Here is a 60948-nt window from a genome sequence, read left to right as displayed (position 1 = left end):
AAATAGTTTTTGACAAACTTAGATTTTTGTAAGAGATGACGCAATAGACATTTGTTATGTATAGAGTGAATTTATATATAAGGTAAATGAATCCATGATATTCTATTATTTTCAAGTAATATTTGTTTTACAAATTCATGATCATTGTTTCTGCTATAACTCTAAAATATACTATTTTCAGAATAGTTTGATGTGCAAGAGTAAGGAAGCAGTTCTAATAAATATTAATTTTCAAAGAAAAGATTGCATAGAAACCGTGCGAAGCATGGAAAATATACTAGTAGTTTTCAAAAGTTACTGGCCACAATGAAAAGTAATTCCGCAATTTTATCACCTTCTTACTTTAACTATGTTGAAATTTACCCGTCATGTAGAAAACTTACCAGCCGCATGGAAGAGTTAACAATTCCCCAGTGTTGACAGTCACGCACTTAACATCACTTTTTTTTTTTTTTTGGGTCTAAAACATTATGATTGATTTATCATAACTTAGTAGTCAACCATGAATAAGTACATAGTGTATTGAAAATATTACTTTTCCGTTGCATATATGGAAAAAGTTACTAATTTCTATAGGTTGCAAATTACTTTTCCTCTTTGAAACTCAGTAATTAATTATTTAAAAGTTGATAACTTGATATATGGATAAGTCAAGCAATTTAATATTGGTAATTTACAAAACCGGTTGGTAATTGAAAAGAATCGACACAACGATCGGTATTTGCAAAAATTTTTTAGTAAGTTACCAGCATGTTACACGTTAATTAACCATCGTATTAGTTTATAAAATTATTCCTGATTTACTATTATATTACATGCTAACTGGCAATTTACCAAAATACAAGCATGAGAACATTGGGTAATTTTCACTCTCAGAAGCTGCCGGAAATTTTGACTAAAAAAATAAAATAAATAAGCGGCTGGAACGGACACGCTCGGGGTCTCTTGATTCGGAGATGCAGGCCTTGTCCTTCGTTCGCGCCTTCCGCTTGCGGTCTGCACTCGCCAAGAAACGCGGTCGCAGCTCGTTCGAGCTCTCAAGTCTCGATTCCCACTCACCAACCATTCGTCCCCGAGGTAATGCCAAAGAATTTGGACCCGAAGGCTAAGTATATGCGACACGCAACACGACACGACACGCCGACATTTCATTTTAAAAAAAAAAAACATAGAAAATTTCGACACATTTGAGACACGTTGGATATTAAATATATATTTTTATATATACATAAGATTATCATTTTTATGTTTATTTCAGTCAAATTAATTTGATTCAAATTCATAAATAAATAAATAAAATAGCTTAGAATGAGTTTACATTAAAAACATTAATCCACCATTTATTAATATCATTCATTGTTTCAATTTGATAAATTCAATTCTATTTCAATAATTCATAAAACTTGAAGAAAAAACAACTAATCTATATTCTAGACTCGTATGTTAGATATGTTGGAAGGGGAGAAAAAACTTAAGGGATGAATTGTGTATTACATGAATTGAGTTAAAAGAGAATAGAAGACTAAGTTTTCTTCTTTCTTTATTTATTATTTTTATTATTGTATTTTATTTTTCACATATATACATTTTTGATCTCTCATTTATTGAAATTTTTTAAAATGGACCTTAATATCGGAACTACATATCGAAAACTCGTATGTCGAAATTCCAACTTGAGTGTCGAAGAGTATTGAGAAAGTTTCGACAGTGTTAGATTTTTCGACACGTGTTAACCAAATGTCGGAGAGTGTTTGAGAGTGTCGGCGGGGCATTTGACCCAAAGGTACCATCTTTTTTCGCCCGTGGCGTTCCATCTTTTCGCCTTTGTTGCTTCCATCCATCGTTTCGCGCCGGTTCGGGTCGCGTTCTGTTTCCCATCGAGGTCGGCGGTGGAAAGGTGGGCATCGGGTCGTCTCCAATTTCGTTTCTTGTGAATTTGTAGGACTAGGACCAGTGAGTGGTGTCGAGGAATGGAGGAATTGAATGCTGGGCTCCAGAGTGGGTATTGGGTCGTCCCCAATGCCTGACTCCTGTGTTGGGTCCGGCCCGAGCCCGCCCGCTGATCAGGTGCGATTTCAAGAATTTCAGGGAGCGAAGCGGAAACTACATAATGCAGACCAAGAAAGAAGGAAAAAAGCGAAACACAAGCTCACGCCGCCTCTCTCTCTCTCTCTCCCCACTTCGCTTTGCCGCTTAGTCGCCGCCAGCCTCGCCGTCGCCACCTTGCCCATCGCCTCCTCGCCGCCGCCGTCGTCCTTAAGGTTGCTCCTCCTGTCTCTCTCTCGCATGCAGCCATGCAGCTAGCTAATACACAGATTCTGGATTGTTTCCGTGTGGGTGTGATTCTTCTTGTTTCAAGCTTTTCCCAAATGGGTTTTCTTTTTCGGGCTGAAAGTTGCTGACTTTAGGCTGTGTCTGTGGTCATAATTTGTGTGTGATGATTCCGCGGCTGGCTATTTTCTTTCTTGTTTTCCCGTGGGATTTTGTCGTCGGTATGCAATTTTCAGCCTTTTAAGTTGAATTGAAACTGGACCTCATGTTGTCCTGGAGATACTGATTCAGGGGCTAGTGATCATTTTTTATGCTTGGAAATCACATGAGCAGGGCCAATTGACCGACTCTGGTTAGCTCGATTTAGTATAATTTAGGCGGGTTTTGCTTCCCCTCTCTTGCTTTCTCCCCTAGCTCACTTTATTGCACTGAATGTGTGAAGTTGTGATTCTGTGCTCTTGTCGAGATTTCTGGGTGCATCCTGTGGAATATGAAGTTAGTGAAGAAGCCGATGTTCCTGAGTGTATGTATCTTTGATGTTGATGGTAGGTATGCTAGGACTGTCTAGGACCGGTCTAGTAAATTGGCTTGCCAGTGATGTGGTAAATTGTTACTGGGCCTTTGAATAAGTGGGTCATTTTCCACACCGAATATAACTTTTTTGCATCACTTACGAAACCAATATATTAGACCTGTCTTAGTTAGTATTTCTAGCATTCATCATCTTCATAGGATGAGTTGGACTGCATCGTTGCTAGTTGTTGTGATGGCGCTGTTGTCTTCTTTGATTGATTCTTAAAAAAGGCATTGTGAACCATTGTCATTTCACCAAACTGACACTTTGTTGGTCTGTTGTGGCATGTGATTTTGACGAGCTTTTCTCATGTGGTTTCACAAATGTATCTTTATCTTTGAGATTGTGATGATACATGAAGTTTTTAGCCATGATATGCTTACAGCAACATAATGTTTTGAGAAGTTTTTACCTTCAAGACTCCATGTTTGTACCAATATGTGTGTATGATTGTCTATTAACTTACATGGGACAACCAATATAAGTATTTGCATTACTCAGAGGTGTTTAATCCACACACATTTTTCTTATAGACATTAAATATGGTGTTGTGCATTTGTATTTTGCTGATTTGGTGCAGTTATTAAGATGCCAATGGAGATTGGTGATAAAGATGATTCAGTGGAGATGCTGAAGAATATTCATATCTCTTCCTACGATGATGACAGGGATGATGATGCAGATCCAGAAGAAGTGGAGGATCTGATGAATGATGATGATGATGATGATGAGGATGACGATGAAGTGCAAAAACCGGTAACTCTAGGATTTGTAGAGAAGCCAAAAAATGAATGGTCCCTGCTTCGTCAACTCTTCCCTAGCAAAGCTGGTGGGGCACCGGTGCGTTTTATTTTTGCGAAATTCTCCATCCTTTAGTTATCTATTCTTTTTGCCTAAATACTTTTACATTCTTGCACAAGCTTCCAATTCGCATTTTTATTCCAAGAGTAAGATATGAAATTAAAGACTATATTTTAATGGACAAGTTGTTGGATATTCACTGAAAGTACATAGAAAAGTCAAAATGTTGAATTTTACTTGACATCATTGTTGTTTATAGTATTTTTGCCTGAATGCAGGCTTGGTTGGATCCAGATAATCTACCATCTGGTAGGTCTCGTCTTTGCGATATATGTGAACAACCCTTGCAATTTTTGCTTCAGGTATATTATTTTTTTGCTTTAAATGAGTTTCTGTATGGTATGTGTCCGGCATTGAATTTCCTAAACTCCTAACTGGAGTGGGAATCTTTTTCTTTTTTGTATATTGTTGATTAGAATTCTATTTGTTCGTTGTTAACAGATAGGGGACTATATATGTTCTTGACTTGCATATTCTTTCCCAGACAGTGTATTTACTTGTACTTTAATTATTTGAATGCGTGTGGAGAATATGCATGTCTAGATGGAGGTTTTGGTATTCTCTTGTCAGTGTGGTGTCCTTCTCTTAATAAATTGTCCTATTTTCTGTTTATCTATTTCCTTTGTGATCATGTAAGCAATGAAAGAAGTTTTGCTTCTATCATTTGCCGCATCTATGAACTCTCTATAGTGGGGTATTTATTTGGTTGGTAGTGTTGTCTCAGTACACGTGTCCCTTTTTTTAATTTTCTTTTTGGTTGAAAACCCTTTTTATTGTTGTTTAGTAGATGTTTATACTTTTTCTCATTGTTCATGACGTCCTTAGGTATATGCACCGACCTCTGATAGAGAATCCACATTTCATCGTACATTGTATTTGTTCACGTGTCCATCAATGTCTTGTCTTCTTCGTGATCAACATGAACAATGGAGGCGACCTGCAGTAAATGCATCTCGAAGGTACTTTTAATTGTCTTAATTCAGCAAGTCCCGTTTCAATTTATTATTTGTGCACTTGTCTTAATCTAATTTGTCTCATTCTTTTGGTCCTCTGGTGGTGTTCAAGTGTGAAAGTTTTTCGTTGCCAATTGCCTCGTGACAATCCCTTCTACTTAAGTGAAGCCCCACGACATGATGGGAGTGACAAACCTTTAGGGAGTGGAGGTAGCTTTTTATGTCTTTTCCCAGTAACTTATGTTCTGATTTTTGTCTTTGGAAGTGGATGGAATACTTTATGACAGTGCACATACATATGAGCAGATGAATATGCTATCCTCTGTTTTTTTATCAGTTTATACTTTATCACAGTGCAAATACAATGACTTGGTTCTGTTGTTGTCTCCAAGGGCCTAATTTCAAAGACTGAACTCATGGGCTTTTGACTACTTGTTTTGTTGTGTTAGTCTCTCAGTAATTATGGTATTAATCCTTCTCTTTTTGGCCAAAACGCATTGTTGGTAAGCAGCTCCACTTTGTAACTGGTGTGGAACATGGAAAGGAGATAAAATTTGTGGTAGCTGCAGAGAGGCACGATACTGCTCTGAAAAACATCAGGTTCTAGGTTTTTCATCTCCTTATACACATTCCCCATCAGTCTGGTCTATTCCGTGACACTTTTTGTTTTTCACCTGCAGGCCATGCATTGGCGCTCAGGTCATAAAGTCATGTGCCAAAATAGTAGTAGAAATGCAGGAAACTCATCAGCAGAAGACCACAAACGTGAGCAACTATTTTAGACTTCTTTGGATAAATTATACCAATAATGCAGGGGAGGTGCTGGTATATGTGCCTCTTAGGTCTCATGAATTTTCCTTTTTCACATGCACAGCTCTGTTCTTTCTGTCATGTTGGCATAGTAGAGGTCCTATAGGAGTATTCTGAACATGCCTTACTAAGTACACTGCCAGAGATATATATAGTCATTTAGCTGTGATGATTTCAGTCTGTGGTCTTATGCTAGAAGTTGCAGCTCTGTCCTTTCTGTCATGTTGGTATAGTAGAGGTCCTTTCAGAGTAATTTAAACATGCCGTAGTATGTAGACTGCCAGAGATATATGTAGTCATTTAGCTCTGATGATTTCGGTCTGTAGTCTTATGCTTGAAGTTGAAATTGAACTTGGCATCATGTTTTAACTTCTGGTATTTTTTTTTTCTGTACTTTTAAAATGTTAACTTCTCTATGTTGTAATTCTGCAAACAGCTGCAAGCAGGAGTCTATGGCCTGAACATGAGATTGTCAATGAGGATGAGGCTGAATATGATGTCGATGTGTCTGCTGATTTGGATAATACCAATTGTCTGGTATCCAGAAATCAGATGGATGACTCAATAAATTCACTTGTTAAGAGTTTCCAGGTATAATTGCACCATAGTTATTGAGAATTAGTTCTGCTAAAATATTTCACATGCTTTATCGTTTGCCTTTTGCTGTGAGTAGGGTGACAGTGACAGGAGGAGTTGGGGCAACTTTCAAGAACGTGTTGCCAGAGCGCCTGAGCAAGTTTTAAGGTTATATAATTCAAACTGCAATGTATGGTTTTGAAATCCATGAATTCTTGAAAGAGGATGTGCATATCCATTATGCTTATTGGGTATTTTTATTGGATGGAATATGCTTTCTGTGACATCTGAGAAGAGCCTGCCCAGGTTTCTGGAGTCATGATGTCTTGGCAAAATTTAGAACTTTACGGTGGGTGTCCTGCTGGGACATGAGTTGTGATGAGATGTGTTGCCATTTAATTGGAAGTTAAATTGTTTGAAAAAGTTATGGACAGGTTATACATTAATCAACCTACTGTCTGAATGTGGCCTGGGCATCGTTTGTAGTAAATGTAACCAAGTCTAGGTCAGTCATATTATTGTTTTGACACTTTGAAACCACTTTTCGGTAATTTCTCATTGTATATCGTAGAACCATACCTGTTGTTTCTCTTTCCTCTCCCTCAGTCTGAAACAAGAATGGTTTTAATTTGTTTGGAAAATCAGAAAATCGCAATGCTTATTTGTTTATTATTCTACTTGTAATGAACAGGTACTGTCGAAATGTATGCTCTAAGCCCTTGTGGCCAATTTCAAGTGGTCAGCCATCAGCAGCTGATATTCCCAATTGCAGCTATTGTGGAAAGCCCCGGTGTTTCGAATTTCAGGTTATCTTTTTGCATCCTTTTCTTCTGAAAGACCTAGATGTTTCAAAGATTTTATGTCAATGTGCAGTCGCCAAAACCCCTCTCTGTCTGATATGCATCTCATTTAGAGCTCTTATTTGTGTACCATCACGCAGTGGATGACATTTTGATTACTGCCCTCTATTCTTCAGGTCTTGCCTCAGCTACTTTACTTTTTCGGCGTGAAGAATGATGTGGATTCACTCGACTGGGCTACTATAGCTGTTTATTCCTGTGAAGCGTCTTGCGATGGGGCTGCGAGTTACAAGGAAGAATTTGCTTGGGTGCAAGTTTCATCCCCATCTCAAGCGGTACCTTGAAAATTCTTGTACTTTATTCAGCTCCTCTGACCAAAGGGTTTCTATAATTCTCCCCGTCCTCCTGCCTCCTTTTGATGATCGTTTCCGGTAGAGTTGTGTTGTAACTTCTTGAAGTTACTAAAAATTTTGGGGTCTTAGGTCAATAGGATATGTAGTCTTTTGCATTTGCTTGTTACTTTTATATATTTGGTTATTTAATTATATTATTTTAAAGTTTTAAAATTTGATTGGACTTTGAGTTACAAATTTTTAGACTTATGATGAGTTTATTCTCTCTGTTTTGCTTTACTCAATTAATTTCACTAATTCATGAGTATATAGAATCAAATACAAAATTTGATTGGATGTCAAGTTATAAATTTTTTTGCGTGAAATTTCAATGTAGCTTTTTCGACGAATTGAAATTACTGACATGACATCCACACCCAATCATTGCTAGCTCCTTACTTCCTTACTGTAAATTTCAATGTAGCATTTTCAATGAATTGCTGTTGGAAATTACTGACATGACATCCACACCCAATCATTGCTAGCTCCTTACTTCCTTACTGTGGCACGCGGATATGGATAACTTGTGGATTGTCATGTTAGTGATTTCTAACGGCAATTAATCGGAAGAATTATATTGATAAATTACGACAACAGCAATTACAAGAGTCGCGAGATCCAGGAAGAGAGCAAGAGTTGCATAGAAAGAAATGTGTTGAGGACACAGAGACAAGGGTTCTGAAAAAAAGTAGAACCTCGTATGCAGAATTTAGAAAAAAAAAAAAGAAGGGAAGATTGGTCAATGCTTGATGTTGCCGGGAAGTTATAGAGCCATTCTTGTCTAGATTTATTATTTAATTGTGATGATGGGTGCATGAGTACTGATTAAATAAGATGCAAGTCTGGTCGATGTAAGATCTAAATAAACTCATTTGAAAATTTTCATAAGTGACCTGGAAAAAAAGAAGGAAATTTTACGTAAATATACAATAGGCTACAAAATCCAAGAAAAGGGGTGATACTTGACTCTACACCGTCGACAAAATGAAACCCCATTCGTATCTACTAGTAAAAAAAATCCACAAAAAAAGAAGAAGAAAATATTAGGCAATTTTAGAGAAAATTACTAAATTTTTTTTTTTTAAAATATTTTGTAACTGTATCAATTCGTAATGCAAAATGCTTGCACAAGTAAAGAAGAATTTAGTTTAGGAACACAAACAATGCTTTAATTGTCGTGATTCTACAGAAAGAATAATGACGCAGGATTGAATAAATAATGGGCAACAAATAATTAGTTCTAAATGTCCAAACACACAAGGAAATCCCTAGTAGGCCATTGAATCTCGAATAGCGGTTTCTAGAACTTGGACTGGATCTGATCAACGATGCTCTTGTTGGCTTGGAATGCCTTGGCAAGAATGTCCGTGGCAGATATCGGGCTGCCTTTGAAAACCGCATTTGCGATCGTGATGACGCTGGGGTTCTCTGGCGACGAAGGCATTGCCGTATCCGACGTTCCTGTGGTAATGGATGAGTCCCATGGAGAAAACGAGCACGTCGCCCTTGGAAAGGATCTTCGTGATGAGACAATTGTCGAGGTTGGAGGTGATGAACCCAACTTCGATGTGCCTGCGACGACCGTAAAGATCTCACTGGCGCGGAGCTGCATGTTAGGCGGGTTGATGCCCACAGCTCGTAGTCGATGCGAGCTAGTGAAATGCCGAGTGTGTTGAGCCCCGCCAACTGAGCCACGGTCACAGGAGTCCCTTTTGATCCGACTGGGTTCGATCCGTTGCCGGCCAGGTGAAGCCTCCCGAAGTAGAATTCGTTGGCTTGGACCATTTTGGGGTCTTTGCGGGCGAACCCATACATAAAAACTACAGGAGACGACAAATTTATCGTTGTACCTTGCATGCCTTCAAGTATTTTCTATCTTCAATCGTATCATTTAAACATTACTTAAGATGTTTACCTCCATTGAAGGGTCCACTACACAAAAATCCTAAAGGGGACTCCCTGATCCGCTGTGGCGCTAATAATTACAAGAGCTGCGAGCCCAAGAAAGAGAATGTCGGTTGCCATGAAGAAATGCGTATGTGATTCAAAAAGAGGACTCTGCAAAAGAATGTCAAGATCAATCAATAATGCTTGATGTTGCTATGAAGCTATAGAATCATGGAAGTCTTATTTATATATAACCATGAAGAAGGAGCATTTTCTTTTTCATTTGCATGATAATAATAGATATTTAGAATTTTTTATGTACTTAACTATGTCACTTTTTTTTTTTGAAAGCATCTTTCAAAACATCATGCAATGATAGCATAAAAAATAATTAAAATTTGAATTTATAGAATATATAGAGACTACAACTAGACCATCAAAATGGGTCAATGATTCATTTCTTAATCCATTTAAGTATTAAATAAGTTAGTTATATTAAGGTAAATGGGTTTTAGTATAATATAAGTATTAAATGGGTTATAAAAGGGTTTGCAACTTACTTACATCCAACTCACTTCTATCATTTCATCTTTATTCTTTCTCGTCTTCACTTGATCTCGCGTTTACTTACTCCACACTCTCTTCTTAGTTTGTGTATGGGTTTTTATAATTGGTTAAATGTGAAAATATTTTAATAATATAAATTTGGTTGAGTATGAGTTACTAAATTTGAATTACATAAAAATGGTCAAAACGGGTTAGATAGGTCTTTTCGGGTAGGACCTTTTCGACTCGATCCGACCTACCCAATTGATGAGTGTAGCTACAATATAATGGCATATATTAAAGTTATATAAATGAAATATGTACTAAAACGTGATTAGTGGTTCTTTTTACTCCTAATTGTGCTTATGTTACTTTTCAAAAAATAGTTTCCTAGCACAAAAAAAAGAAAAGAAAAGAGTACATACAACTCATTAACATAATAACTAGTTACCTATATGCTAAATAAACTACTTTTCAAGAAAGAGGGACACCGATTTTGTTCCAAGGAAAGGAAAAATCCGCAAAAGAAGAAAATAAGGCAAGAAAATTGAAATCAAGAGTGGGCTCCATGTTTAACCTTAATAGGTGTTATATAAAACAATAGTGAGTAATTTTGTTTTCGGAAATAATTGAAATAAGAAAAAGAAAAAAAAGGCAAGAATTCATCTTAAATTAATAGTGAGATATTCAAAGATAATGTATAATATAGTAAATTTAATGTGAAAAGTGTAGAAAATCAAGCCTTTTTCTCTCTTTTAGATAAAATTCCTTGTATTTTTTTTTTTGTTAGATTTATTTTTACTTTCAACTCACTCTAAAATGTTTGCTCTATCTCTTTTATAGAGCGTGGAAGCGAAATCCACACTTAAAACTAATGATCCCTATCCTAATCTTTGAGAATGTGGGTTGTATTGAAGTGGTAGCTTTCAAGCATAAAATTCAGTTTGTGCCCATCTTATTGAATTTTTATTGTTTAAGTCGATACGTTTTAAATTAAATGAAGCGGCCCAAACCGCACATATCAATGTTTCCCGGGTCAGTTCAGTTCCAATTCGTAGTTCTCAGAAGTTAACTCGGACTCTCTTCTTTGATCAATTTCCCTGCCGTTTTCTTCGAAACCTCAGCGACATCGCTCGCTCTGATAGAGAGAGCGAGGCAGAGATCTAGTGGCATCTTCATCACCCGCGGTGGTCGTCTGTCTTGGTTCGGAGTCAGGAGGAGGAGGAGATGGGAGAACGAAAGGTGATAAACATTTCCCGCCAGATTTCGACCCGACGAAGCTGCCGAGGCTTTGCAGGCCCAAGGATCATTCGGATGATGCTTCCGATGAATATTCGATGCAACACCTGCGGGAATTACATTTCGAAGGGGACCAAGTTCAATTCCGGGAAGGAGGACGTCATCGGCGAGGTCAGTTGCACACCTTTTTAATGCTGTTTTCGATTTTCCAAGTTGTGAAGCGTCAGCGGTTTTTTTATTTTTTATTTTGGGTATCTATGGAGTTGACCTTGTTCTTTACTGGATGTCCTTTTGTTTTGGCATGGCAGGCGTATTTGGGAATCCAAATATTCAAGGTTACTTCAAATGCACCAGGTGCTCTGCTGAGCTCACGTTCAAAACGGATCCGCAGAATCTGGATTACGTCGTGGGGTCGGGGGCGATGAGAAATTTTGAGCCCTGGCCTAAGCATGATGAGATAGGAGATCGCGCCTTTCGAATTGTTGGGTTTCTTACAGTTTGTTGGACTTCGGAAAGAATTGAACGCGAGTTGTGCTTTTCTATTTGGGTTCGAGCAGGTGTTGGAGATTGAGAAAAGGTGGAGGGAGGCTGAAGAGATGGGCGATGTCATGAAGTCATTGGAGAATCGGACGTTGGATTTTAAGAGAGAGATGGATATTCTTGCCGAACTTGATGAAATGAAATCAATAAGGGTAAGTTGTTCCAACTTTCGGCATTATTTTTTGTTGTTGTTTGAGTATGGAATGCTACGGTCCCTGAATGGGATGATGTATGTATGGCGATTAATTTGTCGTCTGAGTGAGCAAATAACGTTATAATTATGGACATGAATTGATTTCGTTTATTCTGTTGCTTAGAAAATTTAATATTTTACGGTGTTAACTGGCGAGGGATTGTCTTTTCAGTCTAGACATGCGAGTGTGAGCGTAGATACAATGCTAGAGGACTTACAACGTAGATCTGCTGCAAATGTATGAGATATTTCCCATCTTCTTTAAACCAGCGTTCGTCTTGCCGAATGCATGAAGAATGTAGGGGGCACTGTTACGACTTGTAATTCACATCTTCATTCTTCACCTCTTTGGTATTCTTGCTTCTACTTCTGGTATTAAGTCCGGTTGCTTTCCTGATTGCGTTAATGACTTGGATTGTATGTTGGAATCAAACAGACAGAATTTGAGAACAGCATTATATTTATGAGCATACTTAGACCAGGATTGTCATGCACGAGCTTGTGCACTGAGGATTGAGGTAATATCAGAACATGGGATTTTCTAGTTTTCATAATTTATCATCACTAGCCAGTAACCAGTTGCTCATGTTGACAGCTAAGCCGTCAAAGCTTTATTGTTCGATTTTCTCGAAATCATCAGATGAAAAATTGCATGTATCCGACACACTATATACTCTAGAGTCTCGATTTACGTTGTCAAGTAAGAGGAAGTCTGCACTTGCAGATAATGAACATTAGAACTCACGGCACCAACAGTTAAACCACCTTTATTTGTGAGACAAGAGAGGGACCATTTCCTTGTGCACATCCGGGGACCGAGGCGCAGACGCACCGCCATCCCTCCTTCCCGCGCACCGCCACTTGGGTCGTCACAGATTCAGTCTCATCTCTAGAACTTTGACTGGATTTGACTAATCAAATTGTTATCCACTTGGAATGCTTTGGCAAGAATGTCGGTTGCAATATCAGGCATCGACCCGGAAAAAGCGTTGCCAATCGTGATTGCGCTGGGGTTTTGGCTGTGGAAAGCGGAGATGGCGATGGCATTCATCCTCCCGGCATTCCTCTGGAAGTGGATGAGCCCCTTGGGGAAGACGAACACGTCACCCTTGGAGAGGACCTTCGAGATGAAGCGGTTGTCGGGGTTGGAGGTGACGAACCCGACCTCAAGGCTCCCCTCAATGACCGTCAGGAGCTCAGTGGCACGGGGGTGAGTGTGGGGGCGGATTGATGCCCCCGACTGCATAGTCGACGCGGGTGAGCGCGACACCGAGTGTGTTGAGTCCTGGCAACTGAGCTGCGGTCACTGGAGTTACTTTCGACCCGACTGGATTGGACGTGTTGCCAGCCAAGTGAAGCCCGCTAAAGAAGAAGTCATCGGCTTCGACCATCTTAGGGTCCTTGCATGCGAAGCCATTCGCCTGAACTGCAAGGATGAACAATGTAATTTCATCAAAGTAGATACGAATGTATTTAGCAGAAAGTTGTGTGTGCACTTAAAAGTGCAGATTGATGTCCATAGTGTATCTATCATTAGTGGATGGATAGCAAGGAAGAGGTGGCACGGCTTGAGTTGACTAAGGATGTTGACTCCACTAAATTAACCTAGGCACTTTGAAAATACAATTTAGGAAATTACTTGACTACTTGACACTATCTCTACTCTTGGCTTAATGCTGAGACATTCATGACAGAAAGGTAACAGGAACTTTGGGGAAAATTGTATATCTGACTTGTATTCAATCGTGTCATTACATTGTACATAAATAGTGCCGGAAGGAAAAAGTAAAATAGGAAAAGGAATATACATGTATCAGAGTTTCCTATTTACTAATATTTACTAGAATCAATTATGTACAGAATCGATTCTAAGATCTTCCAACACTCCCCTCAAGCTGGTGGCCTATATATGTCAAGGACACCTAGCTTGCTTAATAGAAACTTGTGCTGTCTTTGGCAGAGCGGCTTAGTGAAAATATCTGCCGGTTGATCTGCTGTTCCGATGCCTTTTGTAACGAGAACTCCCTCTTTGATCTTGTCGCGAGTGAAGTGACAGTCAACTTCTATGTGTTTTGTTCTTTCATGAAAAACTGGGTTTGCTGCTAATTTAAGTGCATCATCATTATCGCAGAACAATTCACTTGGTCCGACTCGTATTCCCAAATCGAAAGAAGTCCTCGTATCCGGACTATTTCACAGGTAGTTTTTGCCATGGCTCGATATTCGATTCGGCTGATGAAAGTGACACGGTGGATTGCTTCTTTGTTTTCCACGAAATCAACGTTTTTCCTAGTTTAATACAAAAACCGGTGATTGATCTCCTAGTCATTGGACAAGTAGCGTAATCAGTGTCACAAAATGCCGTCATCTTCATGTTGCATTCTCGTGATAGAAATATACTGAGTCCTGGACACCCCTTCAAATATCTTACAACCTTCAAGGCTGCATTCATGTGTGACTCCTTTGGCATATGCATGAATTGACTGAGTATCTGAACCGCATAGCATATATCAGGTCTTGTCATGGTAAGATATATCAATTTACCAACAAGCCGTTGATATCCTGACGGATCCTTAAGCAACGGATCTCTATCTGATGAAGAAGAATTGAGATCATACTCATGTGTTGTCAATTTGACATTCTGTTCAATGGGAATTACTGCTGGCTTGCAACCTGATAATCCGGCTTCAGAAACAATTTGCAAAATAAATTTTCCGGCGAGGAAAATTCCTTTTTCAGACCTTGCAATTTCAATGCCAAGGAAAAATTTGGGAGGTCCCAAATCCTTGATGTGGAAAGCAGAGTGCAAATATTCCTTGAATCTTGCAACATGGGAATCATTATTTCCCATAATCAATATGTCATCAACATATATCAACAAGTAAATCGACGATCTTCCCACATTTCGTGTAAATAAAGCATAATCATGCTTGGAATGTTGAAAACCAGCATTGGTTAACGCAGTAGTAAATTTGGCATACCATTGTCTAGATGCCTGCTTTAAACCATACAAGGATTTGCGAAGACGACATACCCGATACTTCCCCTGTCTGCGTAATCCTTGAGGAAGATCCATGTAAATTTCTTCATCCAAGTCTCCGTGAAGAAAGGCGTTCTATGGAGCCATCTCGATTTGAATTTGATCTTGTAAACCCATTTACATCCGATCGGCTTTCGATGTGGTGGTAAGGGAACAACATCCCAAGTATTATTATCCATGAGGGCAGCAAGTTCAGATTCCATCGCATGTCGCCATTTGGGATTTTGTACCACCTCAGCAAAAGAGGATGGCTCACATTCTTCCGAAATTCTACTTATACAACACATATGTTCTCTCGATAACCGATTGAAAGAAACATAAGATGAAATCGGATATTGTGTACCTGAAGAGTTTGCAGCAGAACATATATAATCCTTAGTCCATGTGGGTGGACGTGTTTGTCTTCCAGAACGACGGGGTGGCTCATCTAATTGTTCAGAAGCCTCAGATGATTCAGCAGCCATCTCTGTTGCTTCCCCTGTTGAAGAAGATAATGGAGCTTCTTCACGTGAGATAGGTGATTCAATTTCTTGATTTGGGGATTCCACCGTGCTTGTGTGGCGGATGATTGAGGTGCCACAAGAAAACCAGGTGCAAATGATATTTCTTCATCAGACATAAGGAACTGATTGTTTTGAGATGAAGTATCTTGAGATGGATGGAGCTTCTCTTTGAAAGGAAATATGTCTTCATGAAAAATAATATCTCTGCTGGTAAAGAAATGTCCTGTGGAAAATTCCATAACACGATATCCCTTTTGAAGAGAAGGGTACCCCATAAAAACACATCGTGTTGCACGGGACTCATTTTATCCCGAGGACCCACACTGTTGCATAACATAAACACCCAAACACTCTAAGATGATCATTATCGGGCTGTTTATTGTAAAGCATCTCATATGGAGTTTTACCATGAAGGATTCGACTGGGCATGCGATTAATCAGATAGGCGGCTGTGACCACACAGTCTCCCCAAAATTCTTCAGGGATTGAAGCTTGATATTTGAGGGCACAGGCTACTTCTAAGAGATGTCTATGTTTCCTTTCTACAACTCCATTTTGTTGTGGAGTGTAAGTACAGGAACTTTCATGGAGAATTCCATGAGTAGCCCGAGTAATCTTATGCAATCGAAGTAAAAATTCTCGCCCATTATCTGTACGAATTCACTGGCATGCATTTATCGAATTGATTTCTAATTAAAGAAAGAAAATTTGATAAATGGGTGAATGTTTGACTCTTCGTCTCCGCATAAGATATAACCATGTGGCACGACTATAGTCATCAACTATGGTAAGAAAGTAGCGAGATCCATCACGATGAGAAGTGTGATAGGGACCCCAGATGTCCATGTGAAGCAATGAAAAAGGATTTTGAGTTCGAGATGTACTAACTGGAAATGATGCTCGAGTTTGTTTAGCTAAAGGACATGTGGGACATTTTGGATGAGGAAATTTAGCACTATGACCCAATCGTTGATGCAAAGGAGATTTTTATTATAGCTGATTGCATTACAATAAATGCTTTTATTCAATAATGCTAAATCTCCTGGAGAATTGACCCAAAAATAAAGTCCTTGTGCCTCATTACCCAAGCCCATCATCACCGCGCCGAAAGGTCCCGAAAGACACAATTTTCGGAATTGAATATGGCTTTACAAGAATTGTCCATACATACTTTGGCAACCGAAAGAAGATTGAACTCAAAATCTGAATGTATAGGACATTTTTAAGAATGAAGTTCGACCAAGATGTACGGTACCGATTTTGGTAACGTATGTAATGTTCCCATTTGGAAGACGATTGTAATAGGATATTTTGTGTTTTGATGGACATGGGAAAATAAGCACTCATTACAAACTATGTGGTCACTAGCGCTTGAATCGATAATCCATGCATCAGTAGATAATGAATTCCTTTAATGTAAAAAAGTACCTGAAAATCCTGCATTAGTGTCCCCAGTCTTAATTTGGCCCAATGCTTGGATGATATTTTCATATTGTTGTTGAGTGATAGTCTGCTAAGATGCTCCACCACCCTTTTGTGCAGTAACCTGATAGATTGAAGACTCCTTTTCCTTTATATTATTGGGTTTCCCATGTAGTTTCCAACATGTATCAACAGTATGGTGCGGTCGTTTGCAATATTCACAATATTTATTTTTAATTTTTGAATTTTGCCCACCGACCTTGCCCGTTGATGTGGCAAAACGAGTGCCATTGGATGCTTTGTAGGCGGTGCCGACGTGGCGAAATATTGGCCGTCCGATCTAGCCGGATAGCTCATCAATTTGTAGCCGTCAGATTGCGTGCGTCGATCCCAGCCGTTCGCCGCAAAGAAATGATATGGACCGTTCGATCCGGCTCTCCTATCCAGGCCGTCCATCCGCGAAGACCTAGGGTAGTCTTCGTTCTTTCTCGATGCCGCAGCCGCGAAAGCCCTCTCTCTCGGTTGTGTTGCGGCTCCGAGGCTCCCTCCTGTTCCGGCGACGGTCTCCGTCGCAACAAAGCCCGAGGGGAACGTTGAGAAGCCCGTTCCATCACCAATCCGAGCATGTTCGTTCGCGGCGGCCCTCTGGTTTTCCTCCTGCACGGCCAACTGGAAGATTCGGCCGAGCGGTGGTTGAGGATCCATCGCAAGAATCTGCGATCGAAAGCCGGTGTAAGTGTCGTTCAAGGTGAGTAGAAACCGAGTAGCTTTCTCCTTTTCCTTGATCGCATGGTATTGACGAAGGGTGGCTTCTGGCCCTTCCAATTTCTCCTCGGCCGCTTCAATCTCGTTCCACAGCGCTGATAATCGGTTGAAACAGGCGGTAACCGAAAGGTTCCCCTGTTTTAGCTCGGTTAGGGTTTGTGTCAACGAGAAAACCCTAGCCCTATCTGATTTTCCGTACATTTCTTGTAGATTATCCCAGTATTTTTTCGAATCTTCGGTTGGAGGAAGACCGGTGGCAACATCGGGTGCCAAGCAATTCCCGATCCAGGAGCGCACAAGTTGATTGCAGCGATTCCAGTGCCTCTGCAGTCGTTCGTCCGTCGGGTAAGGTATTGTTCCATCAATAAAACCATCCTTGGTTTTTTGGTAACAAGGGCACGTCGAAGATCACGGCCCGGGCGTGATAATTTGTCGTTCCAGAAGTTGTTGGGTAACCAGCCGCAGCTCCGGCCCGTCACGGCGAAGTGTAAGCGGATCTCCGAGCTCGAGCCGTCCTCCGTTGAGCGGAAAAGTGGGGAACTGGGTAGGGGCTCGATCCCCGTCCCGGTGTAAACCCGAGTCCGTGACCCGCGATTCGTCCCGACTCACGGTCGGGTTGGCCCCATATGGATATTGGGGCCATGGTGTGGCGTACCACGGGGGGTGGAGGCCGCAAGTTGGCCCGGAATCTGACCGAAGTAGGAGTAGGTGCGAGGCAACATTGGTTTACCCGCTCTTCTCCGTCGATCCATCCGAATGGGAAGTCATTGTCTCGATCCCTGACTGATGAAGATTCTACTAAGGGATTCATAACCTCTTTATCTTTTGTCATGGCACCAAGGATGAATTCCTAATTGCTTTGCTAACTGTTACGCAGGAAGGGATCCTCGATTCAGATCGAAGGAAGCAATGGCAATTCAAGAAAGGTCGCGGAAGCTAGGGCGAGGAAACGATGCTCGATACCATGACAGAAGGTAACGGGAACTTTGGGGAAATTGTATTGTCGACTTGTATTCAATCGTGCCATTACATTGTACATAAATAGTGCCCCGAGGAAAGGAAAAATAAAATAGGAAAAGTAATATACATGTATCGGAGTTTCCTATTTACTAATATTTACTAGAATCAATTATGTACAGAATCGATTCTAAGATCTTCCAACAATTCAAAGGTCGTATTCGGACATGCCATCCACTCAACTAATCATCAAACATTTATGACGATATATCGACACCCTCTTTGCGTCTAAATTAAGAGATCGCAATCCTAGTGTTCATAGTTCGATGTGTTGCCAGTCAAACATTTCCTTGGCTTTTTTACCTACATTACTCCGGTCAGCAACACAAAAATCCTGAAGGGGACTCTGTTCGGCTACAACAACCGTGGCGATCAAAAAGAGCGCAAGTCCAGCGATAAAAATGCGAGCCGCTATCCCGAAACAATGCGACTTTAAAAGATAAGATGCTTCTAAAATCTTACAAGGAGAAACGCTAGGTATCCTTTTAATTAATTGCCGGTGTGAAGATTTAGGGAGAGCTCGATCAAGTGCCTTCATTATGCCAAACTTGAGAATGATGAATAAGAAATCCTTTTCAGAATGCCGTCTCCCGCAAACCGTAAAGCGTTGAAGTCCAAAAGCGCGGGACAAGAGACTTTTAGATAAGAAGCACATAATAAATAAAAAGCAAGATTTGCTTAAAAATAAAGCCGCAAACCGTAAAGCGTTGAAGTCCAAAAGAAGCACATAATAAATAAAAAGCAAGATTTGCTTAAAAGTAAAGGACCTAGGAATGATTCAAGAGGTCGGCTATTGTCGCATACGAAGTAATTATATTACACGGGAAGAATCTGGATATTATTTTGACCAGGTGAGCCATCACGTGGAAATGGGAGGACGTTATGACATGACAAATGTGTCAGGGCAATTAGATGCTAAATCGTTATTCTATCCGAAAGAGATTAAGTTTTGGATAAAGTTGATTTGTCATCATGGGAAGATGCTCACACAGTTGTCGCTCCCACATTTTTATGGCATAAACTTTTCTTCTTCTTTTTTCAGTGGCTTAAAGTTTGGATGAGTTGATGTTGGCCTTAAACTTTCGGAATGGGTTCGATGGGAGTACGCATTCTATTTTAACCAATTGCATCCTAAATCTTCTTAGATAATACTAAGATAAATACTTAAGTAGTTATCACTCACCGTGACATTTGGACATCAAAAACACTATTTCATTTCCTTTTTTGGCAAATCAAACATAATCTTGACCTTGTTAACAAATAAAAGTGCTTCCTCCAAAATTCGCCGACGGATGTTGGCCCCCTTAGGAAGATTCCCAAAGCTGAGCAAATATGAAAATTGTTGTTATTATTAAATCCAATACCAATATAAATTTTTTTTTTTCACACATTTATCAGCGAATGAGTAATTTATGGATATCGAGTTAGTTTTGTAACAAATTGTTTCGTACGGCAAATGTATTTTTTACATCAGCAATAGACCTAATAAAAACCTATATGAAAAACACATAGTCCTTATAATATTGGTCATGTAATTACACCTAAGAAAGGAACATAAACTGAGCTTATGGGTGACTTAGAGCTAAAAGCCAAACGGCACAAGCTTAAAACAAGCTCAAAAGAGGAACAGTTTGGCAAAGTAAAGAATAAGTCGTATGGTGCGGTTTGGTTGAGTGGGCATGCTATTCTTCTTGTCTTATTCTGGCTTTTGTACATTTTATTCCTTGCCGCTACGCCACTAGTGATTTCTAAGTGTCTTTTTGCTTATCGACCATGCTTGTGTTCCCCTTTCCTCGTTCCCTATTCTTCAGAGTTGACACTGAAATCTTTCATGATCAATGGGTCGGCATCGTGGGACATTTCAAGACTGTTCTGCAATTAAATTCGATTTTGTCGAGTTGACACCGTAAGAATTTGGTATCTTAATTGGCTTGAGATTTTTAAGATTGTTATTCATATTCGATTTTTTCATGCCGCTATCATCATGATTTGGTATTGCACACCTACTTTTTCAAGATTCAGGCGATTTTTTCATTACTTCTTCTTATTTTGAATTTTATCTTTTTAAATCCAACAACGCTTTGTCGCTAACCCTTATATTTCCTCATTGATGCTAGAGGTCTCTCTTGCGCTGGCCGCGTCAAATTTTGGTGCCAACATAAACATGAGGACTTTGTCGAAAGAGTTGGGCTTTTGAAACTCTTTACGTAAACTCATGCTTTTATCTTTCCAATTAATTGTCATACTCAATCCGTCATCGAATGACTGACAAAACCTATGCTTCCAGTCCTTGATTTTGGTCAACATCGTACTTAATTTCACAATAAAACTAGCTAGTGCACTTCTCCTACATCCAACGTGACAGAGGTCGAGATCAAGCCTTGATTGCACATATATCAAAAGGTTCCCAATTCAAATAAATAAAATAGAACTTCCAAACCAACTGTCAAAATGTAAGACTCTCATTCGTTTCTTCTTGCATGTAGAGGTGGCAAAATGGGTCTAGAATCCATAATTAAACTCAAATTTAATGATATGGGTCATAAATGAGTTGCCTTAAATTATAAAAATGGGTCATAAGGGGGTTGCCTTAAATACTTTCTTTTTAATTAGATCCGGCAAGGTTAGTTACCCTTGGTCGACACCAAGCAAGGGTCGTGAAGCCATTGTCGACAGTAGACAAGAGTCTCCGGGCAAGGATTGAGACCCTTGCCTATTGCTGGTGAGGGTTTCACAACCCTCGTTTGTGGCCGGTGAGGGTGCTAGTGAGCTCTGCTGATTTTAGAAGGAATAAAAGAAATATAAGAAATTCAATTTAATATTTTTTTTAAATTATATAAGTTGTCCACGAGATTTGTATTGCATGGAAGTGTTTAAGTTATCTATATATATATATATATTGCCATTGTATTCTTCTATAATTTTATCTCTAACTTGATCACCTATAATTTGGGGTAAACTAGCTAAGAATTTTTCTTTCATAATAAGTAAGGGTTTTGTTTGTATTGTGTGGTTTGAATAATCAGTTTTTTGGAAAGATGTTTTTTGCAAATTTGATTGGATCTTCATCGAAGAATCCATCTTCTACAGTCAATATTTTTTGAAATGATGTTTTGGGGAAAATTTTTTGATTTTTGAGATTGAGGGGTTGCCTGTGACCTAATAACCACCTCATTCGAAATTCTTTGTATTTCGTTTACATGGGATCAGGTGATATGTGTTCTATTTTCAAAGGTGTTTGGTGTAGGAATGCCTGGTTGTTTTCTGCCATTTCAAGCCATGTCTTGACAGATGTTAAGCCTTTCGACTATATTTGTGTTCCTTGTCTGTAAACATAAGAGACTATTTCTCCATAAGAAAGAAGATCATAAGGTATTTGGCCATTGTATTCTTCTTATATATATATATATATATATATATATATATATATATATATATATATATATAATATCATAAAAATTTTCCTAAATTTGGTTAAATATAGAAATGCTTTAACAATATAGGTCAGGTCAAGTATGAGACGAGCACAAGTCGGGTTAGTTCAGATCGGGTATGAGTCATTAGATTTATATTAAATGGAAATTGATCAAAATAGGTCAAATATGTCTAATGTGGATTTGACCATTTTCGACTTGGCCCAAACTCAACCCTAACTCTTATCACTATCAGAAATTCTTAGAGAACCTATCCAGCCTTATTGGTCACAATGAGTGATTAATCAGCAATCAATTTGATAAACGTTTAGGGTATTCTTCAAGAACTTACATTAATTTGAACCTCCTTTTGATAACAAAAAAACCTAAAACAGCGAGCGAACATAAGAGGGGACAGAACCTGACTATTACCGTCTATGCGGAAGCGGAGCAACAAAATGGTCTCACGCAAACAAGGTGGCTGGGGGGCCTGCGATAGAGTCAGGAAAAGATGTTGTCTCTCATCAAATTTTGATAGGATCCAATGAGAAACATTCTTGTGGTAGAAGTCGAACCAAGCTCATCAAATTCACCGAAACTCAGTATACACACCCGCATAACCCATACATATGAGCGTGTGTTTGTATAAGATCCATCATCGAAAGCATGCGGCCATTTATCTTGAGAAAGAATTTTGTTGTTGGATTACAGCCTCCAATGAATTGAAAGTCTATATCCTAATATGATGCTACAGCCATCTACCGGGTGGCTAAAAGGTCACGAAGACCCTACGATTTTTGTCACTGAATCCAGCATCCTCCCGAGTCCCTCCAGGTTTATAGACGACCATTATATCTGAATGCACGTGTGCTGTAAGGGCAAGAATTGGCCACATGCTAGACAATAGATATAGCTTTTGTTCTGTGGTTCTATGGGAGAATCTTGCAGACTCCAGGGAAGCATTTGAATATGCTTTTCTTACTGCGAGACATTTTGAACTCACATGGCAAGAGCCAGTTTTCTCATGTGCAAGTCGTCTTGGATAATGCGTCCTGAGAACCTTTTTAAAGCTGGTGATGTTCATGCGAGAAATGTTATCGATGTGTTATGCACCTCCTACTTTGTGCACATGTACGGGTATACTTACGCAGGCCAAGAGCCCATAAATTTCAAGATTCTTGGTATCCTCGGGTACTGATAATTTCCCCTAAATCATGTGTTCCTTTCAATTACAATGTACCAAGGTTCTATGCGACTAAATTCTGGAACGATCGAGTGAAAAAACAAAGAGACGCTAATGGCCCAGGGCATCTGAGGACGAGCGTTCTGCGATTCGGTGTTGAACCCAGGTTTACGAATCTCGCCAAAAGCAAGATAAGAGCGATTTTGTGCTTTATTTGTTCCTAATTGCTGCTCCCCCAAAACGGCCATGAATCATGTCTTAGAAACTTCATCCGTTCTTTGAGAACTACAACGATTGTGAAAAGTAGCTACCAGCCAGATGCTGATCGCTAGTTTGGCTGCAAGCAATTGATGCTTCAATGATAATTGAACTCCACAGTTCTAAAAGAGCACTAAGACTATGAGTTAACGCATGGCGGAGGTATGCATTCCTTTCTCACGTGCCTTACACAACTGAAATTCGAAATCTTGGCTTCAAATGTTCGATGGCAGTAGGCTTCTCTTGTGACTTCACTGTGCCATCGACTTTCCAAACAGCTAAAAGGGAAGAATATCTAGAGATGCAGTGATATTACCGAAGGTTTGCAAGAAACTTCTCGGCAATCTTAGTTCCATCCTCACTCAAGCCACATTTCCAAAGAAAATTACGGGACAAAACCGAGGCATCACATGACAGTCCATGCTATGGGGTAAATCGAGTACAAGACGTCCTATGGGGTACATTGAGATAACCCTTCCATGAGAATCAAGTGTAACCTCATCAGACAATCACCTGGCTAGCATCGACCAGCAAATGTCGGGAGCCGAACTCATCGTGCCAGAAATCAGATAAGCTTTACTGTCTATCTATGCTCAACTCCATGATACTTGGGGGATGTTCGATCCTCCCTGCAAAATGCTTCTCTCTCTCTCTCTCTCTCTCTCTCTCACATTTATCACTATGAGTACCTATTGACTTAAGCATCGAAGAGTCTACAAGGGAAAAAGTGCATGAGACTTCTTTCCTTTATGATGTGCATATTACAGTCCATGGAGCACGTTAATCAGCCATACAAAATTTGTGCATCATCAGTCTTCCACTGTTTTCTATTTTGATTCCATTCTAACTAGAGTCGTTTCTTTATTAGAGAAGCCAATTAAGCTGCTGATTGGATTGCAAAAGCTCATCACAACAAAATCCTTCCCCTCAATTAGTTATCTTTACCCTTACAACCCTTCTGGAATATCTTATGTTCAGAAACTCACTTGTCTAGCTGTTGTAGAGCTTTTATGAATGAATGAACAAAATTACTATTCTGAACACAAAATTAAAAAACCTAGAGTCGCTCCTGAGATTTAAGAAACTACCGACTTTCATTTATCTTCTCCTCAGTGAAAATATTCATGGTCTGTTTTGTTCCCAACACCAGATAAGTTTCCACGAAAGTTCTAAAGTTTTCTTTTCCAGCGCCAAATCTCGCTGGCCAAAAGAAAGCAGAAAGAAATTGCAATTCGGTTCTTGCCAAAAATTAATACAATCTAGGTAGTGACCTCGGACTAGACCTGGCAATTGGGCAGGCTTGGGCAGTCTCACGTGGGCCTGCTTGGGCTTAAACCTCTAGAGCCATGCCCAGGTCCGAACTTTACCTATGACTTTCACACTATTCTTCACTCATATATTGGAACTTTGCCTTGTTTATTCCTGTTAGCATTTGCACATCTCAGAAACTAAGTTAGAATTAATAATAGAAAATAGTTTAATAAATTCTTAGCGAAATATACAGGCGGGGTTGGAATTTCCGCCTGAGCTCGTCCAGCGAACTTAAAATTTTCATTTTACACACGCCCGTTTAATTGGTAGTTTGCAGGCTATCCATTGGTCAAGAAATGAGAAATCATATAAAAGAGTATCTAATATAACAGGACAAAAATCTCCTTCGGATCTGTCAACTATTATACAATTCCGGTCAAAGTTGGAGGTTGCTGTTGCGATGCCAAGAAGCTTTTCTTTTGCCTGTCGAAAGATGTCCCTTGACGGAACCGGGACAAAAGAAAATTGATCATTGAGCAAGTATTCAAATCAATTGGGCCACTGGATTGAGTCAAATACAAGTACGGTTTGAGCCCTCGGGGAGTCAGCCCAATTTTATAAACAAATAGCCGTACGGCAACTCCAGAATTGGTCCCCTGAAAATTCTAGATTTGCTACGTCAAGATCCAGTTGATCCCATTCGAATCGGGCGTAGCATTTGTCCGGTTCACCGGTTCGAGGTTTCTTTTGGCCACTATCAACCCGGATTCAAACCAATGATCAGTCACTACTTAGAAATTAAAAGTGTGAGAACTAATGGATGGAAACATTCACAGTTTAATCAATTTTTGAGTCTTTCTTAGACCGAGAGATTGTTTAGTTATATATTTAGATTTTGTCATCGACTATTGTGAGTGTTTCTAAACAAATCAAACGATGGTGGCTATGAGATTAAGTGGGATAGAGAAGGTGACTCTTGAGTAGTTGAATGACTATGGTGTGCTCCAAGAATCATGGTCCAAGGGTTCCATGGTTATAGAATAAAACCAATTTTTGATAACGAAGTTGGTCGATTTTTTAACCGATGATCGCGGGCTAAAAACTGCAAACATTCAGCTTGATTTGGTAGCGATGCAGACTCGAGGTTTGATCCGTAATGGAAGGAAGGACATCATACTGGCAGTGCTTTGCAATTCCTTTTGAGTAGGGTCAGTGTTTGATGCGACGGTAAATGGACGTCGTGCGAGGGTTGGTGTCTCGTCGAGGACGCGACAACCTCGATACAATGTATGCAATTTTTGATCTGAAAAGCACGCCAAATTTCAGAAAAAAAGCAACAGCGATCTCGAACCCTAATTTAATGCACAGAGCTAAAGTGGGGCAGTCGAGAGGATAGGATGGAAGAACAGAGAGAAAAGCAGAGAAAGTTAGGAATCTCTAAAGCTAAACACAAGGTATTAAAAATACTCGAAGGCTAGGCCGATACGAAAAGAACCGGCATTAGAAAATCCAAGCAAATCAGGAAGTAAAACCCAGCAAGAAACATCTCGGAACGACAGCTTGCAAACACTACTAAACACATGTCCTAATGAAATCACGAATCTCCGGCCCGCACGACTTAGTAGTGCCTCTTTACGTACTCTCCATCGAGAGATATTTTGGAAAGGGACCAACAGTAAAATTTCCCATGGGGCCAACCCATCATTTAGAAACGGAGTTAGAAACATCGCATCTTCAGGAAAGGCAATTAGGTAAAAGGCAGTAGAAACCCAAGCGTGTTATTGCCATTAAAAGTCTCAAATTGACATACCGCGGTACATTTATTACTTTTAATTTTTGCCTAATGAAGAAACTTACTTTTAACCATCTCGATTCTTGCCTAGCAGCCAATACTATAGGTGATTGGTTCGCTAGTCAAGTACTTTTTTTTTCCACTACTTGACGTGACAAAAACTAGTTATCATTATGTTTTTTTGAAGAAATGACATAAAAAAAGCACATGTAGATGGTTTGGTTCAATTTTCCATTTGAATGGGTATCGGACCATTTGAACATCGGTTTCAGTTTTAGGAATTGGAAATTTGACCGCTTAGATATCGATTCCACTTTTAGAAACTTGGAATCAAACCGATATTCTTGATAATGGTTTAGTCTGATCCAATCGATTCCTGATCCAGGCAATCCGTTCTGCATGTCCCTAGCAAAGATGGATCCGACAGGGAGAACAATAAATCAGACATGAAAAATCCACATCTGCAATTCAATGGGGGTACCGGACGGCATGTTGACGGGAAGGTTTTTTAAACAAAATTTGCGATTTTTTTCGTCCTGAATTTGGAAATCCGTTAGGGAAAAACCCTGAAGCCGATCGAAAACCCCTGTCAAAACGGAGCGGAACCGAAGGCATAGATGAATGGAAACCCAAGAAATGCGTGAACCAGAAGAAACTGATGCGAAAACCCCCAAGAAAACAACTGTGCAGAAACGCGTCAGTTGAACACTCCCTCCGTTCCCATCGGCCCCCACTCGGCCCCCGCGCACGCCCACGCGCCTCCCAACCTAACCCCATCATTTCCTCCCACTTTCCATTCCCCCTCTCGCGTCCTTTGTCTCGCCGCTAGCGCCAATTTCGGAGCAATACTTCCGTGGGCAGGACGTGCCTGAGCCCGAGGAGCATCCGCCGTCGGATGAGCGGGTCCCGCCCCTGGGGTCGCCCGATTCGACGGGCGAGATCGAGCGGGGCTCGCGTGGGGCGCGGAGCACCGGCGCGATTTCCTTCCCACTCACCCCAAATTCGAGTCACGTGAAAAACATCCTCTGAGAGAGAGAGAGGAAGGGAGAAACAGCGAGGAAAATAAAGAAGGGGAAAAAACGAACGTCCGAACCCCACCGTGGAAATTTCATTTCCCCCTCCACTTCACCGAACCATTTCATCCATCTTTCCTTCTTTTTTCCTTCTTCTTATTCTTCTTCTTCAACATCATCATCATTCCTCTTCAACCTCCTTCCCTCCACCATCTCCACCATCTCCACCATCTCTCCCTCTATCTCTGGCCTTTTCGATCTTGCTCTGCGCGTGGGTGTAGGGGATCATGCCCCTGCCATGGAAGAAGTCGAGGGTCACCCGCATCTCCCGCCTCGTCGCCGACCTCCAGTCCTCCCCGCGCCGCGGCGGCTCCCTCGTCGTCGAGACCGGCTTCCCCACCTCCCTCATCGACCTCTTCGTCAAGAACCGCGACCGCCTCCGCAAGCCCTCCCGCCGGAAGGCGGCGGCGGCGGAGGATGAGGAGGAGGAGGAGGAGGAGCCGCCCGAGCTCCAGATCTCCGACCCCGTCCTCACCTCCCCCTTGCCCGCCCACCTGGTCGTCCGCGGCCCCGACCCCCTCCACGATCCCCCGCCCCCCGCGGCTCCGGCGGCTCCCCCGGCGGCGGTGGCGGCGGGGAGCCGCGCGGTCGATGACGGTGCGGACGGGGACTGTGTCGGCGGCGGGTCAGGTAAGAGCAACAGTGTTTTCTCGGCGGTCTTCAAGGTCTTTGTTGTGGTGGTGCTGGCGCTGAGCACCAAGGGGCTCGTGATCGGCGTCATGATGAGCGCTTTCTTGCTTCTGTTTCTTGAGTTCGTGGGCAAGCGCGTCGTTGGTTTCTTGAGACCCTGTCCCGATGCGCGGATGGGTTTCGAGGGCTCGATCGGAAGAGCTTCCGCGATCTTGTCATCTGTTTGGCCCCAAAGGGGCTTGTTGGTTCGACCGGCGGTCACCAATTCTGATCCTGCGGAGCCGAGTCGAGATGCCGGCGGAGGACCGGGCACCCGGGTGGTGGAGTATAAGTTTGAGAGGGTAGCGGTGCCTGTTGAGAACGATTCGAGTTTCGTGCCGGACGGCGATGAACGGCTTGGCCGAGACCCGAGATGGAGGTGTGTGTATGCTGAGGGAGAGGTGAGGGTCGTGGAGGAGGAGGTTGAGGAGGATGGGCGTGGGGCTTTTGGGGCCGATGCTCGCAAGCAGAACCGGAAGATCAAATCGAAGATCATCAAGAGGATGGTGCCGAAGAAGCTGAGGACCTCGAAGAAAGGCAAGAAGAAAGAGTGCGAGCCTAACCCCGATGCGTCGAACACGTTGGCTGTCTTCTTGGGAGACTTTGGTACTGCGGCAGCTCGAGAGGGAGAGGGAGAGGGAGAGGCACAGGAAGAGTATGGCGAGCAGGGCGGAAATGCAGATAAATCTTGCTCGTCGAAGGCTGGAGTTGAAGAATTTCAACAACGGGCACGGTGTAGTAACAAAGGAGCCGACCGGCTGTTAGCAGCCGAAACGAATTTGACGTTGGCTACAACTTCGCAGGCTCGCCCTGAATTAGAAACCGGTGCTGGAAATGCGAGGAGCGAAAAGAAGCGGAAATTGGGATTAGTCGTCGTCCTGCTGGTTGTGCTTGCCGGACTTATCGGCGGACGGTTTCTGGCCTTTGTGCTTACATTTGGATGCGCTATCACGATATCCATTTGGGCTAGGAGACGAAGCTTTCGTTCAGCAAAGGATCGATCTTAACATTCTGATCTCATCTTTGAACTTTGACGAGTTTGAAGGAAGCTTCTTCTGGCTCGTTCTTCATCTCGAAGATCATATATGCATTGGAGACTTCAGGGGTTCGAGAAGCTTAAATTGTATTTAGAGAGCTCAAAAGTTATCGGCCAATCAAGTTGCCTCATCTGTAATTCCAAGTGTAAATTTTATACAGATACAGACTGAATGAGTATACCCTGAGGTTGCTGTCTGTTCATGTATGATGCAGCAAGCTTTCTATCAGATTTACATGTGATTGATGCTCTTTGCGATTTTGAAACAACAAAGAACATGGGTCTCTACTACTACAGTCACTCGAGGCTTCAACATGACAATTTCGCTAAAAGAACCAATAAGAATCCGATTTACTGGGTTATTTACTGCAGACTACGTGCGCTCAGATTGATAGCACCTATTTGAAATCGAGTTGAGTGACCGCAGATTCGGAAAACAGAGCAGATTTTTCAGTCCGATGAATGAGCTCCCCTCTCTTCCTTTCTCTCTTCAGAAAGTATAGTGACACCATTTGGTGGAGAATTAAATTAAGAGTTTCTGAGTTCATACAACAAAATTAATCGACGTGTCTATCATATGGGCGTCTAGCTGACGGGAGAGTCTTCCTATCGAGCTTTAGCTGACTGGAGTAAAACCCCCAACCTGGTCCGAGCGTCAGCATCCCTGGCAAGACCCTACAAAGTGACGGAAATCGACAATTAGAACTTGGAAAGTCATAAGGCTAAATGCTACTCGAAGCCGGAGGATCCACTCTGCAACAAAAGGTAAAGAGTCAGGAACTGAGTTTTCAAGGCAAGATGGGATTGGAGAGGCCGTGGAGATACCTTTGTTAAACCGAGGCGAGAAAGGACCGAGATCGGTACCAACGGCCTCTAGCACCAGCTCTTTCTTTCGTGCTCGAAGTACTAGGCGGAATGCTTGTAATGGTCTTTATTTACACCGATACACTTCGTCAGGACATTGCATTGTCCCGTCAGTGATTCCTAGTAAAATCATTGTCTCCTCCAACGAAGGGCTTCAGGAGAGAGAATTGGCACAAACCTGCCTAGTCGGCTACTAGAGTCGGCCTATTGATGTTGAAAAAGATAGCCTGGAATATACTTTCTTGCCCGCGGAAGGCAAGAATAGACCTTATTGTTTTCCTGATGGCATCAGGGATAGGATAACCTGGCGGGACCCTGATGCCGTGAAGCACGCCACCTAGATGTTAAGGAATGGGAAGTCCTTGTCCAGACTAAATGCTCTTCGGTGATGCCTGAGTGTTGACACCTAACTTTTCTTTTCCTCAAATGCATAATTTATATAATATAAAAAAATTAAATTAATTAAAAACTTAAAAATTATTAGTTTTTTAAATAATTAAAAAAAAAATTGAAATTGAGAGAGGTCGGGTCGGGCCGGATCAAACCTTGGCCCGACCCGCCCTTTTTTTTTTTTCCCTACACGGCCCAAGCCTTCTCCCTTTAGCCCAGCCCACGCCCAGCTGTCTTCCTGATGACCTGCAGTAGAAAGAAAAGCAAAACAAAAACAAAAGGTGAGAACAAAAACAAAAGGCGAGGAGAGAGAGAGAGAGAGAGAGAGAGAGAGAGAGAGAGAGAGAGAGAGAGAGAGAGAGAGGAAAATTTGAGGGGGAGGAGGATGGCGGCCGAGGAGAGAGGAGGACTTGTCGCCTCAACTTGATGCCATTCGACCCGCCGTTGCCTTTGTCCCAGCCAGACCGTTGCCATCACCACCCGCTCTACCGCGTTGGAACACTGACCTCGAGCTACTGCTGCTTGCAATCCTTTCCATGTCATTGCTGCTGCCTAGGAGCCGCGATGTTGCCGCTGCCACCACCTCCGCCCTCGCCTGCCTCTTAACCCGAGCCTCGAAGCTACTGTAGCCCGTGCCGTCGCTCGCCTGTCCGCAACCCGCCTACCGCTCGCCCAACGCTGTCCAAGCTATTGCCCTCTGACCCCGACTGTTGCAACGCCGTCGCTATTACAGCCCTCAACCTCTGCCCGACGCCTATGACCCGTGACGCCGCACCTCCGCTTGTCTCGTAGTTGCCCATCGCCGTACCGTCACCCGTTGTGTCGCTACAGCCGTCCACACTATCGCCGCTCATCGCGTCGCCATCACCGAGTCGCGCGTCCCCGACTATCCCTTGTCAGCACTGTGAAGGAGCAGGGGAGAGGAGGCAAAATCGGGTAGGGTTTGGACTTCAAAACGGGTCGGGCGCAGGTCACGAACCAGGTAGGGTTTTTAGCAATTCGGACCGGGTTTGGGCTGTTTTTGCATGTGGGCTTTATTTTGAAAAAAATTAGACTAGACTGGGTCTGCACATCAGGCCCAGCCTGGCTGTTTTCTATTGGTTTGGGCCACTCGGCCTAGCCCAATCCAGTCTAGGTTCGTGCCCTTTTCACCGAACCGGGTTAGACCCAACTCGAGGATCCGACTGGGTCATTTTAATAAATTATAATATTATAATATTAAAATAAAATTTTTTTAAAAATATATATTCTTAAAAAATAATAAATAAAAAATCTAAAAATGTAGAGTTTCATTAGAAATTGACATATCTTGCCTTCTTAGTGTAGTTAGGCTTTTATTTGCTCGTATTTTGATCATCTTGCATGTTTAATTTGCATATTTAATTATGTTTAATTACACGTGCTCAATTTTACTACAATTAAGGTCTCGGTAGCTATGATTATTACTTTAATGATTGCGCATCCGCATGATCATCTCGCATGTTAGTGGATATGTGTAAAATCAATCCAAATTATTTGACAATTTTTTTTTCTTTAACAAGATTAGATACCAAAATGGCACTAAATAGTCAATTAGTGTAATCAAGTCTCCGATCTTAAATTCTCTAGTTGCGTAGAAAGTGAGGTACATTCTCATATCTCACTTGGTTTTTAGCCGCCCCCAATAGGCCAATGTCGACTCTTTTTTAGAAAATTCTTTAAATACCCCAATGTCATGCGAAATATGGGTTTAGGAGAGTCCGCGCTTAATCATGGGTTTAGATCTGTCATTTAGGTAATACCCCTAAACCTGTTCCTTCCTCAGGGGTAGGTCGCGACCCTAAGCAATTGGATCTAGACGTGCAAGCCCACTCCCAAAAGCCTGACGAATAAGGGTGTGACTCCCTAGCTAAGTCACCACCATCTATGCAAAATCTAAGGTTGCTTGAGATCCTACGTGGAGGGTCCTCGCTACCCGACGCTCCATAGGTCGTCAAGACCTCTGGGTTGGAGGTCGCGAGTGGTGCGGCGAGTTTAGATTGCGACAAAGAAAGACACCTCCAGGGGGCCTAGGTCGAAGCGAAGAAGATTGGCTTGTAGGAACCACAATGTTTGGTTGAGAGCTTAACCCAACCATTTGATCGTAGTATGAGTAGCTCTGAAGAAGAGGAAAAAGGAGAATTTGGTTTTGAAGAGAGGAGTTATTCGTAAAATTTGCAAAAAAAAAAAAAAAAAAAAGAGTTTGAAAGATGAATGGTGATGAAGGAAGATAGAGAAAGTACAGACCTTGGATACATGAGAAATGGACCCTGTAGATCAGGCTATTTGAAAAATTAACCTAAGAAATCGTTCCTCCAAAATTAGCCTAAGAAATCGGTCATGGGGATTGGAGAAGTCAAAGGGTCACAATGTTTCAGTTTCTCAACCACCGATGGGCTAGAGTGCAACAGTAAATCCAACATTTAAGAGCAAATGTTGATATAACTTCCTCTGCACACCTTGAAAAATCTCGGAGTAGAAATAGAAGTTAATGCGATTTGCTACCTCATAGAGAAAATAACATAGAGAAAATAACATAGTAAGGTGGAATACCATATACATATATATTTTAGAGTTACTTCGCCGAGGCATTTGTACACATAAAAATAATCCATGGAAAGTCAATCGTGAAGTTGACCATTTGACAGATCAATGTAGCTGTTGTAGATCTCAATAAAATCACCTGGAGATTTGGTTGTCCATGCAATCGGATCTTCTAGCAATCTTGCCATTTCTGTAAATAGAACCCGAGTTAGGAAACAATGATTGTCCAGCGGTGTGATAGACTTGATTCTCTTCAAAGCAATTACATGTAATTCAAGACTTGTGATTGACTATAATATTTCTTTGAATGTGCAACAACAATCAAGGGATGTCTGGGTCTTCATTATATCACTCATGTAAAAGAATTCTTCTAAGTTTCGTATGAACCATAGCTTCTATCAGCTTTCCTTAGTTTTGCCCAGTGATCCAATTCACAATTGTTGTGTCTATCAACCTCCATCAATTTTTCTCGCGTACGTATGTTGATTAGACTTCCACAGATCTATTCAGCTGTGGATATCCCCACTCCTCATGAAATTCTCGTTCTCATTGACGTCTTCATCCTTAAGGTTTTTCGAGTCTTTCAAGCTCTTTCACATATTGTCAAAGATGTTGGGAAACCCCATATGTTGTTTTGATGATAGTAAAGACAATCAAAGGTTACTAATGTGAATATCAACTGAGTATTACTAGGTGCTACATACACAAGCCAAAAAAGCATATGGCATCATAATTAATATGAGGTGTGATACTAAAAGCTCCATCACATTTGGAAATGCTTTATCACACTCGCATTCGGTGTTGAAATGTTTACAAGCTAGAAGGATCTTTACAAAGGTGAACAAAATGGAAAGACCTTGATTAAGAGAGAACAAGCTGAAAAGAACATGGATGTTCATGATGGCTTAAAAGGACCATGATAAGGTGAAGTTGGATGGGCCTTGGTGATGGTGAACAAGCCTCGTTGAAGCTTGGACATTTGTGAACAAGTCTAGAACAGGGATGTTCAATAAAGCTTGGAAGTACAATTCGAATAAACAACTTGGTAGAGTCATGATCGCCAATATTCTTAGAAGGACTAGAAGATAGAAGATTAGAGCATCATCAAGACAACAAATTGTTGGTTGGAGTAATTATTTTAAGATGACATGGGAAGATAGTGACAATGCCGATAATCCAATGAATTAAGTGAAGATAAGGAACTGATGGGAATGCTAATGACTCAGAGGTCTTTAGATGCTTACTCAATCAATTAGTGAAGATGAGGAATCGGTGGAGATGCTAATGTCCTTGGAAGTTATTGGAAGTTGATAAATCCAAGAGGATCATTGGATGATTGATCGAAAGTCAATTCTACAGGAGTTTGTCTGTGGAAAGCATCAATAGACTGATCATAATTAGTAGTCTTTATTATGGGTGTTGGGATTGTTGGATTCCCAAAAATCGGATTCGACACTAAATCGAACCTCTAAACGAATGCGGAAGACAAGCCCGGGATAAACACATGTATCACCGATCCTAAGGCGCATCACAGAATTGAACGTACCTTGTTAGCCACAGATTAAACACCGACGCCGATATGAGGAAGAGAAACTAATCCCGTTCGATCCGATGACGCGAATTTGCCTTGAAGGGAAGAGAGTGTCGCCTTTTTTGCTTACTGTTTTCTTTTGGAGATGTTTCAAGGGAGAGAGGAAGGAGGAAACATACGTTATGCCAAAAGGTGCGTTTCTCCCTCTTTATCTTCCCTTATATACGTTCCCTCCAAAAAAAGAAACGTGTCCCTTCATCATATCCCTTCATCCATGAGCCTTAATATTATGGGCTGGGCTTTTAGGCCCAACATGGGCGGACGGGCCAACTTAGGCCCATCACAATAATAAAACCATCATCTCCCACTCGCACATGGTGGATCGAACATGATTCTCTTTACCTCTCTTCAACATTTATACCGGCGAATAATCCGTGCGACTAGCATACTTTGAGAGCTTATTGCTATACATCTGTTAGGAATATATAGCAGCTCATAATGGACATCACACTCTAAGTAGATTTAGTATGCAATACCACAGATCGATCAATCACATTTATATCTCTCTTGATCTCTTTTAAACAATAATATATATATATATATATATATATATATATATATATATATTGTATTCACAATTATGATTATCTCAAAAACAGTCATAATTGGTCGACCAGTGAATACAAAACTTAGAATGTGATTCTCCAAATTCTATCTTCATCTTTTCTTCAAACTCTCAATTTAAGTTTAGTTTGCTTTTCTAGAAATGTTTCATTAGATCGAATCAACTCATGACGATTGGCAACATCCTAAGATAACAAATACTAAATAGAAATATTGAGAATAAGTAAAAGTCACGAGGGCACTAAAATTGAGGAACTCTTTTCCTCAACAGTCCCACACGGCATAAAAGTTGAGATCAAACTTTTGCCACTCTTATTGGTCGTCTTATACATACGTAGTATAAAATACGTATTACGGTATTAACTCATTTCCTATGGAGCGTATGTCTACACCTTCAATACCGTACATATGATAGTTCAGACATATCTAATATCTAACTTGAGTTCACATATCTTCTTATTCACAAAATTCATCAGAACTCACATCTGGCATCTTAAACAAATAAAGTAAAATATGTGGGATATTTTACTTTCGGACATAGTAAATATTGTGTCCTCATCTTAAAACCCAGTTAATGCGTTTGAGCTCTCAATTATCACATAAATAATAAGCTTAAAAACTGTATCATCTCTATTTATCATATAGTAAATAAAGGCGATTACCCGTGTGAGTAGGCTAATCTTATATCTGTCGGACATACTTTCTCAACTTAAAATAATGTATTAAGCATTAAGATGCATAAAGATCAAACAAAGATTCATAAGCATTAATAATGAAAAACACAAGTTCATAAATGTGAACTACTCAGGGAAATTACAATCCAATACATCAGATTTTACATGACCACAAAACACATCTCTAGGTATTGGCTTTGTCATAGGATATGCTACCATTCTATGCGTAGATATGTGCTGTAAGTTCACATCCTTTTGTGCAACCATATCTTTGACAAAGTTATACTTGGTATTTATATGTTTGGTTTTGCCATGATACTTTGGATTTTTAGTGTACGCTATAGCTGCTTGGTTATCACAGTTAACCAATAATGGATTTGCAGCTTTCTCAATAAGACCTAAATGATCCAAAAATCTTTTAGGCCAAACTCTTTTTTGTACCACTGCTGATAATGCCACGAATTTAGTTTTCATCGTGGACAATATTATACATGTTTGCTTCTTACTGCTCCATGATATGACGCCATTGTGCTTGACCTGGATTGAATTGGTATTTACTCACCATTCCAACTGCAAAACATATGTCAGGCCTTGTACACATCATAGCGTACATCAAGCTCCCAACAACACTAGTATCTAGTATAAGGAACATGTTTCATTTGTTCATTCTCTTGTGGAGTCCTTGGATACAATCTATGGCTAAATCCTTTACCTTTTGCAATAGGAGTGTCTATTGGTTTATAATCTTGCATACGAAATTGTTCAAGAACCTTATTTATAAATGTTTCTTGCGAAAGAAATAACGATTCTTCGAATGATCTCTTGAAATCTTAACTCCAATAATGTATGCAGCCTCACCCATATCCTTCATCTTAAAGTTGGAAGACAACCAACTCTTGACAATATTAACAAACTCCATATTGCTTTCGGCAATTAGTATATCATCAACATATAATGATATGATCACAAATTGATCTTTGAATCTTTTGATATATACACAATGATCTTCATATATCATTGTAAAATCATATGCCATTATGGCATTATGAAAACGTATATATCATTGTCTTGACGACTGCTTAAGGCCATATATCGACCTCAAAAGTCGACATACCTTTTCTTCTTGACCTTTCACTATAAAACCAGCAGGTTGTTCCATATATATTTATTCCTCTAATTCTCCATTGAGGAAAACAGTCTTTACATCAATTTGATGTAACTTAAGATCCATACTAGCCACTATTGCCAGAATAATGCGAATCGAGGTAAATCTTACTACATGAGAAAATGTTTCTTCATAATCAATTCCTTCTTGTTGATTATACCCCTTCGCCACAAGGCGAGCCTTATGCCTTTCTATCGAGCCATTAACTTTTTGCTTTATTTTGAGAACCCACTTGTTCCCAATAGTTTTGCGTCCTTTAGGAAGATCAACTAGTTCCCAAACTTGGTTTCACTTCATTGACTCAATCTACTCTTCCATTGCATGAATCCATTTTTCCTTACTAGGGCAATTCAGAGCCTCATTAATGTTTCTTGGCTCATCCTCATCTTGCGGAACAATCATAAAAGTTTTCCCTTCAATGTCAAAACGTCGACGGGAAATACTTTGGTGACTTGTTCGCCGTATGAGAGGTTGTACACTTTGCACATCATTCCCCATTATGCTCCCACTAGGATTAGATAATGTTGATGTCGTCTCATCATGTGGTTGTAATTGAGAATGAGTTGAATTCAATTCATCATTTCTCATATTACTCCCACTTGGACGAACTCCACTAATATCATTATCTTGATCCAATGTTTCAAATAGGGAGTAATCTTCCCCTATTTCGCCATTCTTAGGAAATTCATCATTTAAAAATGTGACATCCCGTGATTCAAATTCAGTTATACTCATACTTTCCTACTCACCTATGAACACATACCTTTTCGAGTGTTCATAGTATCTTATGAAAATACTTTTCTTTCCTCTAGGACCAAATTTCCCAAACTTGTAAGAGGACTCATGAGTATAGGCAGCACAATCTCATGGCTTAAGAAAACTTAAGTCCGGTTTTCTACCTATCTATGGAAGTAACTGATTTGGAATGCATCCGGTTAAGTATATAGGCAGCAGTTAACAATGCATCACTCCAAAAAGCGATGGGTAAGTTAGCATGCGCCATCTGGACCTAACCATTTCTAGTAGGGTTATGTTTCTTCTTTCCGCAACACCATTTTGTTGAGAAGTATATGGAATAGACAACTGTCTTTCTATTCCTTTTTCATCACATAATTTTATGAACTCATCAGATAAATATTCTTGACCTTGATTGGATCTTAATACGTTTATTTTCTTGTCTAATTAATTTTCTACCAAGTTCATAAACCTTTTGAAACAACGTAATGCTTCAGATTTATGAGAAATCAAATAGACATATCCGAATTGAGTATAATTATCTATAAAAGTGATGAAATAAACAGCCCCATGCCTTCTTCTCACATTCATTGGACCACAAACGTCAGAATGGATTAGGTGTTGAGGAAATTCAGCTATTTTACCTTTTTCCAAATAGTTTCCTTGTCGTTTTCTCTACTAGGCAAAGCTCACATATGGACAAATCGACTTTTTCAATGTTGTTCAACAAGCCTTATTTGGCTAGTCTATTCATATGTTGTTAGCTAATATGACCAAGTCTAGCATGCCACACATTCACATCATTATCATATGAATTAGGAGACGTGAGAAGGGAATAACAAACATTTGCATTAACATAGTCAATATCTAATACAATGAAACCATCCAGAAAATAATCACAACCATAGTAATTTGTATCAAAAAACAAATCCACACCTCTATTATGGAAGTTCATATTAAAACCTAATTTAACCAACACTAAAATAGACACTAAATTTCGACGAATCTCCGGAGCATACATTATATCATGTAGGAACAAAGTGCGTTCACCACGCATGGTCAGTTGGCAGGTGCCAATTCCTTATACTTCAGCTCTAGAGTTGTTTCCCGCATAGATCCACTTAGTTCCAGTTGGTACTCGTCGGAATTCTACGAATGATTTTCTATCCTTTGCTACATGGTTTATCGCTCCTGAATCCATAGTCTACAAAGGATTAGACTCAGTTAAGAATACAGAACTCGACACAAAAGCAAAGTTCTGAAAAGTACAAGGGGTGTATATCTTCTTTGGCTCACGACAGTCACGAGCATAGTGACCATTCTTGTCACAATTGTAACACTTCACCCTTGTAAGCTTCTTCATTCGAGGACGCTTTCATCTTTCATGTTGGTTAAGCTTAGGTTTCTTCCTTGAAGGACCTGCTTCCTTGCATTTCCCTTTATCAAACCAGTTAGCACGTTTGTGCTTGGAGCTCGAAGCTCCATGTGAGCTAGAACTAACATGATAGATTTCAGCTTCCAGCTTAGCCGCCAAGAGGCGGTCCTCTTCCAGCTTAAGATGGCGCACTGCATCCTCAAAGGTTTTGATATTTTCATTATGGGTCAGGTGCACTTTAATATGCTCCCAACTCTAAGGCAAGGAACGAATCACTCCTTGCACTTACTGCTCATCAGTGAGGACATGATCAACATCTTTCAGCTCATTGATCATATTTGACATCTTTCTAAGATGTTGCTTCATGGTCTGACCATGAGACTTCTTGTAAGAGTCAAACCTAATAGTGAGCTGCCTCAGTTTGGTCACTGAAGTATGATCAAATCTTGCTACTAATGCTTTCCACATTTTCTTGGCATTCTTAAAATGCCTAAACTCTGGCATGACGTCATTTTTCATGCTACTCAGTAACGTAATGCGAGCAAGAGAGTTCTTTCTTTTCCATGTAGCAAATTCTTCCTTATCTCTCTTGTGCTGTGCAGTGTTTCCTTCTTCAGGTTCTACCATGATCAGGTTAAGAGCTTCTAGTGCATCTTGCTCTTCTAGCACATATTAGATTTTCATGTGCCATATTTCATAGTTATCGCCATTGAGCTTTTCACCTTTGTTTAGCTCGGCAACTATGTTTTTTGTGGTTGAAGCCATTGATCTGAACGCATCAGACATATATGCATGAATTATTTATGCCTATCATTTATACATCCATTTTACACAGACCCATCATATTAATGAACAATTTCAAGTAAGGTTTCAGAATCAAAAGGTTACTATGTTTCCAATCATCCTCCAAAAATCCTAACTTAAAACTATCATTAATATAATTGTTTTATGCAAAATAAATTCTATGAAGCTACAAAAACTTCTATGAACTACCCACATCAATCAATAATAACAGAAAACAAATAATATTTGACATCCAATAGAATAATAATGCTTTCACATAATACAACTAACATAGCGGTTGCTACATCAACACCAATCAGGTAGTAAACATTACATAAGATATTCACAAAGCACACTTAACAAAGGCAAGTCAATACATCTAATACCAAGTTAATACACAAACTGGAAAAGATCCTATTTTGTTCAATTTCTTGATATTTTTCCTTGTAACAATCCAGTAATAATCATCTATAAAATCCATCACAATTTTTCTATATGAAGCGGCTTTGTTGACATCCCATATGCGATTAAACACTCCTTGCCATTCTAGTGAAAGGGTGTTCATGAAAAATCGCACCATCTAAGACTATGGCATGGGACGACCATTCCATATGACCTTTTGAATTTTCCCGTTGACTTCAAGAATGTGATCAGTTAAGTCACCACTCTCCCATCGATGATCAGTTAGCTCAGCCATCAACTTAGAAAGCCTTTCCTTTTGTTCATCGGTAATTGCGCGAACATATGTGCACAACCTAAGGGGAGGCATTGTTCTTGCAACAAATATAGAACAAATAAGAGATTACATATAATCTTCATAGACTTAATTGGAAAAAGAAACACAGTTTTTTTTTTGTCAATGGTCAACGGTCAACGGTTGTTGATGGTCGACGGTCAACGGTCAACGGTCAGCTGGGTCGGGTCGCCGGGTCGGGCAGGTCGATCGGACCGAACGGGCCGGTTGGGCGGGGTTGGACGGATGGACCGGCACGTGTGGCACGCGTGTAGCTAATGTCATGATGACGTTAGCTGGCGCGTGCCTCGCATGCGCTAGCGATCGCGCACGTGCACGTGCCTTCCCCATGCGATCCGGCTGCACGTGGGGGCGCGTTCGGTGGCCTTTAGCGGCGTTCCGCCACTCGTCATGATCGTCTCGACGAGACTTTCCACCCAACGTCATCAAAAATCGATTTCGACTTACAGAAACTCGAAAAAATGGATGAACAGTGCTCGGGTGTCGGGAATTTTTGCCCCGATTGGTGTCGACCAATTAATTTCACGAAAATTCAATTAAAAATCATTCATAAACATGAAAGGGGTTGGGAAAACATGAACTAGGGCTCTGATACCAATGTTGGGATTGTTGGATTCCCAAAAATCGGATTCGACACTAAATCTAACCCCTAAAACGAATGCGGAAGACGAGCCCGGGATAAACACATGCATCACCGATCCTAAGGCACATGACAGAATTGAACGTACATTGTTAGCTACAAATTAAACACCGAAGCCGATATGAGGAAGAGAAACTGATCCCGTTCGATTCGATGATGCGAATTTGCCTTGAAGGGAAGAGAGTGTCGCCTTTTTGGCTTACTGTTTTTCTTTTGGAGATGTATCAAGGGAGAGAGGAAGGAGGAAATGTACGTTATGCCAAAAGGTGCATTCCTCCCTCTTTATCTCCCCTTATATACATTCCCTAAAAAAAAAAAAAACGTGTCCCTTTATCATATCCCTTCATCCATGGGCCCTAATCTTGTGGGCCGGGCTTTTAGGCCCAACTTGGGCGGACGGGCCAACTTAGGCCCATCACAATAATAAAACCATCAATGGGTAAGGGATCATGCTAATGTCAAGTCTTGGAAGGCTGGTCATCTACTTGTTCAATTGGAACATAGATCAAGATGAGCCATTACAAAGGCTTGGAGTTCGCATCAAGAGCACTAGAGATGAATCAAAGTACTTACGACAATGCCGACAAAAGACAAACACCAACAAAATCAATTTGACTAGCTTAGGAAAACTGCTACAGTTAATAGTTGTTTCGATGCTGATGATGGTAGAACTATAGATACTTCATGGGGTTTAATTGCAAACAGTCATCTAAAGTTGGATGGTTATATATATGAAACCCAAGAGAAGTAGTGAGGTTGGGTGGAAACGCACATATTAAGAGTATATTTGGTAATATTTTTATTTTGGGAAATAATTTATTTTCAAAAATGATTTTTTTTTTCTATTTCTATTTCTTGGAACAATTGTTGAGCAAAAGAATACATTTGGTAATTACATAAAATTTTCATTTTTGGAATAGAAAAATGATTGAAATACATTTGGTATAACTCATGCATTTTTTTTTTTTTTTTGTAACCTATAATTTCTTTTTATTTTTTAAAATATTTTTAGATTTTTTTTCGTCTCTCTTGTTCTTCTTGCTCCTCCTCTAGCTAGTGATTGGCGGCGAGCGGTAGTGGGCGGCAAGGGGTGGTGGATGCCGGGGGGCAATAAGCGGCGAGGAAAAAGAAAATAAAAAAGAAAAGAAAGAAAATGATTTATTTCTCGAAATTGTTTCCGTGAATAAGAAGTTTGTTTTTTTTTTTTCCTACTTTTTACTTCTACTCAAAATCTATTCTCCAGCTATTTTACTATTTTGGGGAATAGAAAAATTAGTTAATTTTATTAAATAGATATATATATATTTTTCCTTCGGGGAATAAAAGAACAAAAGAACAGATAAATTGACAAGTCATCATGCGCACCATAGTCTATAGTTTTAAGTGTTCTTTTTTTTTGCTGTTAGTAGATGTGTTGCTAATAATGTCTTTTTGTGGTACTACCACGTTGTAATCATAGTAGTTAATTGCACAAGTGGAAGAGCATTAATTGTATCCTACTCACGTGATTTATTGTTTGGAAGGAGCAACTTTTGTCACTTGTGTGATATTCCAAAATTTAGCCCTATTACGAAATATATAAAGTTGTTATTTCATCGACACACTTATTATTATTTCATTGACGTACTTATGGTTATTTTTATTTTGAACTGATTACTTATGAGTTAATTAATTTATCGGGTGAGGCAGTAGAAGGATTAAATTGCAAAAGACCAAGAAATTCGATTAGGGATCAACTATTCGACCATAAGGATCAACAATGATCAATACTACACTGTTATAAGTCAATTAGTAAATGGATATAAATCGATTTGATGGAAATACATAGTTGGTTCACAGATCACACGATTATGATCTTTGCATCAAATGATAATAAACTGATTTTCTATTGATATTATATTTAGAGTACGTAATTGAACCTTGGTGATTATATGACAGTCGAGGGTTGTTTGCGATTTGAAAATGCACAAACGTGGATCGAAAATTATCGATCATGGATCAACCGCATGAGAACTTCTAAAAGCCACTGGACAATTTAGGTCATACCAAAATCACGTTCAATCAATTTTTAATCATGAAATTTAATTCAATTTTAATGCCGAACTTTTGAGGGTTGCAAGACTAATTTATTTGACATCGCCTTGTAATTATTAACAAGTTCGAAATTTTCGGAAAAAAAAGAATTATTGACGAAAAATTGGAAACCGAAAAGAAAATTGGATCTAGTGGCAAAGTTGCGATTTGGCCAAAGCTTGACTTTTAAAGGAAAAAATAAGAAAAAAAGGGAAATAAATGATTGGAGGAGACGGAATTAAGGAAGATATTTTTGGGAAAAAAATATTTTATTCTCTCTCACTTTTCCTTCCCCTTCACGCCACCGCTTCTGCCCACACCCCTTCTCTTTTATTTTATTTTATTTTTCTCTTTTTCTCTCTTCTTCCTCTCCCCACGCCACTTTCTCTTCCCCTGCCCCTCCCTTTTTCCTTTCTTTTCTCCCTCTCTTTTCTCTCTCTTCTTTCCTCACGCTTTTCTTTTCCCCCACCAGCAAAACAGCCCCTCTCCATTTTCTTTCTTCCTCTCCTTTTTTTTTTTCCCTTTCTTTGCGCCATCTCCTCCTTCCATTTCCATGTTGAGCTGCCCATCCCATCCTCACCATTATCCTCCATTTCCACCACCACCACGCCACCATCATCATCATCACCTCTTGGCCGTTGAACCACCACCACTGACCACTCGTTCGTCAAGTTGCCGCGCCGCCGCTTTTTCAACGTCGCTCCTGGCTATCTGTCACCTCCACCATGGCCACCACCAAGCCGAACCACCCTTGGAGGCTGTGAGGTTGAGGAGCTGCCGCCGCTGTCGAGTTTCATTCGAATCGCAAGCCTCGTGTTTTCGTTGCCATCGAACCACTGTTGCCGAGCTCACCATCACTGGAAACCTTTGAATTAGCCTTCTAATTGTGGATTATGGTGTTAATTACGTTTATGGGTAGATTAGCCTTAATTACAATTAAGGATATTTTAAATTAAATTTAATTACAATTAGTTTAAGTAATTACGATTAGATTAATAATTGTAATTAGATTAATTAATTGAACTTAGTTTAATTAATCGTAATTATTTTAGTTAACATCGATTAATTTTTAATTAGTTATAGTTAGGCTAATTAATCGAGTTTAGTTTAATTAATTTTAATTACCATAATTAATTGCAATTAACATAATTAATTGCGATTAGATTAATTAATCACGATTAGTGTAATTAATGATAAATTAACCATTAAGTAGAATTTTACGCTTGTTTTCCTAAATAAGTTTGTGCATATTTCGATTTGTTTGCACATGTGATGCCATGTTATTGATTGTCCAATTATAGATTTTATTTATTATTTTCAAAAAAGGGTTTTATGGGCATGAAAATAAAGAATTTTGAGGTATTGGGTTTGGACACCAAATTTTATGTGCTAAACAAAATAATGGGCTTTTAAAATAGAATAGTGCAAAGTTTGATGGGTTGATTTCAAATATGTGACCACATACAAATATTTTACTGGGATTTTTAACTATGAAAAATTGTCAAAGTTGATTATTTGAAACAAACTCTTTTGTTCTTGGTTAATTAATGGCAATAAGGATTGGCTTGATTGATGATGTGCTTGAGTGGCCATTTAATTGAACCTGTCATCTAACGGGAGTTCGGGGGCGATGCTCGATTTTTATTGGATACCCGGTGGGGGTCTAGATGTTGAGTAGCGGTTGAGGCCAGACCAATATTTCTTTATGAAATGCCATCTAGGTGGGGTTTCTAGATAATGCCGTGCTTGATGGGCGAGACGATGCTTGGTCATGTCGAAAGACTGCCGACTCTTGTGTTGACCGTGGTCCTAAAGGTCGTAATAATTGGAACACACATTTTGGCAATGTGTTTGGAGTATTTCGAATGTGTTCTGATTATTAATTATATGTGTTGCACTAATATTGCTATGTGAGATGTACTAGTATGCAAAGGTGTGCTAAGATGAGGTAAGATTGTATGCCATTGCATGTTTAGGCTACCTTCGAAGCGAATTAGCTTCCTAATCGAGGTTTAGAAAGTTGACTTGCTAAGATTTATATCTCACCTCATTGTTGTTAATTATTTTCAAAGCCATAGTATGGAGAACTGCTAGGTACGGTTGTGGTGAGTGCGAGATGCGACACTTTTTGGCTGTCTTTGCTGTTTGTGAAGTTTAGGTTAATCTTGACCACAGTAGGTTTTTGAGTTGATTGGTAGGAAGTCACCCTTTTGAATGGGCTTATAATTGTTAAACTTCTTAGGGTTAATGAGTAATTAATAAATGGTGTGCCTTTGGAAACATTCAATGTGTTTTACTATCCTTGTTGTGATGATTGACTAGGTATTGTTTATTTGAGTCGCTTCCGCATGTGTTTTATGGAAAGATAAAAAGAATGGGTTGGCAACGCGTCCTAGGATGTCACAATTTAATCGATTGTTGAGGGATATTCACGTGCTTGGGGTTTGGGGCATGATAGGTTGTAACTTGCAATACCGATTGTTAGTGGATTTCAGTTAGTTGTGGCTGTTAGTCTTACGAATAGTTGTAGGCTGGGGATAAAGCCGAACTATTATAAATATCGATTTACTATTTTCTATCTCTTTATTATCAACATTCCTATTATTTGTTTATTAGCACCACTCCTAAGTATGTACTTGTTCATTAGCAAAACTCCCAATTATATTAAACTATTTCCGCTCTTGCTTAATTTTTAACTTGTTAAATTTCGCAAAAAATCTTCATATATTTTCCGTTTAACCTATTCACCCCGTTTAAGTTGTATTGTTAGCTCCAACAAGGGATGAATTTAATGGTATTAAGTCGTCAATAAATACCTAGATAGAAAAAACACTCGCATCAATAAAATAATAATTTGTATGAGATAGTTTTATTATTATTAAAATCTTAATGGTCTTCTCAGTAATTTGGATGTCAAATCATAAGACCTATTAGGATTTATGATTTTTACCTAGATTGAGGTTTCCTTCATAGACTTGAATTCCCAACATATATATAATAATTTGCATTGTGACATGATGTTCAAGCCAAGCCATTGTGCTCATCGTCCATTCTGGCTCTTTGATTGCCTTAATAGATGCTCAACCATCACAAACATTCATCTAACCTCAGCTAAGCTCAAACTTGAGTAGAGGAATGAACTTGGTCAAAATGTTTGCAAGATATTTTGCCACACGGAACTTTTTTATGATCACATCCTCTCTTGGCATGTTATTTTTGCTGTAGAAATATCATTCGCCAATAAACTTGATTCTCCAATGATATTTCTAGTTTCCATTGAATGCTACATCAACCTAATGTCCTACACCAACATCATTAACTAAGTTATTAGACCACATCGCCTCTTCAGCTCTTTACAATGTCACCATGTTTCGGCCTCATCTGTCTATGAAATCATCATGTCTCTCAATGACGTATTCAAACTCACTACACAACCAATAGAAACAAAGGCACAACCGCTTAGATTTCCACTATCCTTCAATTCCCTAAATTACTCAAGTTCAAAATCTAGTTACTATCACATTACTTGACCAGCATTCTCGAAAACATTCCCAACATTTATCATCCCTAATAAAACTAGGAGGATCCACCTCACAACAATACAATGTACACATAAATTAATCATATACGTTCTCTTGATTGTACTTGATAGATTGAGCCTAGAATGATCCACAATATAACTCAATGACCAAGAGTACAAGCATGGACAAGCACTTCACCTCTATTTGAGTACACAATGATAATCTAGACAATTTGTGATATGAAACATGTGGAGTACTTAAAAATTTTTTAACTACATGTTGAAGGGTCTCAATGCTTTTCAAAAGTGGCTTCTCTAAGCAACTTGCGAAGTTCTAAAAGTCTTCGCTCATAGCATCCCCATACCTGAAGCTATCTCTTCTACACTCAAATAATTTATTTCAATTCACTCTATCTCATCCACCATTGTTGATCACCTCATTCATGACCTTAGAATATAGGTAATCTCCTATGATATCTAGCAACTTTACAAACATTGTCACTTGTACTACACTTTGAACATTTCTAGTCTCTCCTTGAAGTGCTAGATGATTTTGTATACCATCCATATCTTTTACTACAATAGAGCATATTTATCAAATGTAACATCTCTACTAAATATAAAACCTAGGTGAATCTTTTTAATGCACCCCAACCAATGTCCCTTCACTCCTGTGCATATTTTAAGAATATGCATTTCTTCACCCCCGCCTCCAATGTACCATCAAAGTAAGCACACCTCAAAGATCTTCAAAACTCCATTTCCAATGGAGATCCAACATTCAAACTCATCAAGGGCACTAAGTGAGACGATCAGTCAACGATCTCACCACTCCATCGTGCATCTTATTTGAATTGCTTCAATCCTTACCACTACACAAGCAACACTATAACTATTGTCTATTGTAGTAACAACATTAGGATCCCCTGTAGACTCTTCCTTTAACTCCTTTACCCCTTCATTTTGAACAATCTATCATGTAGTGCCCTACCCATCATAGTGATAACATCAATGGTTCCGAACGTTGAACCTCGATTGACAACGACTCTTCTATTTGCTACCACCAAATCCTCCACGTTCCTCTCTACCTCGAATAACCAAACTTTGTGCCATATCCTATGCTAAGTTATCTTCTCGTAACTTCCTTTGCCACCTTTTAGAAAATAAAGTGGACTCTACCTCTTACAGGGTAATCATAGTATGCCCTCGTAAACATGAATCAATAAAATATTCAAAAGAATTATGTAAAGACCCTAATAGCATTATGCTTATTTCCCATTAGGTAAGGCCTCATCGACATTCTTCAAGTCCATCGTGAATTCGTTATACTCATCTAAATGGGCCCGAGTAGGTGTATCTTGAACTGCCACGATTCAAAATGTCCTTATAAGGATCTGCAAGAGATTATTCAAACTCTTCGCCATAAAATAACTTAAGTTTTGCCCACAACGTAGTCACCTCATTCTCCTTGGCCGCTTCCATCAACACCTCATTTATCAACCTCTTTCATCATTTCTGGTAATTTATCATTGCCATCCATTGCCTTTGCCAAACCTTGGGTTGTTAGTGGGACACACATCTTAATGCCTTACAACCCAAACTTGATTATCCTATTGAATTTCTCATTCTCAACTCTTGCTCCGGACATAATCGCAAGTTACAATATTTTCAGAAAGTAGACAAATAAGCAAAAGCTCCAAAGTAACCCTAGAAACCCTAACCTTGGTTCTAACAGTTCAAATCTAATGCGAAAACAAAAAATTATTGGAGAAATCAAATGAGGGATGTTAAGGACACCATAGATTTACATAATTCGATCCAAGAGTTAGTACCTAATCCGCAAGAAGAGCCAATTGCAAACTCCACTTTGAATCCAAAGAATTGCTGAATTACAATTAAACAAGTTTTTCTTAATCCTAGATTACACCCAAAGCAAACCCAGAATTGTTATGGCACAATCTATCACAGAACCCACTTAGGAAACTCACAGAGCGAAAACCTTAAGACTCATCTTGTTTTCTGTAGTGTTCAATAACCGAGCAGAATTCCGTTTTATATGTTTTAGATGACTTGCTGACTCAAACTAGAAAATCTACTCAAATTAGGAATTGAACTCCAATATGCGAAGTATTTCAATAATTTCTTGCCTGTTCAAACGTTAAACCATAAGTCCTATTTGGATTTAGAATTTCTATTTCAATCAAGTTCCCTCCGTGTTTTTAAATTCAATACATATTATCAACGCTACAAATCGTAGTAGGAAGTCTTGGCACCCCTAACATGCCTCTTAATATATTCATGTACTGCATGTCTGCATTGACGCTGTACACTATGGGCACAGCATCAGAATCACATAAAACCAGTTAAGACAAACCACTTAAACCAATGATACGCATTCATATGGACACTGCAAAGCATTTGATTTGACACAAGCATGTGTTTTTATTTAGCCACAGACACACCATATAAATAATAACCCAACAATTTCTGTCACATTTTTTCCAAGCAAACTAAACACAAGAACATGAATCGTTCCCTAGAATTTCGCTTCAATCTGGTCAACTATGGCCTTATCCACCTGGAAAGCCTTGGCGAGAACATCAGTGGCGATGTGCGGAGATGACCCGAAGACCGTATATCTGGAACCAGAACCACACCCGGGTTCTGGCTGCTTAGGCCAGAGAAGGAGAAGGCGTTCCCGTAGCCCACATTCTGTTGGAAGTGAATGAGTCCCTCGGGGAACACGAACACGTCACCCTTCTGGAGAACCTTGGTGATCAGCTTGTTGTCGGGATTGGACGTGATGAAGCCGACGAGCAAAGTCCCTTCAATGACCACCAAAATCTCGGTGGCACGGGGGTGGGTGTGGGGGGAGACGACACCCCACGGGACATAGTCAATCCTTACCAAGGAGATGCCCAGAGTGTTGAGCCCTGGTATCTGTTCGACTGTGGCCGGGGTGATCACTGAGCCCTGCGGGTTCGACATATTGCCTGGCTTGTCGAGCCCAGACAAAAAAAAGTTGTCGGCGGTCACAAGCTTGAGGTCCAAGCAAGCAACACCATTAACCAGTACTGCTCACAAACAAAACAAAGAAAAATAGAGAAGACGTCAGTAAACATGTCTACAAGATACCTAGAACTATTTAACAATTATTCGTAGCATTCGTTCAGACTTCCGTGCTTGAACATGACTCTTGCTTCTCTAAATACTTAGATTTTCACTTGTTATAAGTCTAAAATATGGCGTTAAAGTTTGACGGAGTCCTTAATAAACCAGTTTTTGTAAGTCAATCGTACGAAAATAAGAAGATTCAGAACGAGAATATGGTAAAGATGGTGCCAACCTTGGCTATTGAAATCTACAACACAGAAATCTTGCAAGGGTGCAGGATCAGAGGCCACTGCAAGGGTGCATGTGATGGCGAGGATGCAACAAAGGAGAATGCTCTTCGCCATATCTTAAACTTCCTTTTCGTGCTGCTATGTGAGCAAATAGAATCGGGAAGATAATGAAAAACTCTGTTTAAGTGAGGACTTTGCAGGAGTTGGATGTGAAGCAAAATGATACTCGACTTCCCTATCCATAATCCTCACGTACCGTTGGTGAAGAACCGAGGATTTGGAAGAAGAGAACAAGTCTTGTCTTTAGCCGTCCGTGTTTTAGAGGAACAAGACAAAGTAAAAAAATATGTTTTGAGCATCAGTTTCGGACATAGTTATCTGGTGAAAGCTTGTACTGTAAATTAACAAAGAAACGAAATATTACTTTCATGCAAGATTTAGTATAAAACGTCTCCGGCTTTCTCGAATAACGATTCTTTGAATGCTGCTTCGGAATATGAACGGAATTAAGTCAATGAATGTAATAAGGCTGATCGCGTTGAATAGTGGAGTATAGAATGCATTATATAAACTTGGGATTTGTGTAGTTTTAAGCCGGAGTAGGTTAGATGTGTAGAGCGGGTTTTGAGGCATCACTATTCGGCATAATTGTATGTTAGTTTGTTGACTGAATTGATAGACAGAAAGAACTAAAAAACAATCACTCAGATTATATCCTTGGGCTGACTGATGTTTCCTTTGTGAAGGACAGATGACATCGTCCAATTAGAAGTTTTTTTTTTTTTTCCTACGAAAGGGTTGAGAATGAGTAGGAGTTAATCAATGCAAAAGTTTAAAATTGTTCTATTTTCTCCTGCAAACAATCATACCACAATGGGCCCTCAATATGTATAATGTGTTCCCCAGCAATTACTGTGAAAAAATCACTATTATATCTTTGGAAGAAGAATTTAATCAATTTAACCCATTGTCTTATACAACTCAAAGAAGTAATCGATTGATTGATCAAATGAAAGTTGAGCGTGATTTGGAAGTGATTTGGTGCAAACGTATTTCGCAGTGAATATAAAGTCCGGTGGCTAAGCACGAGCACTGGTGTCTGCTATGCTGTTCTTCTAAGTTCACAAAATTTGAAGATTATGATCGAATTAAGCACTGGGCGATTATTCACCCGCTATGCAAATTATCATACGAATATATAACTCCACACAACATAAAATTATTGTGATAGGCGCACATAGTGACTAAAACATTATAGAAGCATTTCATGTTGCAAATATTATGCTATATCTGAGATGCATGTGAATCATAGAAGCTTTTGCCTACTAAATAATATTTTAAAAAACTTTGAGTTATTATGTTAAACACACACACACACACACACACACACACACACACACACACACACATCTGAGATATAAATGAGTTACAGTTAGATAGTAAAATAATAAAGAGAGGGGAGAATGATGAAAGGGCAATAAACTCCTGCAATTCCGACCTAGTAATGCATATCCACAAGTTGGATAATGTAAGCACGCACGCCTCTCGTGGTCGTGAACCGTTGATGAGAAAAAAAATTGAATGGATTACATAAGCTGATCTCAAACACAGCTGCTTTAAAACTTGTTTGTGATATTTTATTTATATTTTATCTTAGTCATTGACAAGGACGATGGAGAACGAGTGAGTTTGACAAGAGGACTGTCATACAAAGTATATTTCAATCTTTTTCGTTGACATGGTGAATTATTCTTGAAACATAAATGTTTTGTTGTTTCGAAGGTAATACAATTTGATTTTTGAAACCAGGTGGTAATGTAATGTAAATCGATAAAAAGTTGTTACACGAATTTGTATACACAATAAGCAGCAAAAAATTTCCCCCCTTTTAGGAAAAATAAGAAAGAGGATGTTCTATGTCCATCCTTGAGGTGATACTGCAAAGATGAATATACCAGAAAATTTCCATTAAAAAACGATTTCGTTTTGTGAGACGTAGTGTATTAGATGATAGTTTAACTTATACAGTCAATCAATTGATAACTTACTCCAAAGTACATTAATTTTCAAAATAAAGCTCGAATCTCTCATCTTACAAATATTAAAATCTCATATTAAACTAATTCACATCTTTAAACTTTTCCTCTAAACATATATATATATATATATTTTTTTTTTACACTTATACATGTATCCATATATATTTGGAATTAAGATGTTTTAGAATAGAAAATTTTTACATTTACAATCACAAAAATTAGAATAAGAAACGCTCACAAGTCGCTGCTTGATAAATTTTTGACCCAACGAAAATAGAAGTGCTTTTGTAAAGCCAAAAATAATCAGTAGAGACATTATACCTGGGGGCAAATGCGGGCTGATTTGAAAATTAATGCAGGAGATAAGTATTCAAGTCCTAGCCATTAAGATTCAACGGCTGATCCAAGAAGGCGAAAAAGGAAAGTATTTGAAACTTACAAGCGTGTTCCTCAGACGCAATTAAGGCGGTTGCTACTTTGATTTAAGAAAATCTTCTTGACATAATCCTGAATCCATGGTAGATCATATATAAAATTCACTTGTTCGCCAAAACATTCACCATCTACTTCAATGTCATTCAAGAAACTATTTGCAGAAAATCTCTCCCACCTTGTCTCTTTCATCATCATACAATTTTGTCTACTCAAATCCTACCCCGCTCATGGCTCATCGAGTTATGTTATGCGCCAACGCATTTGCAACTGCCAAAGACACGCACAATGTGTCGTATGATGATCAAGAGTTAGTTCAAAGTGACGATGGCTATCTGAAGTTCACTCGGATGTGTTTCTTCGTGGTGGAGCGAGGCAACCACCAGCGTTACGTCGAGGATCTCCTCTTGCTGAAGCATAGGTTGTGTCGCCACGGCTCATATCTGGTCGCCGACCGCGAAACTGATTGCTATGTCTCGCTCGATCGGCTCCAGATTGAGAACGTTATCCGAACCGTAGCCGTGCGCGTAGAGAGGATGATGATGCAAAGCTCGCACCGCGAGAAGATATCATTTGTCGCGACTTGCGAGGTGATTTTGGTGAGGCACGGACAGCCGTGGCAAAGGGAGGCGACACCGGGATCCGCGGTTTTCTCAGACTTCGGGATTGTTCCCCTGATCGAAGCGGCTGTTGATGTGATCAAGAAGAGGAAACGCGACGGGGTTTCGACGACGACGACTTGAAATGGAAGACGGAGCTCGACTGATACGTGAGCGGATGCTAAAGATCAAGGGAATGCTAAAAGGAGCAATTAGAGACAAATCGAGTCAACATGTAAAAACAAGTCGATTAGCACTCTTCTTTAGATGCATGCGATATAGTATGGATGTAAATAATTTCCTTTGCATTCTCAATTTGAAGTTTCTGAATTAAATTCGATTCTCTCTATTTTTCATATGTGCTACTTCGTTATAGAATTGCTGCCTCCGCTGCCGAATTTTATTATTTTATAAACCACGACAACTTTTTAAAGGGTATTAACAAGCAGCAAAATAAGCTTTCACTTCTTTCAAACTAGAGACAGCAAATAAAACTGTCATTTATTCAAAATTATTTTCTTAACGTACTTGGGACGAAAAAATAATATGAAAAAACAACAGGTTAAGTAAAAAGAATCAATGCAAAAGTTTGAAATTGTTTGATTTTCTCCTGGAAACAATCATACCATAATAATCCCCCAATATATATAATGTGTCCCTTAGCAATTACTATAAAAAAATCACTTTTATATCTTTGAGAAAAGAAACTAACTAGTTTAAACAATGGTCATATACAAGCCGAAGGAGTGATTGATCGATAGAAGATTTTGCATAAACATGTATATAGTGAATGTGTAGTCCGGTGGCTAAGCTAACCCACCTGTGTCCTCTATGTTGTCTTTCTATGCTCACAAAATTTAAAGATTGTGATTGAATTAAGCAATACACGATTACTTGCCCGTTATGCAAATTATCATATGTATATATAACTCCAACCGCAGCACGAAATTATAGTAAAAGGCGCACATCATGATTAGTAAAAAATTAGAAGCCACAAACATTATAGGAAGCATGTCATATCACAAATATTATTCTATATCTGAATGTATTACGGGGCAAATAAAATAAAAGCGAAAGGTATAACTAACATTACAATTGACACCAAATACCATTTTCAACTAAGAAGTGTGTAAGTTAGCTAATACAAATCAATTCTTGTTCTTTTTCTTTTTTGGAATTTAAGATGAAATCAATAAAAGTAAACCCAAAGGACATCCTACTTGCAAAATAACCTTAGTCATAGAACCAAAAAAAAAAACATAAAGTCACACATATAGTCATATAATAATTTAAACTTCTAAAAAAAAAAAACTCACAGATATCACCATATAATAAACTTTTTTAATGGTTAGGTGGGTGAAAATAAAAGTGTTTTATTTAGAGCAAAAAAAAATCAATGATATCCTCTTTTTTTTTGGCCCGTAGACAATTTGAATTGGTTTGAAACACAGGATACTTAGGCTGCATTTAGTATTCATTCTATTCCCAAGAACAATTTTTGTTCAGAAATGGTTTTTTTTTTTTAATTCTGTTCCTAGGAATAATTTCTGAGTTTTTGAAGACACTTGGTAATTGTCCTAATTTCTATTATTGGGATAGAAATGTGTTTGGTAAAATTCCTAATTTTTATATTTCTTTTAATTTTTAATACCTTTATTATATTTTTCTTTTCCTTTTCCTTTTCCTTTTCCTTTTCCTTTTCTCCTCTTTTACCTCCTTCTTTGTGGTCGGTTGTTAGCCATGATGGTGGTCTACAACCAACTTGGCGAGGTTCAACAAGCTCATCGGAGCCTCACTAGGCTAGGGCGAGGTTTGGCCAGGTCCAGCTAGCTCGCCAAAGGCTTGCCTAGCCACTACGAGCCTTGGCCTTGCCCGAGCCTAGTGAGGCCCAGCCTCATGCCGATTGGTGAGGCTAAGCCTCACCGTGAGTCGGAGTCACTGGAGGCCAACGATGCTCCAACGAGGTCATCGACTCTCATATGATTATGTTCCAAATATATTATTGAAAATAAAAAAAAAACAAATTTTTGTTTTGGGAAACAAAAAAATTATCAAACGGATTTCTATTCTATTTTTTTTTCCAAGAAACAAAAGAATGGAATCAATTGTTCTTGGGAGTGTTACCAAATAGGGCCTTGGTAGCCTATAAATAAATTGGAAAAGGAAAGTAGTTAGTAAGTGTGGTCGTCAAGTCTTAAATTTTCTTTTTAATTAGGGGAAAATAAAGAATTGAGGAAGAATCCTACTCAACCTCGAATAGGAAAGATGTAACCGATTTATGTAACACTTTATAAAAAATATAAGTTTGTGCACACAAGACTCAATTCCATCCTCATAAAAGCCCTCTAAAATTCCAACACAACCCTAATCTTGAAACTCCTCCGGAGTCCCTAATCCTTCCATCATCAAGAACCAAGAAAATCTCTTGGAGTTTCCACTCCATTCACCGATGGCCACAGATATTCACGTCCATACCTAGATATGCCGTCGGAAGGCAAATGGGGATGCATTACTTGAAGGGCACGAGCTCATCTAGAGAGGCGACACCATAGACAAGTTCACTTGAGTTTGTCATGTCACTCTTAATCAATTCAACTCTCGAATCAACCCAAACGTCAAATGAAACAAAGATTGCTCTACTAACCTTATCACATTATCTTTGGAGACGGCAAACCCCATCATCACGTTACCATGGAACAGCACAAAATTCTTTTTAAAAAAAAAGTTCAATTGAGTGCCATAAGTTTCAACAAATCACTCAAGTACAAATTTTTTTGAAAAATAGTCAGTCGGGTGTTGGCAATCTGATGTGATATAACACTTATGATAAACATTTTTAAATTGTTATGGAACTCAAGTGATTGATGAAAAAGTTATATGGCACTCAAATAAACAGAAAAGAAGAAGAAGTTATAGCAGTCAGATTAGCTTTATATATAAATTTGTATTAATATCACAAAAAAAAAAAACCCTAAACTAATATACTTGTAACTAATTTATCCCAAAATAATTTTTTTAACACCTAAAAAACTATATAGGTACATTGTTTATCTCAAACTAATTTTTTTACAATAAAAAATCTAAAATGATATGTTTGTGACAAATTTCTAAAAATACCCATCATAACTTCTAAAAAAAAAAAATTCATTTAAATTGGTACTTGTCACGCCCCGAACCCCGAGCGCGCCAACATCCCACCATGGTCATGCAAATATGCGACATCCCAGGATATGTCGCCGACCCATTCTTTTTATTACGCATGCGGAAGCTAAACAAATCCCCTGACAATTAAATACGGGATAGAAAAGCAGGAAACAATTTCACAACCAATCACTTACTCAAACCAACGAAGTTACAGACGAAGGCCTACAGCCAAAAGTCTACGAAAGACCGACTCTTAAAAAGGAACTGTCCTACGACCTACAAGTCGGACACGTTCTCCAATCTTACGACTTCACATCTGCAACTCCTTAATGCCAACCAAAGCTATCTGGCCGCTCCATCCACCAGGGACCTGAAATGGTTATTCAATAACCACTGAGACAACGTCTCAGCAAGTTCAACCCCCTAAACCCCTATTAGAAAGAAAATATGCCCCGGGTGGCCTAGCCACATCACACAGAGGACTTACCTCGCCTCGGCCTTCATCGTAGGTTAGCACAATTTATATAATTCAACCACGTACAATTATGATAACCAAACAACCATGGCACAATCACATTATCAACACAATTCAACCACTTGGATCGTCTCGGCGATCAATCGCTCGCCGATTACATGTCATTCTAGCAAATCGATCATTGCTCTCAACTACGGCCCTACTCGGCAAATTTAAATCAGTGGCATCACGGCCCCACTCGGCACGACCTCTAATAGGTGGCAATTCACGGCCCCACTGGGCACGACCTCTTGTAGGTGGTTTTTCACGGCCTCATCGGGCACGACCTTTCCAAGGTGGTTTATCACGGCCTCTCTGGACACGACCTCTCAGAGGTGGTTTATCACGGCCTCTCCGGGCACGACCTTTCACGAGGTGGTTTATCACGGCCTCTCGGGGGCACGACCTTTCACGGTGGTTTATCACGGCCTCTCTCGGGGCACGACCTCTAATAGGTGGTATTTCACGGCCTCATCGGGCACGACCTCTTGTAGGTGGTTTTTCACGGCCTCATCGGGCACGACCTTTCCAAGGTGGTTTATCACGGCCTCTCACAGGCACGACCTCTAATAGGCGGTATTTCACAGCCAATCTCCCATCAATTTCTACACTTAGGATTTCGTAAAGAATCCCTATAAATCACAATCACACTCAATTCATCACAACCAATCATCAATTTCAAATTCTAAATGCACAAAGAACGATCGGCACGAAATTTCGAGCAAATAAGGTCCCAATGAAGATTTTCGGAATTTAATAAATAATTAAATTTATTCCGAAAATAATTAAATAATAATATTCATACTTTTCATGATCCATACTCAATTTATAAAATCCAATCGTCAATTTCAAAATCGACTACACAGCCGCGATCGGCACGAAATTCCGAGCAACCTAGGGTCAAAAATAATTTTTCCGATTTTTTTAATAATAATATTTTAATAATTTCGGATTATAAAATAATATAATATTTTCCAGAATTTCGAAGCACTTAAATAATTCAAAACTAAAATCATTTTGTGTCACATCAAGGCTTAACTTTAAATAAACTCTCTTAGCATTTAATTAAACATACTTTAGATTAAACAAACATCTTAATCTAAATCATAATCAAATCAACTAAATTAACCACCTAAGCTTAATCAACTTAAGCTAAGCACACCTAAAGCATAATTAACCCTCTAAGCGAGGTTTAGTGAGCTAAACTCACCGGATTAACGAGCCGAGCGAACCAAAACGACGGGGACGACGCGAGGATCGACTTTCCTCAAAGCGGGCCAAGCATCCGAGCTCGGGAAGGCGGCCAAAACGGGCCAAACGTCCGCCGCATACCCATTTTTCGGGTTGCTGTCCATGGCGGTTTGAGGCCGAGAATGGGTGGATCCGGCGCCGGTCGAGGCGGCAAGGGCGGCGGAGGCAAGGCGAAGCTCCGGCGGGCTAAGGCGGAGGTCGACGGCGGCGGAGGGAGCTCGGCGAAGGCCCGGGCTGGAATGCGGGCTGGTGCGGACGAGGGCGACGGCGAACGAGGGAAGAGCAACGGCGTGCGCGGGCGGCGCGGGACGGACGCACGGCGGCGGCGACGACGGCGTGCGGCGGGTGGCCGGCCATGGCTGCTCCTTCTTCTCTGCAAATTTTTCTGGTCCTTCGCACAAAGAGAAAATGGAGGAGAAAGGCAACGGGAGAGAGGAAGAAGAGAGGGAGGAGAGAGAAGATGGGGGCTTTTTCTTTTCTTTTTTTCTCTTTCTTTAATCCACAAAAATGGCCCACCACCATGACATCATCCATGATGTCATACTCCACTCACTCAAAACTCCCACAACATTATTCCAATGGGTTCACTTCCATTTTCCGCCGGGGTCCAATTTTTGTGCGTCCCATTTCTCCAATTCTCATCAATTCTCTTCCAATTGAATCAAATTGAGGTCCGTAAAATAAATTCAATGTCACCACACTTTAATTCACATCTTCACTTGTCTATAAAATCAACTTGAGTCCCAAAAGTACGACCAAAAGCGGGCTTACTAATCTCTTGAGCCAAATTAGCTATTTCTTGATTATTTTGCTGAAAAGCTCGGCTTGCATGAAAAATTTTCCCAAAGATGATTCAATGATCTTGAAATGATTTGTGACGCACCCAGACTTCCAATTTCGAATTCGATCTCAATTCCGCGGTTAATTTCACTTTGGCACGATACTAGGCCCAACCTAGGGTAGCCTTTAGAAATTTTCATGCATTTGACCGTGGTTGATCATCTCAAGCCACAATGTACATCTTTGAAACATTGGCGACTTACGGTTGTCGGGGTAATCTCAAGGTTTCAAATACGAACACAGGGTACCCAATCGATAGAAAAGTCGGTCCAGTGTCGATCGACAAGGATTATGCGATCCGGTGGAATCACCCACATTCAATCACATGCCTCTATCGAGTCGACCTATCTCAGGTCTCTAATCGAATTTTATTTGTGCCGTAATGACCCTTGCGATTAGCTCGGTCGAAAGGTCGCTTACGGCCAAATTCTCGAGTACGATGCATTAGAAACTCTTAACGAGCTTCACCCGATAGACTAGTTTCCACATGAGTGGCCGACTCAAGGAAAAGAACTATATGCGTGCCAACGAAATGCCCGTCTCAATTTATTGAAAATAGAGTCGGAAAATCGGGATGTCACAACTCTTCCCCTCTTATAAAAATTTCGTCCTCGAAATTTAAACCTTTACCGATTCTTAACAAAAAGGTGGGGGTACATCTCATATCATCTTCTCCTTCTCAAGTTGCTCCTTTTGCACCAATACTGCCATATCACTGCTATCTTGCCCAAACCGCTTCGGATCCAAAATACTAAACACTTGCTCACTTAAAATTCCAAAGGTCTTCAACGCAAAATCTGCGAAGCTAAACTGGCGATTCTGAGCGGTCTCAAGACTATCCATGATAATTGCAACTGAATCACTGATTTCTAACCCAACTCTAGACTTGCAATTTTCTGATCTGCAATCTCATCTCAACGACTGAAGTCCTGCACACTCTGCTTTGCACTGATTAAAGAGAAACTATCTGACTGATCTGCTGAAACTGGGAACCTCTGATCACGATCTGATATAACTTCGACACTGATCTCGGCAACTACAATCACTGACTACTGCACTTACCCTGGCCTGATCTTTCTTTCCCTGACTTCATCTCAGCAGTTGAAATTCTGCACTCTCTGCTATACACTGCTTAAGAAAGAACCAGCTGAAAGCTCTGCCAACTTGGAACATCAGATCTAGATTTGAAATACAATTCATCTCCGGCACTCCATGCAGATGATTTATATAATATACACACACTTTGGTGTACCCACTTTGTGACAAGACGAGAATCTCTAATTTCGAAATCGAATTTAGATTGGCGGTTAATTTCACTCCGACACGCTTTTAGTGTGACCTAGGCTACTAGGTAGTTTTCGGAGCTTTTTAGGACAAATGACCCGTAGTCGATTTTCTTCGAGCCACGATGAACCCACTCGACACATTGGCGACTCTCGAGGGTCGTGAAAATCTCGATGATTCAAATACGGACACAGGGTACCAAAACGACAGTAAGATCAACTTAGTATCAGTCGACGAGAGTTTTCCAATTTAGAGGAGTCACCCACGATCGGTCATTCATCTCAGTCGAACCGACCTATCTCTGATCTTAATTCGATTTTTAACTGTGCGTATTGATCTCTAAAGATGAGCACGGTCGAGAAGTCGATTCCTGGTCGAATTGACAAGTCTATTTTCCTTAAAGTCCTTAATAGCTTACCCAACTAGTCTAGTTATCTCGTAAGTGGCCAACTCGGAGAAAAACACTGTAATCGCATCGATGAAATGCCCAATTTAACCAATCGAAATCAGAGTCTGAAAATCAGAAGGTCACACACTCAAAACAAGATCTATTCGTACTATTTGGACAACGCTGAAATTGCTATGATGAGCTTCCCATAAGATCTCTTCTTTAATTTCTGTATCAACAATTACATACAATCGTCCTTAGAACCTTAGCATTCTGTCTTCAGGAATCTGAAAATCAACCTCTCTCTCATCTGCATTCTCTTATAGAGTCTTATGAACTTCTGAATCTGTCCACTGAAG

The 60948-nt window shown here is 39.8% G+C and overlaps 2 protein-coding genes and 4 pseudogenes across 2 annotated transcripts; 3 read left to right on the top strand and 3 right to left on the bottom strand.

Annotated features, from left to right (window-relative positions):
• Window positions 1-2136: 2136 nt before the first annotated feature.
• Window positions 2137-7421, top strand: LOC104440661 (programmed cell death protein 2). The gene is made up of 11 exons (XM_010053583.3): window positions 2137-2261; window positions 3426-3685; window positions 3925-4008; window positions 4532-4665; window positions 4772-4869; window positions 5171-5259; window positions 5340-5424; window positions 5906-6060; window positions 6143-6213; window positions 6737-6851; window positions 7022-7421. The coding sequence occupies exons 2-11, from the start codon at window positions 3434-3436 to the stop codon at window positions 7187-7189; spliced, it is 1251 nt and encodes a 416-aa protein (XP_010051885.2). The 5' UTR covers window positions 2137-2261; window positions 3426-3433; the 3' UTR covers window positions 7190-7421.
• A 1116-nt stretch (window positions 7422-8537) lies between these two features.
• Window positions 8538-9094, bottom strand: LOC104442470 (annotated as a pseudogene).
• Window positions 9095-10897: 1803 nt separating this feature from the next.
• On the top strand, window positions 10898-11886 carry LOC104442469 (annotated as a pseudogene).
• Window positions 11887-12531: 645 nt separating this feature from the next.
• Window positions 12532-18927, bottom strand: LOC104442468 (annotated as a pseudogene).
• An 8439-nt stretch (window positions 18928-27366) lies between these two features.
• LOC104440660 lies at window positions 27367-29293 on the top strand. Its single transcript, XM_010053582.3, has one exon. The coding sequence runs from the start codon at window positions 27587-27589 to the stop codon at window positions 29033-29035; it is 1449 nt and encodes a 482-aa protein (XP_010051884.2). The 5' UTR covers window positions 27367-27586; the 3' UTR covers window positions 29036-29293.
• A 19773-nt stretch (window positions 29294-49066) lies between these two features.
• On the bottom strand, window positions 49067-50212 carry LOC120292922 (annotated as a pseudogene).
• Between the last annotated feature and the right edge of the window lie 10736 nt (window positions 50213-60948).

This window comes from Eucalyptus grandis, chromosome 4, assembly GCF_016545825.1.
Source record: "Eucalyptus grandis isolate ANBG69807.140 chromosome 4, ASM1654582v1, whole genome shotgun sequence".
NCBI lineage: Eukaryota > Viridiplantae > Streptophyta > Magnoliopsida > Myrtales > Myrtaceae > Eucalyptus > Eucalyptus grandis.
The sequence above is the reverse complement of the archived record's forward strand: the minus strand, read 5'-3'. Positions and strand labels throughout refer to the sequence as shown.

Excerpts from the sequence above, each read along its gene's own strand:
- LOC104440661 (XM_010053583.3), top strand. The coding sequence starts at position 3,434 with ATGCCAATGGAGATTGGTGATAAAGATGATTCAGTGGAGATGCTGAAG. Across the intron at positions 4,870-5,170 it reads CAAACCTTTAGGGAGTGGAG|CTCCACTTTGTAACTGGTGT; the intron begins GTAGCTTTTTAT and ends GTTGGTAAGCAG. Across the intron at positions 6,852-7,021 it reads CCCGGTGTTTCGAATTTCAG|GTCTTGCCTCAGCTACTTTA; the intron begins GTTATCTTTTTG and ends TCTATTCTTCAG.
- LOC104440660 (XM_010053582.3), top strand. The coding sequence starts at position 27,587 with ATGCCCCTGCCATGGAAGAAGTCGAGGGTCACCCGCATCTCCCGCCTC.